At 37.4% G+C, this 72,089-nt stretch overlaps 1 protein-coding gene across 1 annotated transcript; it reads left to right on the forward strand.

The window, feature by feature from the left end:
• The first annotated feature begins 7,481 nt into the window (after positions 1–7,481).
• On the forward strand, positions 7,482–49,287 carry LOC149185721 (uncharacterized). Its single transcript, XM_089409120.1, has 8 exons — positions 7,482–7,549; positions 7,665–7,787; positions 41,264–41,378; positions 41,590–41,646; positions 41,734–42,345; positions 48,325–48,501; positions 48,682–49,116; positions 49,210–49,287. Exons 1-8 carry the CDS (start codon positions 7,482–7,484, stop codon positions 49,285–49,287), a joined length of 1,665 nt encoding a protein of 554 aa, XP_089265246.1.
• Positions 49,288–72,089: the final 22,802 nt, after the last annotated feature.

Genomic DNA, 72,089 nt, shown 5'->3' on the forward strand with positions numbered 1-72,089 from the left:
ACCAAGTGTATATATTAATTGTTTATTCATTGATTGCATGAGGGCACCCTTAATGGAGAAAGGGGGACCTAAGGAAACCATGGAGTGTCATGATCAAATGAAAGAATTAATTTCCTTATGTTAGTTGGGGTTATTATCAAACATACACAAGTCATCTTGGAGATATGGCATGACCCTTGAGGGCTAGTCATTTTTCTCATGAAGACTATAAGAAGGGAAGAGATGAGACCTCATTTGATTATCCACAAGCACATTTTATTCTCAAGAAAAGACAAAGCTAAAGGAAGCCACATACCTTAGGAGTTGAGTTGGATAAGGAGAAAAAATACATATATATTTTTTTGTCTTTTGTCCAATATACTGGTACAAGTTAAAGGAGGAAGGTTGGTTCTGATTTGGTGAAGGTTTTGTGGTAAATTTCTATAAATATGACCAGTGGAGTATCTTTGGAATATGGTCTGAATTTATCTGTGTTCAGATTTGTGCTAGTGTTGAGTTTCCCTACCTTTGTTCATGAAGGCTGAAACTCTATATGCATAAGGCCAAGAGGATATTCTGCTTGTTGAATAAAGGTTGAGTTGAATTAGATGAGAGTGAAGAAGATAAGGGTCATGTAAGTTGAATTTTAGACTTTGGTGGTGGAGGAATGGGTGTCGAGTTTCAAAATTAATGCAGAGAATAAGGGATAGTATGAACTATGTTAAGGACTTAAGTGTATCTCCATAGAACCGACTTATTAGGAGACTGAGTAGTAGTGTCTTCAAGGAGAAGAAGTGATAGAATGGAGTGTGTGGTGAAGTATGTCCTAAAGGGTTTAGGAAAACAGTTTTGTGATGCCCTAGTTTTGTCTTCCTTAAGTGGTGTTAAGGAGCTATGAGTGGGTTGTTTGGTAAGCCCTAAGAGGTGACAAAGTAGCACACTTGTCACTGCGTAAAGGAAGCTTAACAAATCCCTAAGTCTGGGCATATTTGGAGTAGCATAGAGACAAGAATTGGGCAGCGTTGAAGACCCTATGAGTTGACTATATTGGTGGAGTAGGAGAGAAACTAGAGGGAATTTTATGTGAGCCTATGATTAGTCACTCTTGGACTAGTAGGAGAGTTTAAAAAGGCAGTATTAGCAGTTGAATATGAAAGAATTCTGAAGTTTCAGAAGTCTTGTGAGCAACATAAGAGGAGGCAAAGGACCTACCAAATGTGTTCAAGCTATGTGGACTGAAAGGGACATGGAACCACTGCATCAACAAGTAAGTCAAGTGTACTTTCTTCAGGGACAGATTGATAGTCATAGGTATTTTACTCCAAGCCCTAGTTTTCCTTGTATCAGGGTTGTATTTAAGGGGCATGATCCCTCGTACAAGAGCCCTACGGTTTTTGTATTAAATATTGTAATATAACAAGTTTTGGGTTAAAATTGTCTTGTGCATTGAGTTGATTCACTACTACATGTTTTATGTTGTGCAAAGTGCTTGTGTTGTAGAATTTGACTATGTTTGTAATTTTAATCTTAGACATAAACTTGATTCATAAGTCTGATGGAAAAATCAACATGGAATCAGAGCTACATTGTGGGGACAGTGAATCAGAGTGTGCACAATGTACAACTTAAGATGGAATTGGTTCCATTATTATTGAAGCACTAATAAAAATGGTGAAGTTGTTGGTTGGTGTGTGATATGAGGATAGGTCTGATGGCTTGTCCAAGTATATTCCTTGGAATAAAAGGATCAAATTGGTCTTGATGGTGAACAAAAACTAGGAATTTTCTGACAAGGAGATCAGGAAACCAACTGACCCTAAGGAGTTGGAAGCGTATTACGAGTTCGATACAAAAGAAAAGTTGATAATCCTAGATGGTGTCAAAGATCACTTGATACCTCATTTTTCTTGTAGGAACACTTCCCATGAGATGTGGAAATATATTGAGGATCTATTCTAGAGTAAGAACAAGAACTGACTTTTTGTATTGAGAGATAAGTTGAAGAGCACCAAGATGTCATATGGTGAAGGTGTGGCCTTGTATCTAATGATACTTTCTCAGGTTCGAGATGATCTTGTTGCCATCAGTGGAACATTTTTTAGATTATGAGCTAGTGAGGACTACTTTAAAAGTGTTTACTGAGGAATGTAAGTTGTTCACCAAAGGGACCATCACTTGAGAGAAGCCTCCATATTGGAACAGGTTATGGGATGACTTCATTCGTGAAGAGCTACAGGATGAGGACCTTCATAAGAAGAAGAAGTCTTCTGATGATAATGTGGCTCTTGCATGGAGGATGAAGGGAAAGGAAAAATGGACTTGAGCAAGCTCAAGTTTTATGATTGTGGCGAATATGGTCATTATTCAAGCAAGTGTCCATGGAAGAAGAAGGGAGAAAATGAGAAGAAGAAGGGGAAGGATATAGCTGGTGTTGCTACATCCTTTAAGCTGGATGACCTCTCGAGAAGGTTTTAGGAAGAAATTTTTTCTCTAGTTTCTCATTTATCTGATAGTACCATTGACGATATTGCATGGTACATGGATAGTGGTCCATGGAAGCATATGACATGTTTGCATGATGTTTTTGAGACTCTAATTGAATGGGACTTGATGTTGCACATGGTGGTTGGAAACAAAAGTAAGAAAGTGATCATAGGTTCAGGTGTTGTGCCATTAAGGTTGGATTTAGGTTATTTGTTGAGACTTCAAGATGTACTGTGGGGTCTTATATACAACATGTTTTCAGTCTCAGCAATCAAGATTAAGGGGTTTGAGGTGATTTTCTAGAATGGGAAAGCAAGGCTCAAGCTCATAGGTACTAACTCGGCTAGAGTTGTCATTGGTGTTAGGGAGGATGGTCTATATCAGCTGATAGGAAAGCCTATAGATCATGAGAATAAGTAGGTTCTTGAGACTAAAAGGGAGTCCATTTTAGCAGGAGTATTGAGGTTCAAAGGGAGAATTCCCAACCCAAGAAGAATGCATGGTCAGTGGGAATTAAGGGCACTTCTGATGGCAAGAAGGAAATGTAGGATGCCATGAGACCTATCAGTAGAGGAAGAAACGGGAAGCTTCTGGTGGCAGAGACACTACCGATGAGAGTTTGTTTCATTCTACAAGGTATGATACAATGTTGAATGTCAAAGATTTGGCTAGACCGACAATGATGATGAGATAATTCCAAGTGTTGGAAGTACCTCCCTCACTAAGAGGGAGTGTTGATTTGTGTAGCATGAGAGGTACTCCCACAACCCTAAGGTGTTTGGTTTGGGAGAAGTTGAAACACAAAAGTGACTTGTGAGCAATGTACCCAAGCAATGGGTTTTCTACCCAAATTTGTGGGCATGAAACCAAGTGGAGAAATTAATTGTTTGTTCATTGATTGCATGAGGTCACCCTTAATGGAGCAAGGGAGGTCTAAGGCAACCATAGAGTGTCTTTATCAAAAGAAAGAAATCAATTTCATTATGTTAGTTGGTGTTATTGTCAAAGATACACAAGTCAACTTGGAGATATGGCATCACCCTTGAGGGCTAGCTATTACTCTCATGAAGACTATAAGAAGGGAAGAGATGAGACCTCATTTGATTATCCACAAGTGCATTTTATTCTCAATAAAAGACAAAGCTAAAGGAAGTCACATACCTCAAGATCCCACGTAGATAAGGAGCAGAAAGATATGTCTTATTTTGTTTTTTCTTTCATCTCATGTTTTGGTGCAACTCGAAGGAGGAAGGGTGGTTGTGATTTTGTGAAGGTTCTATGGTAAATTTTTGTTCATAATATTTGTGGAGTATCTCTGGAATAAGATCTGAATTTTTTTGTGTTCAAATATGTGTTAGGGCCGAGTATCCCTACCTATGTTCATGAAGGCCAATACTCTTTGTGCATGATGCCAAGAGGATATTCTTCTTGTTGAATAAGGGTTGAGTTGAAGTAGAGGAGAGTAAAGAAAATAAGGGTCCTATAAGTTAAATTATGGGTTGTGGTAATGGAGGAATGAGGGCCGAGTTTCAGAAGTAATGCATAGAATAAGGGATAGTTCAAACTGTGTTGAGGAATGAAGTGTTTATCCACAAAACTGAGTTGTTAGGAGCTCAAGTAGTAGTGTCTACAAGGAGAAGAAGTTTTGGGTTGGACTATGTGGAGAATTTAGTCCTAAATGGTTTAGGACCAAAATTCTTTGATTCCCTAGTTCAGTCTTCCTTAAGTGGTGTTAAGGAGTTGTGAGTGGGCTATTTGGTAAGCCCTAAGAGGTGACAAAGAAGCACACTTGTATCTATATGAGGGAAGCTTGATCAAGCCCTATGTCTGATAATATTTGGAGCATCAGAAAGACAAGAAGTGAGCAGAGTTGAAGACCATATGAGTTGACTATCTTGGTGGAGTAGGAGAGCAGCTAGAGTGCAACTTGTGTAATCCTATGATCAGTCACTCTTGAAGCAGGAGGAGGTTTGATAGAGGTAGTATTGATGGCTAAAGATGCAAGCATTTTGAAGTTGCAGAAGTCTTGTGAGAAACAAAAGAGGAGGCAAAGGACTTGCAAGATGTTTTCAAGGCATGTGGATTGAAATGGTTGTGGAAATGCTACATCAGCAAGTAAGTCAAGTGTACTTTATTTAGGGATAGATTAGTAGTCATAGGTTGTTGACTACAAGCCCTAGTTTTCCTTGTATCAGGGATGTATATAAGGGCCATGATCCCTGGTATGGGAGCCCTATGTTTTTTGTATTAAATATTGTAATATATCAAGTTTTGTGTTAAAATTGTATTGTGTGTTGAGTTGATTCACTACTATATGTTTTCCACTGTGTAAAGTGCTTGGGTTGTGGCATTTAAGTGTATTTTTGATCGTTATCTTAGACACAAACTTGATTCTTCAGTGTCGTGGAAAAATCAACATTTGTAGTAATAACATTGTACATGGGACTTGTCTATCCATCTTTTTCCTCTCCCCCTTTGATTCTAGGAGTGACTAGGCTAATTTGAATGTCTTAACTTTTTTGGTGTAGTTATTCATTTTGCTTGATTATTAGTAATTACCTCTACTTCTTTAACCTCTTCTTCTACTTCCTCTACCTTTGCCTCTACCAATGGATGCTTGAGTCTTGAAGGAATGTTCTAAGGGATTTTATTTCATGATCATTCTTGATTCATGGGAAAAAAGAGACCCTATAAGTTCTTCTATCGTGAGTTTGGATAAATATTTGGACTCCTTTGGAAATGACTACCACCTAAAAATTCTTAGGTAGGCTTTTGAGAACCTTTTCCACAACCTTTTGATCTTCAATCATCTCTCCATGAGTCCTAAGCTAATTCACAACTCTCATCACTCTGGTAATGAATTGGTTAATATTGTCTACCTTCTTTATCTTCAATGTTTCAAAATCTCTCTTGAAGATTTGAAGCTTCAATGTTTTCACTTTGTCATTACCCTGATCTGCTAAATTCAACATATTCTAGGCTTGATTTGCACTAGATGTTCCCATTATCTTGGGAAAAATTGAGTCATCTACTAAACTCTATATTCAAAACTTGGCCTTGTTTTCCATTTTCCTTATTTCTGCAAGTTGATTTTTTGGACATTAAACATGTCCTATAGAGTTACTTGATCTAGCTCTACAAATCCATTCTCCATTGGTTCACAACATTCTTGTACTTACAAGAGGTCTTCATTCTCACATATCATAACTCATATTTCTTGAAAACAAGAATTGATCTTTGGATTTTCCATATATTACTTGAAGAAGCCATTTAAGGCTTTTTACATAATGCCAAAATTTATTTTTAAAAATAAGGAAAATTCACACAAAATCCATATTTATGAAACTTGTGCAATGTTGCTACTTAAAACCAGAAACAAATAACCAATAATAACCTTCAATATGATGGGTTATCAAATTTAATACCTTAAATGATTTATAAAAACCCTTCAAACCTGGAACCTTTTAATACTTACCAATATTTATAGTGGTATCTGTGCAAGTCAAAGTTACATGGATGGACAAAGTGCGGATAAACTTGACCCTCTAATAGAGAAGAAATTCTATAATCGATTGATCTTGGATTACCATGCCCTCTACACCCCGTAACTTTGCAATTGATCACTTTTGTTGTCAACTTTGATTCTTTTACCCTTTTTGAAACCTTATATCTTAGTTTTTGGATTTCGACAAAGAGGGGTTGCCAAAGCAATCCACGCTATTAGATTACCATGCCCTATACACATCATAACTTTGCAATTGATCACTTTTGTTGTCAACTTTGATTTTTTTGACCCTTTTTGAAACCTTATATCTTAGTTTTTGGATTTTGACAAAGAGGGGTTGCCAAAGCAATCCACACTACTTTAGCTCATCGAGCAGCTCAACAATAACTGTATTTATCACTATCACACTTATTCGGGGAATTATTTCTCTTGATTCAATCTCTTTACTCTCCTTTTCGAACCCTACTCTACTTAGACAAAGGAAATCCTCAATAAGTGGTAGCAACTTCTCTTTAGCCATTCACAAATCTGTTACTCAGGGCCTTTTATCACACCCTCATATCTCCTTCTTTGTGACCTGCTCTCCATTTTGTAAAGAAACTTAAACTTGATTTGATAACATGTTAAACTTACCCATATAAATATGAATAAAAAATTAGAACCTTATAGAGCGTTGCTCTAATTTTCACTAACTTTCTAAAAATATTAGGACTAATAACTTGATATTTAAAAATATTAGACTAATAACTTCCACAGATATTTAAGACTAAGAAATATTAAAAAGTGTCTTTTTTAATTAACAACTAACTATCCAAACGAATTCAATTAACAAGATAAAATATAACAAAGTGAAAAATCAAATACATTGTTTCATTAAATTTATTTATTTATTAATTATAATTGTAAAATTTGAAATTGGAAAACTTTTAATTGCAGTGAACATAAAAACCACAAACGAGAAACAAGAAACCAGAGAGCATAATCAAATCAATCTCAACCATGGAAAGCGAACGAACATAAACATAGAGTCCTTATTTGAGATGCTTTTTAAAATTCTTTAAACATATAGATTTCAAGTTTTTAAATTAATTTCGTGAGTCCAATCCACGTTGTACCTATAAAGGCCTTTTGACCGGCGAATCAAGCTCGGTTTCCCGTGGCCGTTGTAATCAGGCGGCGGCTGATGCTGCTACCTTGAGAACTTCAATTGAATTCGAATTCAAAGGACCCACAACAACCCTGATTAACGGCACATTTCCCACGTTCTCACCAACAACCATGTTTGAAACTACTTTCTCCATGTTTGAAACTACTTGCCGGAGTATCAAACACTAAACCCATCTATTAAATCCCAAGTCGTCACCACCTTCCTACCCTTATCCATTCCAATTTTTCTTTTACCGATTTGAATTTCTACCACAACCAGATCTAGAAGCTTGCTTTCCTAGAGTTGTGAGTTATCGAGATGATGGACTTCATTTTCTACTTGGACAGTCAGTGCCTGCGAGAAATAATGAGAAGCATAGTTATAACTTTAGGCTGGACTTATATTGCGCTGTGGTCGTTGGCTCAGCACGCACCGTAAATTTCTTTCCCCCTATTCTCATGAGCTTTTTCTTTTTTGTCATGAATATCGTTTGAATTTAACCATTAAGGATATTACGTTTTATATATAATTTATGGTGTTCATTTTCAGAGATTTAGAATGCAAGGACGGATGGTTTAACCCAGAAGTGGAAACTGGATCCTCGAGGGCCGAAAGTGTAGGTCAAACCCTTTTCAATTTATACAAGCTTTGTCGATTTGCTGTGGATACTGGGTAAGTTTATCCCATACTCAGAATACCCATCTATAGTACAGATTTAAAAAGTTGCAATCTATTAGAATATATCAATGTTAAATTCGGATTTTTTAAAGAATATACAGGGATACAAAGCAGAGGCATCCTCTTATAGTATATATTACATGCTTGCTTATTTCTTCTATTGCGGACTGTGGACAACTTTGTCTCTGTCCGTGCAGTAACATTTCAAAATGTCTATTCGCTTGCCCATCATTAGCGGCGTTATGTGTCCAGAGATTTTGATTAACAAAACAAAATTGAGTTGTGGAATGGCAAAACCTGTACTTTGTGGACCTGTATCCATGGAGCACTATCCAGGTTTTCTTGAGTAACCCACAATTTGTAACACCAATCTTTACTGAAACAATTTATAATTGAATATTTTCTTTATTTTCATTTATTTTCATAGGGATGCCGTTAGTATTTTTTTCATTTCATTTATGATTAATCCATTTGATTTAGTAAATAACTTTATTTAGATGCTTTAAAGAAGTTATTTATGATAATTTTGATATATTAAATATACATATAATTTTTCATATAATATTTGAAAATTGGTTTTATAATCTATTCATGATGTTTTTAAAATTTATAATTGAATATTTTCATTTATTTTCATAGAGATGCCGTTAGTATTTTTTTCATTGTTTGCAGGCCATAATTTTCATTTATAATTAATTCATTTGATTTATTTTATAACTTTACTTATATGCTTTAAAGAAGTTATTTATGATAATTTTGATAAATTAAATATACATATAATTTTTCATATAATATTTGAAAAATGGTTTTATACTCTGTTCATGATGTTTTAAAGAGTTTGTTGCTTTTATAGATTAGATTAGATTAGATTAAAAGAAAGAAATGTTTAGATGTTTCATATTAGGTTGATGAAGTCTTCAAAAATTTTTTTTTTAATACTTGAGCTCATTCTTGAGATGTTATAATATATTTAATATTATAGTAACATTTTTCTTTGATGTCCAATGATTTAGCCAAAGCTTGAAATCTTTATGTCAAACTCACTTTAGATACATGTGGTTTTGTGTTATGACACAAATATCTAAATAGCTTGAAATAAAAGAAGTATCTCTACATTCTAAGAATTAAATAGAACTCTTTGAGTAGGAAGCCTTTTTTATAATAAAAAGAATTTACGAGATAAAATGATTCTAGAATTAGATCTTATTAGTACATATATTGTGGTTTTCTCTTCCTTATCAATATCTAGTAAAATAGTTTGAACTTGGATCTTGTCACACATTATCTTCTTTAAGCAAGAAACATGGAAGCGCGATGTACATGTAAAGATGAGTGCAACTCCAATTTGCGAGTAAGAATTTCACTCTTCTACGACACATTATTGGTACCATAATACTTGAATGCTAACTTAGTATTTTTTTTATTGATTAACATATATCTATTTATATGGTTGTCGTTTCAAAAATGTCCAATGCCCTACTTCATATTCTTTTTCACTTTGATATTGATATGCTTGTTGTTTCATCCTATTTTGTGTTGTAATCAAGTTTTCTTTTAATAGTTTGAGAACCTCATGTTGGTTCTCTAACTAGTAATACATTACTTGAGCATTCATTTCCCAATGGAAGATTCTATCCATAAAATGCCATAAATGTTGATATTTTTATGAAGTATGTAAGGATGTGTTGTAACACCATTTTTCCAAGGACAACAACTTGACTCATTATGTATGTTTATTATATGCAAAGTAATGAAGATAGCATTCTAGAAATTTCTTAACAAACTCAAATTCTCCATCAAATTGAGGATGGTAATAGGAGTTGCAAACCAATTGAGTACTAAAAAAAGAAAATAATTTGTCCAAAAAGTACCAATGAAAAATATATCTGTATTGCTTACAATACTCATGGGGAATAAATTTAGTTGTTGAACTATTTCCGTGAATGTTGTAGCTATCATACTTGCTTTAAAAGGAAGAGAAAGAGAGTAAAAATGTTTTTTTTTGTGAGTCAATCTAGTACTACCACTACCATCATGACATTCTTTCCTTTGAAATTCAGTAGATGTCTAATAAAATCCATTGAGACCTCTTCCCAATATTGAATTAGTATGGATAATGGTTGTAAGAGACTTGAGGTCTTGATTGTTTCTCCTTTACTCTATTAATAGACCTCACATTCAACCACAAATTTTTGAACATCAATTTTAAAAGCTTGCCATAAAAAAAATGTTCTTGCTCCCATATTAGGTTTTCAAGAACCCTAAAATGCTCTCTTATATGAGAACTGTGAAATTCCAAAAGGACATTCAATTTCAGTTGAACATGTGTGTGTGTGTGTGTGTGTGTGTGTGTGATTCTTATACCATAGTAAATCATTTCTTTGGACAAATTCATCTAATTCATTTGGTTTTTTTCTTGTTTGTTGAATGATGTTGCATACCTTATAATCTTACTTCCATTCTACTATCACTTTTTCCACCAAATTAGATTGTGGAATCAAAATAGCACATAGCAAGATCTTTGTGTATTCCTCCTCCTTGAAGGTGCACTAATCACCATATTTTGTTATCCTTTATTATAGATAATTTCAAAGTTATAAACTAACATTCTTCTAATCATTTTTTGTTGTTCTTATGAAGATAAACATTGTTCCAAGAAGCACTTCAAACTACATGATATAAATTTGAGTGTGATGGGAATACCATTTAACTATACATATAAGAATACAACTAACCTAATAATTATCATTTTGTAAAGGGACTAGAGCATGCTTTCATAGAACAAATTATCTTATTTTTTAGGAGATGTGTTTCATCTCTTTTCTCTTATGTATATCTCTCTCTTTCAAGTGGAGGGCTCATAAAAATATTTATGATACTTAACTTATAAAGATAAAACAATTTGACAGGAAAAAAATTGGATTAATCCAATTTTAATCTCTCTTGAAGGAACAAGTGATTCATGAGATATTCTTCGAAAAACATCACCACTTATATCTGATCAACTTGTATTCTAGGATGATTAAGTAAGGTACTCATTTTATGATAATTTCTAACATACTTATATTTTCATGCCTTTAGTTGGCACTTGGAATTCATTGGGGAGGATGAACTCAGTGGGAAACAATAATCCAAGTCTAGAAATACAAACTTTGGTGGGAAATATACATATGTTTTCTCATAAATCGTGTAGAATAATTAATCAAATTTGAAAGAAGGCACATTTTAAATCATTGGAAATTATCTATAGGGATCTCCATGGGATTTTGACTTAGTAGGACTACCTTTGTGTCACCCTAACATCTATTGATCATCCCATATTTTTTATAAGAATTTTTTCTTCTTAGAGGAGAGAAAAATATTTATTGTAGATTCAATATGAAGATCAGATTTTATCTATGAAAGAAGGGCATTCTTCCAGAATAAATTATTGATCTGGTCTAATTCATGTAATTTGACACCAATTTTTAGCCATCTATCACCAATTAGGTTGGGGGATTGGATCAAGTTTGATCCTAGTAGCTAGACATTTTCTATTCCTCATTCCCATAATCTAGAAAGGATATTTTATCATAGCCATTCTAACCATAAACTAGAAAATAATGGAAGAAATAGGTTGAAATATAGCTCTCAGATGTTTAAAGTTGGTTCTACACATATAACCAGTACTTGGAAAAACGAATGTAATACCTAAATCATGATGAGTGATGTCAATCATCCTATAAAATTTGAGTTTGTGGATGAAATCCTCCAGGAAGAGTTAGGATAACAATTGGAGTAAGTATATTTTTATGTATCTATCTCTTGAAATAATAAGACATGTCATTTTTTTATCATTTGGATCAATAATAACTTTTTTTTCTTTTATTGGGCTCAAATAGTGTCATGTATATATCAATTATTTTTCTTGTAATGGAAGATAGAGTGGAACAATAGGAACTAATAATGTCTATGATTACTTATCATTGGTCATTTAACTATTCTAGTAAAATGATCTATCTCCAAGAAATTTTTGGAAACAATTTGGATCAATTCTTTGTTGATAATTTGATCTAAATATGATGAATCACTTCATACTTATTTCAACAATCAAAGTTCTAAATGCCAACAATTAAAAAGTGTTACAAATTGGGTGTGATCCCAAACACAATAGTACTTTTAATTTTATAGTATTTTTAAAACCCATGACTATAGATTCTTTCCAAACCAAGGATTATCATTATGAGATAAATGTCACCTATGGTTGGTCATAATATATGCATGCAAAATTGTCAAAGGATGAAGATAAAATCTTAGTAATTCAGGAAAGGAACGGTGGAAACAATAGTTTCTTTGAAATAGCCAATCAAAACTAAGGAATTTGATTCCACAATAGATGAAAAAAAGATCCATTGCAGTGGGAAGACCTGGGCATTTAGATAGAATCTATGGAATAATGGAACTTATGACTACACAATATCATATAAGAATCTTAATCGTCCATTAAATAGGATGGCCTAAGCGAATATTGGTTGAAGTACCCTCTTATTACAATGAATAAAAATCCCTTCCCAACCTACACAAACCTAGTACCTCAAAGAAATAAACAATGAGCACAAGATATGCCTTTAGAAACCATTGCAGGAGAAAACCTAGATAAAAGGTGAGGCCAATCTATTCTCTTTTTCTTGGAATGGAAATAATGCAGGTAGAAAAGAGAAGGAACTCTATATGGAATTACTTGAGGCATGTAGGCTACGATAGACACCAAACCCAATTGTTTGGTTTCCTCTACTATGGAACAAGATACAATCAATATGAATGGAACATATTTTCGTCCTAGTGGTTCGGTTATAACACAACCCAATAACTAGTTAGGGTTCAATTTGAATCCTTCAAATCTTAACTAAAGTTACAAATTTGATCATTATAGAGTCTTGTTCACAGTATTCATGTGGCTAGACCCTTTTACATGAGTAACCAGGGCTGACATGGTCTCCTCTTGAACCATGGTGGTCAAATAAGAATTTCAATTTCTAGGCGGAATAACTTTTGCATGCAAATTATGTTTGATGTCTTTCTTGCACTGTAGGAAAAATATTTAAGTGTAAAGCAACACAAAAAGATCCCATGAGTGAGATGTTATGAATATAAATATATAAAATAATATAATTAAATAAGTGATAATTAAATAATAATTATACAAATAATAATTAGTATTATGAAATGACATGTCTAAAAAAGACATGATTATTCATAAATGGGAAACCCACTTAGGAATAGGGGCCTCATTGTATTACATCATATCATTGTTCCACACATTTATTCAATATAATACATTTTATAATAAATGGATTACTTTGTATTTAATTCTTTTGGTTATTCTATTCATGGTCTAGGGTTGGTTGTCACAATTGGTATTAGAGTCTCATTTTTGTCTGAATTTTGGCCACATTCTTATTAAAGCCATTATGTTCTCGCTATTGGTCATAAACTTATAAATTTCCCTAATTTAGGCCTTTTACCACAAATTAACCGCTAACATTTATTCAATATAATACATTTTATAATAAATGGATTACTTTATATTCAATTCTTTTGGTTATTTTGTTCATGGTCTAGCGTTGGTTATCAGAATTGGTATTAGAGTATCAGCCACATTCTTATTAAACTTATAGGTTTCCCTAATTTAGGCATTTGACCACAAATTGACGGCTAACGCTATATCTTATCCTTAAGATTAGAAAGGAAAGAGTAAGCTCTATTTTTTATTAAATGGTAGAAGACTAAGAAGAGTAACTGAAATTTAGAATCTAAAAAATACATTGGACCTTTTTCTTTGTAATATTTAACACTTTTAAGTGTATTTGGATTATATAAAAATGTTTCTCTTTTAAATTTTAACATTATAATTATGTGAATAGGTGTGTTTATTTTGGAATAGAAGTTTTAGAATTTTGATTCAATTATCTATAATTATTAGGTGAATGGTAGTGATTTAATCTTTACAAAATATTCTTAATAATAATTGTAAATTAAAATTTGGAATTTATCTTAAAAGTAGTTATGTCTTTTTTGTCATTTTAATAAAATTAATTTAAAAAAATGTCATATGAAATGAATCATGGGTTTTTGAAATTTGTGATATTGATAAATTCTTGAATTGGCTAATTGTATTGTAAGGAAACTTATTTACAAATTAAAAGTATGTATAATAAAGTAAGATAAATCTCTATAATCCAATAAAGTGAATCTCCATTATTAATTAATAATAATTTAAAATAAAATTATAATTTAATTAATTTTAAAATATAAAATATATTATAAATTAATTCATATACAGGTTTATTATTATGATGATGATGTAATTAAACAATGAAATTTCCATTTTTTTTTTTTAATTTAGGATAATGGATAACCGGTGAGAGTTATCGTGGACAGGCTCAGATCAAATCCAACTAGCTGCCACTATAAACCTAGGCTAGGTGCAACAGCCTGCAAGCCGCACACAATAGCAATTAACTTATACCTCAACAAGAGCCAAGACCTGTCACCTACTCTTCTAGCCAAGACACAACAGGCCATATACTCAATGAGATATGAACCTCCATCTCATGGGTTTCACCTAGCAAAACTTACTGTTAAACCCCATATTGTAGCGTGAAATTTCCAAAAATCTTTAAAAGGGCTATTCGAGAGTACAAAGGCAATTTCTTTAATCATCCTAAGGCTTGAGATGTTGCCAAGAGGGGATCATCACTTGATAAGATAAGATCACAGTGCGTAAGAAAGCATTACATCATTGGAGCATGTGCCTTCCCAAGTTGTTTCAGCTAATTATTAAAAGCCCTCAAGAGACCAGAATACCACGTAGCTAATTATTACAAGCCCTCAAAGAGACCAGAATACCAGGTAATTATGAACCTGCAACATAAAAAATCATGGCAGAACAGCGATCATACACAAGTGGATAGCAGAGCAACCAAAAACGATTTGAAAGGAATTTCATAAATTCTGTGGTGTTGATGACACTGGGATTTATCAAATGTACGTGAACGGATTTTACTTTTTAATGAGAGCAAAAGTGATCGCCGCTCAAACGATAATATACGTCTATAATTTTATTTCCTGAATTATCGAGAATGCTGGAAGAATTTTAACGCAGTGGAATGCTTGGTCCAATGCAGAGTCGCAGGTTTAACGTTGAATCAGTAGCCATATATCCGGTTAACGGCAAGGCTCCTCTGTTTCAGCTCGAAGTTCTGCAGGGTAACATGCGTAATTTTCTGTCAGCTAACGTTCAAATTGGTATTGCTGACCCAATAGTTAACGTATACAAACGCCTCTAATGTACACGAATTTATTGTTTCTGTTACTTTGATTGGTATCATGAATGTAGGTAGCTGGTATGGTATTTTCGTAGTTTAACCAGATTGTTTTTTTGCCTTGAAAGTTATGTAAATTTCGGTCATATTTTGAGAAGAAATTTTGTAAATCTAAGTTATAGTTGTTAAATGTTAAACAGAATGGAAGACAAACAAATTATTGAGAAACTGTGAGGAGCTCATAGGTGAGGGATTCACTTGGAGACAACCTTTGCAAAACCCTCTAACCAAGTTCACATTGATCTCAATAATAAATAGTTTACAAGTAATTAGGAACATGAAACTAATCATCCTGGAAAATAGGATCTAAATCTTAATGAAAGAAGCTCACGTAACTAAATAACAAAGGAACTTTCTCCATTAATCCTAACACTCCCCCTTAATGGAGAAAGGATTCTGCAACACACCTAGCATGTCCCTACATGACTCAAACTTCATTCTTTCTAGAGGCTTTGTAAATATATCAACTACATTATCACAAGTACTACAGTATTCAACACATATTTCTTTTGTCTGCACCTTTTCCCTAACAAATGGAATTGTGTGTCAATGTGCTTTGTGTTTTTGTGGAACACTGGATTGTAAGCAAGTTTGATGGAACTCTGATTATCACATCTGATAACCGTGGCCTTTCTTTGTTGTTCTCCTGCATCTTGGAGAAGTCTTCTTAACCAAACTCCTTCGCACGTTGTTGCACACATAGCTTGATATTCTACTTCTGCTGAGGATAAGGCTACAATATTCTGCTTCTTACCACACCATGAAATGACCCCGGATCCAATGTTGAAAGCATATTCTGTAATGGATCTCCGATCATCTAAATTTCCCGCCCGCCGAGACAATGTTTGTGAAACCTGCTAGTCTAACATCAAATGAATCATAATATTAAATGCCAAAATCTAAGGTTCCTTGCAGATACCTTTTATAATTAAGTAAATATTATTAAAACCCTAGTTAAATATAGTCGTTGAGTTAAATTAATAAGTTGATATATATATATATATATATATATATATATATATATATATATAAACAATCAATAAATTAATAAAATTTATTTAAATAATATTAATCATTTCCCTTTTCCTCCCCTAGTCAAATATAGTTGTTTTCTTCTAGCTGTTAGATTGACCTGTCTCTATATTTACCCTTCTTCCTAGATCTGTTTCTTCATTGTGTCCTAAAGATGAACCACACTTGTTGGTTCGAAACGTGTCAACCAAAATATTCAATGTGACTTCTTCCAAAAAATATTTTATATATTATGATATGGATCACAAAAGCTTGAATTCGAATATCACTACCTTATGACTCCTTTTGTTGCAACCCAGTGGTTCTCATGAGGCTTTGACATAAACTGGCTTAATACACTGAATGCATTGCCAGATTAGTCCTAGTTGTAGTCAAATAAATAAGACTACCAACCAGTTGTCCGTACAATGTTGCATCTGCCTCTTTGGAACCATCATCAACTTGTAAGTTGTTGTTCTATTGTAATGGTACTGATGCAGCCTTATATTCATCCATTCTAAACCTTTTCAACAAATTTTTGACATACTTGCCTTTGGATAGAAAAGTATGGCCAAAATCCCTCCAGAATTCTAGACCCAAACAGTGATGTAACTCTCCAAGGTCTTTCATTTCGAACACTTGTGACAATTTCTACTTGATTTCTTCAATGATTTTGTATGCATTTCCTGTCATAATGAGATCATCTATATACAAAGAAATTGACACAATCTGCTCCTTATCATCATACGCAGTGTACATATTAGGGTCATTTTTACTCGTGATATAACCGTGCTTATGAAAAAATGAATCAATTTTGTCATACCATGACCTGGGGGCCTGCTTTTGTTCGTACGGAGGTTTCTTTAATCTACAAACTAAATGTTCCTCCCCCTTTTTGACAAATCCTTTTAAATCTCCATTTAAGAATGTAGATTTGACATCTGGATGGTGTATTTTCCAATGATATTTAGTAACTAATGCAATTATCATTCTGATTTCGTTTAACTTAGCTACCGAGGTAAAGGTTTCTTCATAATCAATACCTTCTTTCTGAGAATACCCCTTTGCAACCAACCTAGATTTATGCTTATCTATAGTTCCACCTGCCTTAAACTTTAATTTATAGAACCATTTGCATCCTATGGGTTATTTTCCAACAGGAAGTTCACCTAAATTCAAGGTATTACTTTTAATGATTGAATCATATTCCTCCTCCATCGCTACCCTCCATTCACTACATTTACTTGCCTCATTATAATTAAAGGGTTCAACAATAGTTAACATACCAGTTATGAATGCATGATCCCTATATTTGGCTGGCAACTGAATTTTCCTGCTTGATCTTCTGAGTGGTGGTATGGCCTCAAATCTATTTTGATCTCCACTCTATGGACTGGTTTCAAACCTGATTTGATCAACCACTTCTTCTTTCTCATGTTCTTGTGGTTGTTGTTGATGATGTTGTTGTTGCTGTTGTTGTTGATGTTGCTCACCAACCCCTATTTCATCACCTTCTTCTAATAGTAAAGGCACAATCCATTCTTCATCACTCCGAACAGGGTTCCCATCATCTACCCGTTCATTGAATACCACGTCTCTACTTGCAAACACCTTGTGAGTAGAAGGATTAAACAACTTATAAGCCTTAAACTCACTGTAGTATCCAATAAAAATACACTTAATTGCTTTTGAATCTAACTTCTTCCTATCTTCTTTTGGGACATGAGCAAAAGCCTTACATCCAAAGACTTTAAGACGACTTACTACAGGATTGAAGCCAAACAATGCTTCGAAAGGAGTTTTATAATTCACACACTTAGTAGGACTCCTATTCTTAAGGTACATTGTAGTGTTTACAGCTTCTGCCCAAAAGCCATTGGTCAGATTCTTACCTTTCAACATACTGCGGGCACACTCCACCAGGGTTTTGCTTTTCCTTTCCACAACCCCATTCTATTGAGGAGTGTAAAGTGTTGTGAACTGCTACTGTATTTCGTGTTCTTTGTAGTATTTGATGAAGTCACCCTTCTTGAATTCTCCACCTTGGTCTGAGCGAAGAATTTTGATGAACTTTCCTGTTTGCTTCTCAATCATACTTCTGAATTGCTTGAAGTATTCAAAAGCATAAATTTTCTGCCTGAGGAAATACACCCAGGTGAACCTTGTACATTCATCAACAAAAATAAGAAAATAGTCGGCCACTCCTATCGACCTTGTCTGCATTGGCCCACATAGATTAGTGTGTACAAGTTCAAGTATATCCCTATGCTTCCTATCAACAATAGTAGGAAATTCATCTCTATGTAATTTACCAAGGGCACATGCTTCAAAGTCAACATGCATACTCTTTAAAATAGGAAGACCATTCACCATACCCTTTTTCTGAAGAAGCAGTAGGTCACTGAATTTATATGCTCAAATATGTGAAGCCATAGACATGGCTGATGATGCCAATGCTTGATGTGACACACTCCTGACATCTAGTTTATACAATCCTCATACATGTACACCTGTTGCAATGGAATTCATCCGATCTAGTAAGTCTTTAATTACACAATAAGATTTAAAGAACTCTACCTTAAGATCCTGATCTATTATTCTAGATACAGAAATAAGGTTTTTTTTTTTTTTTTTAATCCCGAGTACTGTTGAAGTCTCAGATTTTTGCTACTCTAACATGGGGGATAACCACTCGGTCCAAACCTTAAAGACAACTCCTTTTCCGTTTGAAGTGGTGGCTCCAACTGGGGATGATGGGACCAGTTTCCCAATATGGGTTTTAAAATGAGAGTGTGTGGTTTTCAAGCGACTGCAGTAAAGATAGTGATAACTAAATGGCTTATTTTATCATGCAAATCTCTAGCTAACTTAATCTAATATAAACCTGGGTATTCTGTGTGATATGCGATCTAAAAAGATATATGTTTGACATGTGATAATAAATATCAATCACACATTAAACAGAGGTGATAACATGTAAAGATAATTTCTTTGACTAAATAGTTAGTCAAAGAAATGTATAAAATTATATCGCATGTATCTGATGATTATATATGGAAATAAACAATTTCAACTAGGCATCATACAGTAGTGCAATTAACGCATAATAGAAAGAACATATCTCATATACAATTCATGAAAATGAAGTGTTATTAATAATTAAAAAGAAACAAAACTAATCATACAAGATAGAAGTACCATATGTGTGAAGTTCTGCTCATTTGACTAATGACATGGATTATCTCCTTTCTTCAGATCAAATTATCTTCCAAGTATACAATAGTGCATCAACAAAGGAAAATAGTCTGATATTTAAAAGAAATGACCATGTTCCATAATTTCATGAAAGCATTCACAAACTTACAGAAGTGCATTCTTTGTAAATGTTTTTGATAAAATTATGGACCCTTCTCTAAATGCATGAGAAGGGTATAAATATTATTCTAACTAATGTTCAAAAATAGATTATACAAAAATTTGAGGAGGTTTCAAACAACCTTCCTCCTAACTAGTCAACTAACTCTAAAAATAAAAGTGACTTGATGAGCAGAGGTTATAATGATGACTTTCTGTCTGTTAGCTTCTCTTTTAAATCGCATATATCGGCCATCGATCTGACTTGAGGAGGTGCCCCAAACTGTGTTTTGACCTGTCCTGCAAAAATAACATCTATGAGAGGTGGCATCATCCACTGAGTTGAGTGGAGTGAGCAGTTGAGGGTCATGATTTGGCTGTGTGGCTTAACAAAGTATTGCCAATATGCCTCCGAATCAATCTTTGCTAACTTTGTGATCACTTCCCTTTGGATTTCGACTCTTTCCTTCCAGCTTTTATGCAATTCATTTAAATCGGGTAGTATTTTCGGGTTACCTTATTTCACGAGGTTGGTGGCATGAAAAGTGTGGTTTACCACTTTTACTATGTTCTTTGACACCCTTGATGCTCTTGCCACTGCTAATTTAGCTTTCTTGGTCCACGCATCCCAATCTGTGAATAGAATGTCCTTATGTGTGTCCTCAATCTCGGGCATATTAGCCCTCCTTCCTTCTACTGTTTCTTTCCATTCAATGAATTCTGATATCCTTGTATTTAGATCATTAAATTCAGTTCTTTGGTCAATTGCCTTGTCCATTAACTAGTCACTTGTGATCAGATAAGGAGTGATATGCGACATTCTTTGGCAAAATTGTTCTTGCTGTTTTGATAGGAGGGAATTTAGCTCTAGTGCCTCTTTGATGAATTCATCGACAATATGGACATCTTCATATTTTTCCATGGTTTCTTGCTATTCTTGAAATTGCATGTTCTTCACAGAAATGTCTGCTTCATGGCTTATCTTTAACACTTCCATATTCTGTTGTAATTGAGCGATTTGTTCCACAGCTTGCTAGTTCACATTTGCTTTTTCAGTTTACAACTATTGCTTGAGCTACGCTCTCTTATCTTCCTTCTCCCTTCACAAAATAGATATCTTAGTAGCTTTATCGATGGTGTTAGTTGCATATGCCCCTGTAAACTGCGATAGTCTGGTCAATTTTTTAGTTGGATTGGAAGGAATATCTTCCAGACTATGTCCATCGGCTCATTCCCAAGTGGGATCTCAGGTGTCTCTACCCTCCTTCTTTTCCTTTGTCTCCTTACTACAGTCTTGTGAAGTGGGTTGTAGAACACATCTATAGGAGGAACTTCAGTCACCTTTAGGACGATTTCTGATGTGGACAAAGTAGGAATGATTTTTGTCTGTTGCGAAGTTATCCCTTGCTCATCTATTGGCTCAGACTCTATAATTTTCTAGGTATGTAGAGGAGTGTAATATTTTGTGGTTTCCAATGCATCTTTTGTCTTAGGAGTGTCTTGCAGTTTTTTATTGAATTGGTCCCATTCCTGTGGCAAACTACTGCTTTTGATCTCATAACTGGTATCTTTAGTCGGGTCACTTATAACCTAGTTGACCTCCTGCTGGATGCCACTGTATTCTCGGTGTGCTTTCCCTATATCCAGTGCTTTCCCTGTGTCCACTTGAGACTCTATGTGAGAATTTGGTCCCTCATTGTTGACAGTCACACTGGGTGTAGGTTTATCCTCGGTTTTTAACAAATGTAGCGAAATTATTTCAATCTTTTTGTTTCTGAATTCCTGAAAGTTTTCAAAATATTTAGGATTTAGATTTTTCCTTGCCCTCTCGAACGCTTCATCGAATGATTCAGTTGACTGTAAAAGGTCTTCGAAATTATTAACCTCATGATTAAAGGGCTTAATATTCACCACAGTAGTAATATTATGCGCTATTTTGTCTGAATCAAATTGCCTTTTCGGCAAAGTATGGAACCTGAGGCTCTCTATGCTTAGTGATTCCTTGGTTGCATGATTAAAATTTGCTAATGAAAAGGAACCACATCGAATGAGAAAAGATGGCCACAATTAATTTTTGTTATCTTTTAGGGTCTTGTTCAATCCTTTTCCCATAGTCTGTTGGCCTATTTCTCTTGCTAATAATTTATCAGAGACATACAAAGGGAGGACATGTGGGTCCGTTGTACTGCCAAAAACCTTGATGTATGTAAACCATTCTTCAACAAAATACTTGCCTACTACGAGAAGTTCTGTAGCGGCTTCTTTGGAAAACTTGGGGGCTTTGTTATTAAAAATCAATTGATGCAAAGGCAAAATAACAGCATGGCATATTTTATAAAAATGGGGTATATAATGGAATTCCCAAAGCTGTTTATGGCTTAAGTGGATAGGGGAAGGGTCCTGCAAGGTCCATTTCCAACCCATGATTGGAAATTTAGTGCAAAAACAGATGACATCCACGATGTATGCACGAGGAAGGTTCTCTGTGGAGGAGGATCTCTTCTGACGATACTCAGAGATGGCAGTGGCTAGGTTATCAGATAGGATAGTGGCCCAATTCATTATGTGGGAATTGACACAGGAATCAATTAAAGGAATCCATTCTATGGAAAACTTAGCATTATTAGGTAATCTGTATAGCCTACATAACATAGCAGCTACATATTTGTAGGGGTTTGCTAAGGAGGCTACAGGATACATACCCATTTTATCAAATTTGAACTTGTTCTCTAGTACCCTCCAGCCCTGGATCATCTTGAAAGGTTCTTCGTTTTTCTTTGCAAAGTTGGCCAGGTATGACTTGTCATATATGTCCTGAGGGTCAGGTATATGGTACATTTGCTTTAGGTCTTCAGCTTTGAATGACCCCATGAGCTCCATCCTCGAGTTCCTGAATTGCTTGTCTTCAATACTAAGATTTTCCACCACCCACCTAATCATATCAATATATGGGAGTATTTTCGCTCTTGCTCCTATTCTATGAAGGAAGGAACATGCAGCGTCTTTGAATTGGAGTCCCAAAGTTTTTATTGAGTCATCTGTTGCCTTTACGATGGTAATTCTGGGGCACTCATCCTCAAGCCTGTTGTATATGACTTCCCATGCTATCGCTCCCCCATCGGCGTTGCAAATTGTATAAGAGAATATAGGCGACATTTCTGATATCTTAGACTCTGTAATGCTCTGCTTTTTTTGCTTTTGCATCACCTTTCGCAATGACATGTCTTTTGAATCTTGCCTAGAACAGAAGAGATATATCAGCACGGACGATATAGGGAGGCCGAAAGCTCTCTGAAATGACTTTGAATCGTGGGAGGATTTCGAATGAGATATTCAGCATTAATTAGCCATAACTTGAAACATCATTACCTCTTCTCGGGCTACTAAACATTAATTACCCTGTTGAACCATCATTATTTTATTAAAACATAGTAACTTCCCCGCTTCATGCTTTATTCGAGTGTCACATCTTTTAAATGTTGTAATATAGCGTTGCTTGGAGATAATGCGAAATGCGATTGTGAAAATCGCAATATCGCATTTCGCAAATTGTTAAAGGATGACACAATTACTTGCATTATTTATTTGCGACTCTGCGAAGTGCTATCACATGTTCTCAAGGCATTCTAATCGAAATATCATAGCAGGGAGGTTTCATCACATATCGCAATTCAGGATTTACTTAAAGATGTTTATAATTATCACATGGAAAAAATGCAAAATGTGATTGGTGATAAAGATCCTAAGCTTGGGTTGTTTTCTAAAAGTTTTCAAGGCAATTTCTTAGAGTTAGGATTAATTTTTCAAAGACTAAAAAATTTAAAAAGGGTCCCCATTTATATGTCAAATATCAACCATTATTCGTATAAATAGGGGCAGCTGTTACATAGTACAATAGGTACATACACAAAATAATGAATATGCCTAATGTTTCCATTAAGTAGTATGACAAGGACATCACCATATCCCTTGATTTCATATCCTCTATCATCTCTAAGGTATACCTTCGTACCAGTGCTGGATTCTCTGAAATTTTTAAATCATTGCCTCTTACCTGTCATATGGGAGGAGGCTCCTGATTCCACGAACCAGATTTCTGCTTCATCCTCCTCAGTCGATAGCGCAAAATCAGATACAAATAATCTGATATTCGAATTCTAATTTGCATCATCCAAATGACCTGCATGTTTCTTGTGTCTCTCTTGACCTTCACCAAACTTCTTCTTCCAGCAATGTTTAGCTATCTGACCAACTCTACCACAATAAAAACATTTTGGTCCTAAATCACTTCTATTTAAAGACATACCTTGAGACAGAGGTGGCTTTCTTTGTGGGGTTCCTCCGCTTTTGTGTGTTGCATTTGTCTTTCCTCTGAAGGGCGTCTTCTTTGCCATTAGGGAAATAGCTGAGCTCTGGGGTTTCAAGGTCATATGCCTTTCCTCCTCGTGCATTAGGATCCCTGTATTTTCTTCAAACTTGGGGTATTTTTCTCTTTTGTTAAACCCATTGATGAACATCTCATAGTCGTTGGTCATACCATTCATGGTAATCATGACCAAATCAATATCTGACACTATTTCGCCAATGTCGCCTAGCTTATTCTTAAACTCCTTGACACGAGAGATGAACATTGCTACTGATTCATTCTCATCCATTTTAATGGAAAGAATATTTATCTTTAGAAACATTAGACGATTTGTGTTCTTTATCTCATACAAGTCTTTGAGAGTTGTCCAGATGTCTGTTGCAGATTTACATTCTCGAATATGCGGAATAATGCAATATTTCATAGACAATTTGAGCAGCACCTTTGTCTTATTCTCCCTCTTTTCCCAGTCCTAGATTGTTGTTGTTGTTCCACCTATAGCTAGGGTCGACTTCAACTCATCACCAGTTGCAATCACCCATGCGTTTTGCCCCTCCAACAAGGTCTGCAACTTAAATTTCCAATTGGAGTAATTGGAACCATCGAGCTTATTGCTCTCATTTAGATAAGCCTCTTCCATCTGGTTGTTCATCTTGACAGGTCTCCCTCAAGAAATAAAAAATTGACCTCCAGCAATTAAAAAATGGATCTCCAGATCCAAGGAGCAATCTAAACAAAAAATGTATGTGTGCCTCTAAACCAATTTCTTCTTCCAATAATTAAAACACAGGGATCTATCACCAGATCCAAAACGGTGATCACAAAAAACAAATGGTCATTTTGTTTTAACACAAATCCTTGAAATGAATGATTTAAAAAACAATTTTTTTAAAGCATATATAGATTTGTATTCAAAATCGGGTGAGCTTCCCCTGTGGTGGTAAGAGGGTGAAACATATATTAGAGATTGTGGATAGTGATGTGTTTGGGCCCTTGAAGGTTCCATCATTGGGTAAGTCTGTGTACTATGTATCATTTATAGATGACTTCTAAAGGAATACATGGAAATAGTTCCTTAAGAAGAAATCTGAAGTCTTTCACAGGTTTAAAGAATTTAAGGCTCTGCTGGAAAACCACATAGAGAAGAAGATAAAGGTGCTGAGGACAGATAACAGTGGAGAGTTTTGTAGTAAGGAATTTGAAGAATTATGTAAGAAGTGTGGTATAGCACGGCAGAAGACTACTCCATATGCACCTCAGCAAAATGGAGTTGCAGAAAGAATGAACAAGACATTGATGGAAAGGGCAAGAAGCATGCTCAGTGGTGTCGGGTTAGGACAGGAATTCTGGGTAGAGGTAGTGGAGACAACATGTTACTTGGTCAATAGATCACCTTCATCAGCGTTGGAGGATAAGCCTCCACAAGAGGTATGGACTGGTAAGGAACCCTCTCTTTCACATCTGAGGGTATTTGTATGTGATGCATATGTACATATTCCAAAGGAGAAACGAACCAAGATGGATAGTAAATCTGAAAAGTGCATCTTTATTGGGTATAAGGATGGTTTAAAGGGTTATAAGCTTTGGAACCGAGTAATAAAGAAGGTTGCATACAGTCGAGATGTGTTGTTCAGAGAGGTGAAAGATGTTATTAAACATGAATTACAACCAAAGGAACCTTAGAAGATAGGGTTTGAGCTAAAGAATGAAGAATCAGACTCTACAACGGAGGAGGAATTAGAAGATGAAGAACCACAAACTTCGTGTGTGAGAAGATCAGTTTGAGAAAGAAGGTAGCCAGAAAGGTATAGTCCATCTGCTTTCTGTTAAAATGTTGCTTTATCTATTACTGATGATGATCGCAGACCTGTGAAGGAAATAGTAGATTCAAAGGATGGAAAACTCTGGAAAGAGGCCATGGTTGATGAAATGGCATCTTTGCACAAAAATGAGGCTTGGGATCTGGTGGAGTTGTCGGCTAGAAGGAAACCCATTGGCAGCAAATGGGTGTTCAAGAAGAAGACAAATGCAGAAGGAAAGGTGGAGAAATACAAAGCTTGGTTGGTAGCAAAAGGTTATTCCCAGGTGTCGGGAATTGATTTTGGTGATATTTTTTCTCCTGTTGCCAAGGTAGCTTCTATTAGATTACTTTTATCTGTTGCTGCTACTTTTGATTTTGAGGTAGAACAGATGGATGTGAAGACAACATTTCTTCATGGGGATCTGGAAGAGGAGATCTACATGAAGCAACCTGAAGGCTTTGCGGTGGAGGGTAAGAAAGAACTGGTATGCAAGTTAAAGAAGACTATGTATGGGTTAAAACAGTCACCAAGGATGTGGTATCAGAAATTTGATACATTTATACGGGGACTTGACTTCACCAAAAGCAAAGAAGATCACTTTGTGTATTTTAAATTAATTGGTGACCATGTTATTTATCTGGTCTTGTATGTGGATGATATGTTGCTAGTTGGAAATGACAAAGAAACTATCTAGGATTTGAAGACCCAATTTTCCTCCAAATTCGACATGAAAGATCTTGGTGTTGTAAACTATATTTTGGGCATGGAAATTAAAAGAGATTAGGGAAAGAGGAAGCTCTGGTTAAACCAGAGGAAGTATGTCGTGATAATATTGTAGACGTTTAATATACATGATACTAAACCGGTGAAGGTTCCTACTCCTATAGGTGTAAAGTTATCTGCTGAATAGGGCCCCAAGACACAAGAAGAGGAAGAGGATATGTCCTGTGTTCCATATGCAAGTGTAGTCGGTAGCCTGATGTATGTGATGGTCTGTACTAGACCATACATTGCACATGCAGTGGCAGTATTGAGCAGGTTTATGTCAAAACCAGGGAAGGAGCATTGGACAACAATGAAGCAGGTTTTCAGGTATTTGTGTGGCACTAGTGATTATGGTTTGTGCTACCAAGGAAGACTAGGAGGACAGAGTTTTGGATATCCGTGGCTTTGTTGATGTGGACTGGGATGGAGATCTGGATCAAGGAAGATCTGCAAGTGGGTATGTGTTTAACCTATTTGGAGGAGTAGTCAATTGGATGAGTGAGAAACAATTTTTAGTGGCACTATCAACTACAGAGGCAGAATGCATGAAAGCCACTCATGCAAGCAACGAATCAGTTTGGTTGCAGAGATTGTGTTCAAGTATGGGGTTAGTACAAGGAGCTATAAGGATAGACTGTGATAGCCAAAGTGCAATTTTCTTGGCAAAGAACCCTGCTTACCATTCAAAGACAAAGCACATCGATGTTCAGTATCACTTTGTAAGGGATATGGTAGAAGACAAAAAGGTGTTGCTAGTAAAGGTGGACACTTTGAAGAATACTGCAGATGCATTAACAAAATCTGTGAGCTCTAAGAAGTTCTCTTGGTGTAGAGAAACAATGGGCATTGTAGGGCTAGATAAATGACTAAGCTCTCTTGTGGCCCCCTCTACAAAGAAAACAACAAGTGGGAGAATGTTGGGTTGTGTTATTCTTTCCACTACTAGCCCACATAGTGAACCAGGGGGTTGGGGGGGGCGGCTACCCCCTTCGTTGCGGTGGTTATGTAGTGGGTGGGGGGTCACAAGGGGTTTGAGGGGGGCGGGTAGCCTCCCTCTACGAGGTCTAGGAAAACGCCCTGGGAAAAAAAAATTGGACCCTATATTAGGTTGGGTGGACCTACCTATGGTTTTGTGCATGATTTTCGCACATGGTTTTGGATGCGATGGCTTTCGGTCCATGGTTTTGGACGTGATGGTTTTCGGTCCATGGTATTGGATGCTTCGGCATGTATAAATATGTATTGTAATATTAGAAGGAACATAATGAAAAATCAAGCTGGTAGTCCCAGTTTTGGGATCCAGGGGAAAATCTCTATGTATATGTGTTTTATGTGTTATGCACTCGCATTGTTTATTTTCTGTGTTTTAGAATTCGTATGCAGGTAATTTCTATATGGGGTTAAAATCTATAGGCTATTCCAAAATTGAAAGGCCACCAAAATCATTTCGGTGTGACTTTATCATTACCCAGTAAATCAATTATGGGTACCTGCAATCGAAGGTCAATGATGTTAATGTAATGGAGCTGTGTCTATTTCAACTTCATACTTGCAACGTAGCAACGTCTGTAAATTCCCACCCTTGACCTCCACTTGGAGCAACACGCAGAAACATGTATCCAACAACATGGATAACCAATCCCTTAACTACAAACACCCTCACCAACAATGCCCTTCGAGAAATCAACACGGTGACCTCAGGTATGGAGGCCACACTGTGCCACCGAGAGAGTTGCCGCCATGAGCCAAGCTCAGAGGTTCACCACCTAATTTGAGCTGCCACCAGGATCAACACTTCAGCTTTTAGTACTCCAGCTTTACGCTACACTTTAGCATAGTTTGGTTTTGAGAAGCACGCATCAATGCAATTTGGCCTCCACCAATGCACCACTGATAATGCTCCCAACGATTTCCACCACATGTAGTCAGACCGATCTCCTCCTACAATTGGATCTACTTGTCGGTTTCTCCAACCACGAAAAACTTCCATGTTTTAAAAAAACCACTCAAATCAAATCAGAGCTCCCACAGAGAACATGATTTCAAAAAATTCTCCCATGGAGAGCACGCAAGGCTTTGCAGCAATTTGGAAACCTCCATGCAACTCCTCCAATGACAACCTCCACGAAGCTCCTCCAGGTAGCGGTTGTTCCACCAATTGGACCTTTTCTTTTTCCTATCCCTCGCCTTTTGTTTCCACAAGTAGCCACAATGACCTCACTAGCACTAGCGTGTTTTTCCATCTTAGATCAACAATTTTTGGGCATGATGATCAAAATTGTTGTAAGGGAATGGCCAATCAGCGCGTCTTTCTCTCCTGATTGCGTGCTGATCATCGCCATTCTTCCTTCAGGAAAAGCGATGATGGATGTGAATAATCGTAAAAATAGGCGCTCAAACATGTGACCAGATCACTTGATCTCCATGCACCAACAACCAGATCACTCGATCTGTGGCCACCAACATTCAATCTACACTTGCTCACTCGCTTCGATCATCCACCAAGTGCGATCTTCCACCAAATCCCCACTCAGGGGTTCGCAGACCCTCTCAAACCTGCAGCTCTGATACCATGTTAAACAAAATGGAAGACAAACAAATTATTGAGAAACTGTGAGGAGCTCACAGGTGAGGGATTCACCTAGAGACAACCTCCCGTAGAACGCTCTACCCAAATTCACATTGATCTCAATAATAAATAGTTTACAAGTAATTAGGAACATGAAACTAGTCATCCTAGAAAACACGATCTAAATCCTAATGAAATAAACTCACGTAACTAAAATAAATAACAAAGGAACTTTCTCCATTAATCCCAACATTAAATTTCAAAATTTTAGGTGTCCCAGACATTTTTGATGGTTTTGAATCCATTTCCACCATCAAAAACATGATTCAAACACTGTTTTATACAAGACTTTTTTATTTTTTTTCCTGGATTCTAGCCACTTTTGGCCGTCAAGAAATTCCTCCATGTCCATAGACTCTGTTGTTATTCAATTAAGTTGTAACATAACTATTTTATGTTAAGCCTTAATCTAATTTTTTTAGGTTTTTGGCATATTTAATTTTATTTATCTATTTTTGTTAAATTCATAAAAATTTTGAGTTATAATCTTTGCATAATTCAAATGTTTCCTAGATTATTCAATAGCTAAATTCATTTATGCATTAAAACTGGATTTTAAATAAAAAATAAATAAAATTTGAAAAAGTTTTTTTATCACATTTTGACTAAAAAATCCAACACAGTGAAACAACACCAACTAATTGTTGATATTGTCACTCCATCATAGTGGAACAACACCAATAAGTTAATTGTTGATATTTCCATGGGTGTACGTTAAAGGGCCAACAATTTTCATCTTTGCATATAACATCCAAATATTTTTTCCAACCAACACTAATAACTTAGGTAGGCTCATACATACTTCGATTGATGGAGACTTTACCCACTTAAACAACGTTACTCCATTCCAACATCATCTTCATGACCTTTAAATTTTTTTAGCAAACTCTTTTGTTGGTGTACATGCACTTTAGTTAGATTTAATTAGCTTTAGTTAACTTCAATGCTTTCATGTGGTGTACATGCACATTAACATAACATAAAACATAGATAATTTTAGTTAGATTTATTTAGCCTTAGTGCTTGCATACAGTTAATTTTAACTTAGTTTCTTTATGTATTGATTTTCTCATTAATATTGAGATATTGAATTCATTCTCTTTTCCAAATATTCTTTTTAATTCTTGCAAGTTTATGAAATTATTCTTCAACTAGATCCTTATATGTGCTCTAATAATTTTACATGGTATCAAAGTTGTAGGCGATTGGAGAAAGTGCATGAAATATCTTTTGCAAGTTTGAAGATCAAAGAATTGGAAATCGTTGGGAGGTTTGATTTGCGGATCAGAATATTAGAGAATTCCCGCAATTGTTACTACAACCGCAAGATGAAAGAATGGAATTCCCATTTTCAGCTATTTTCACTCTATATAACTACTTCCAATTGACGCTAGAGATTTTGCTTCACCTCAGAAACAAAGGGTTGTATCAAATAGTTATGGATATGATAGTTGAACCCAATTCTGGCACTGAAAAAAACACAAATACTTCATCAGGATGGACGAGGCTTTTGGTCTTCTATTGTTCACCATATCTCTAACAATGTGTTTCCATGTGGGACACATGTAGCACTCTAAAGGAAGTTTGGACAACCTTGGAGAATAAGCGGGATGAGATGCAAGCTCATATTCTCATAAATGAGCTAAAGTCCTTAAATCCAAACAACTTTGAGAACATTAAGGATTTTTTTACGAAATTCAAATAATTTCTTCTTTAATTACAGGATCGTAGAATCGATAAATCCAAACAAGAAATTCAATTGATCCTTTCTATTTTGTCTAAATTACATTCTGAATATGTTTTTTTTTTTGTTTTTACATTTCATATAGTTAGACTTGTAATTGGAGATAAATGGAAAATGCCCAAACTTGATGCATTTGTTGAGTCTCTCATGCATGAGCAGGATAAGCTCATCAAGACGAGTTCATTCAAGTCTTTGAATGCACATGCTTTTGCAATGCATGAAAGAGGAAAGTTTGAATTGAAACCAAATCAGTAATCCAATGGCAAGATATCTAAATCCAAGAAAGGGGGGAAATTCAAAATCTCCATGTTATACGGGATTTACGATTGTGGAAAAAAGTATCTCCCCTAGGTCGGTGGCTAACCTAGAACAATTGAGAGACAAGGAACCTAATGCTTTTCCTTAAAGTAAATAGATGATGGAGTGAGGCCTACCTAGAATCCTTCACACACTTCACTCCTTTAGCTTGGAAGCTCCAATTCCAGCTCTGAATGTCAAAATTAGAACCTGCAGATTCAGGTAACACAAGCCAAGAAACTATGAGATCTACATAGTATCATCTAAATACTTCATTCAATAGATCAAGATGGTATTGAAATATATGAAATAACAACATCACATATAGGAAAACAATTAGTTCTTTGCATTAACCTAAATGGAAGGAGATTACAACCATAAGTAGCAATTGATCTTGTAGAGGAGCTCCTCCAAGTTATTGACTTGTCCTTTCCTTGTCACAATATGCACCTCCTATCACCTTGAATGCATGAGATAATAACCACTCACCACAACAGCATAAGGGCATAATCACTCTCCAAAATCCAACCCCCAACCACATAGAAGGTTTGGAATATATAGAGAAGTAGCATAAGTTGGGAGGTCTTATCCAATTACCAATCTAGGGTTTCAGATCCACCTCTGATTGAGGGATAGGATAAAAGGATAAGTGGTTAAAACTCCAAAGTAGGGTAGGATAGGATATGAATGTTTTATCAAAGGTAAGTAGTTAAAACAACTTATGGAAACTCCTAGAAGGGGAAGCTTCCAAAATCCCGATCATTCTCATGGATTTCTAGAACCAATGTAGGTGCAAAGGGGAGCAACCTGCTGGTGACCAATGCAAGCCATAGTGGAACAACCTATAGGTGATTGCACCCTAGTAGGCATACATGGAGCATTGGTCCTAAAAATGGCTCAGATGATGCAATTTAAGCTTGAAATTTTGGGGGATGAAGTGAACATGCTTAGGGGTTTATGAAAGAACCATGGCCAAACCAAGAAAACAAGTCCATATACCATTCTAGTTAACTAAGTACATTAACATATATTTTTGACTATGTAACATAGCTCTAAATTTAGTGAAATTACTGGCAACCCAGGGACCCACAAATACCTCCAATCATGGGAATAGTTACACAACCATCTCAAATGAAGTTAGCCATAAATAGCACATTCATTTTGCAACCATGTTGATACTTTCATAATCTTCATGAGAGACAATACTAGTTAATATAGATCCAAACATGAGCAAGTGAATATACTTATTTGAGTATGTTAAAGGTTGGAAATTGAGGGAGATACTTCAACTCTCCACCCATTCGTAAGCTAGTTGCATTGTAGTCTTTCTTGCATCCAACCACCTTCGAGCTAGATCCATGGTCTAAGGGAGTGATTTCTCATAGATTTCTGTTTAACTTCAGCTAGGGTATTGCTCAGTTCTCCAGGAGTGCATAATTTATTTATAAATTCTTTATCAGCTGCATTTTCAAGGAAAGCAATGCATGACCAATAACACACTTTCTGGGTGGTTTATCAACTTACTGGAAAGTATTGGGTGGTTTATCATCTTCCTCAATAAGCACCCAGTGGTTTATGAAATCCTTTCAACAAGCATCCCAATGATTTCCGCCCTTCTTAGTGGTTTATCAACCTTATAGCAAGAACCCAAGTGATTTATCATCCTCCTTAGAAATCACTTGGTTATTTATCAGCTTCCTTGATAAGTTCCCATTGATTTATCGTATTTTTCGGTAAACACTCTTCACCCAATCCCTCCTCTAAGCCTCCCACTAATATTTCCTACATTGATGCTACAATCCAATTGCTCTGATGTATTAATTCTAAGGACCCAACCCCAAACAACTATGAGCTAAAGTTCTTAGTCATAATTCACAAGTCCTTTCCTATGCTCCTTGCCTTTGTCCAATGTCCCCTTCCTCTTCTTCTCCAGGCTTCTTCTTCCTTCCTTTCATGTCGTGGAATGAACCAGAAGAATGGCGATGAACTATTTGCCCCATCATTTCATTTATAAATTCTTGGTGGCAGGGCATTCCATCATGCCAACCCACCCAGTTACAATTCTACCCAACACCATGGATCTACTAGTCCCACTCCTCAAGACATCCAATCAAAATTTATTATATTTTTCAATTACATAACTTTTCAACTTGTCATGATCCTCCATGCTAGCATTACATATTCATAATTTATATTTACAAAAATAGGGGTCAACATAAGGGGTGTTACAAACCCAAACCCATTAGAGGAACACCATCCTCGGTGTTCCTTGCATTAGAAGCAAAAGAAAAAAAGTTAGATTTATATTACAACTCTTACATCTGCTTACTCATCAAATAAAAATGTGTATAGCACCCTCATTTGCTCTACCATTTCGCAAATGGATTTGTATGGTCCAAAGTTCTTCCATTGCACCTTGACCTACTCTACTACTTGATTCTGAAGCACATTCTACCTCCAGTCTAAGATGCACACTGGTTCTAGTTAGAACTCTCCCTCGGGTTCCACTTGTATCACAGATTAGTCACAAATGTGATAAGAATCATGTATGTATTTCTTAAGAAAATAAACATGAAAAACATTATGTGCATTCATTGTGGGTGTTAAGTCCAATGTTTAGTCCATTGGCCCTACTCTTTCCAAGATCTAAAAGGGTCCACAAAATATGAGTGCCAACTTGTCAGAAAAACCCACTTTTAGTGAGCTCTTCCTCACTCTGATGTGGAGATACACATGCTCTCCCACTTGGAATTCCTTATGCATCCTTTGCTGGTTTACGTAACTATTTTTACTATCTTGGGATGCCTTTAATTTCTACTCGATCTTTACCACTTCCTTATTTCATTCATAATGTTAGGTGGAAGAACTATTATGTTCACTAGGTTGTGCCAACTAATCAGAGTGTTTCATTTTCGACCATACAATTCCGCAAAAGGACTCGTTCTAAGAAACTCTTGATATCCATTGTTGTAAGAAAACTCAACCAATGGAAAGAAATCTTCCCACTTATTTAGTTGATGCATGACATACATTCTCATCATGTCCTCCAAAACTTTGTTCACTATTTTTGTATAGCCATCCGTCTAAGGATGATAGGTAGTATGGAAAAGTCGTCAAGTTCCCAAAACCAACAAACTGACTTACAAACGTTTGAAGTGAAATTATCATCTCGATTAGATATAATCTTCTTAGGCACACCATGCATTATGAATATTTCCTTAATGAATATATGGGATATGTCAATGGCCTTGTGAATGGACTTGATAGAGATGAAGTGAGCTTCATTACTTAGATTTTACATCACCACCATGATGGCAACATTTTTTTTTGCTATATTTACCACTATTGTAATGAAGTCCATGGATATGACTTCCCACTTCCACTTAGAGATTGGGATTGGTTGCAACAATCTTGCTGGATTTTGACATTCCACCTTTACCTATTAGCTCTCTAGAAACTCAACAATATCTTCAACAACATCCTTCTTCAATCCTAGCCAATAATATGTTCTATTTATAGTTGTTATCATATTTTGATAACCGTGATAACATAAGTATGGTTGTTTGTGGAATTCATGCATGCTAAGCTTCCTTAAATTTGCTACATTAGGCACATATTTTCTAGTTTTGAACAGTAGCATGTTATCATCAGCAAGTTTGTAATTCTTTGTCATGAATCCCTCTAGCTCTTTTGCAAACATGTCTTTACATGCTAGTAGTGCTCATCATGAGGTAGCACCTCTTTAATACTTTCCTTGATTTGAACTGTGCAAGTACTAAAGGTTTCGAAGCTAACCTCTTGTAGACTCATACTAAGTGCATCTTCCACTTTATTTTCTTTCCCTTTGATGTGTTTTATCTCAAAATCAAACATGTTAATCGAGGCCAACCATCTTGGTTTTCTAGAATTTAGCTTACGTTGGTCAAATAGATACCTCAATCCCCCACAACCTACCATCAATACAAACCTTATACCCAATAGATAATGCCTTCACATCTCTACAAGTTCTAAATCATGGGTAACATAGTTCTTCTCGTGTTCATTTAATTTCCTTGAGTCATAGAAAACCACACATTCGTATTGCATTAGGACTCTGACAAGTCCTTCTTTGTAAGAATTTGTGCATACCACAAGATCTTTATCCAAGTATGTTATCCTTAAAATAGGTGCACATGTGAGAAATTTTTTTAATTTCTCAAAACTCATTGCACATTCAGGTTTCCACTAAAATTTTAACACTTTTCTCTACAAAGCAGTGATTTCATGTTCAATCTTTGAGAATTCATGAATGAAACTTTGGTAATATCTAACTAGCCCCATGAAATATTTGACCCTTTTTATATTTCAGGGAGTGGTACACTCCATTATAGCTTTGATATTTTCAAGGCTAGAGCCACTTGTTTTGATATAACATTCCCTGCATAATGAACTTAGGTTTGGAAAAATTCACACTTGATGAGTTTTGCATAAATCTTATCCTCCCTTAATAATTGTAATATTTCTCTAATATGGTCTTCATGCTCTTCTTTGTTTTTTGAATATATAAGGATACCATCTATAAAGACCCATACGATTTTTTCCAAATAAAGTTTGAGGACATTTTTCATCAAGCACATGAACGACCAGGGAATTTGTAAGCCCAAATGGAACCACTACAAACTCATAGTGGCCATATATAGTCCTGAAGGCAGTTTTGTGAATGTCATCATCTCTAATCCTAAGCACCAACATAACACTTGAGAAATCCTTAATATAGTTCTAGATCTTACTGGTATGCCTCATCTCCCTCAAACGATCTCTTACCACCCATCCATGATTCCCTGATCCAAATTGCACGTAAAAGGTCTCTTTTAGCTCTACCCAAGTCACAATAATTTTCGTGATGCAACTAACTACTAAGTCCTCAACTTGGGTTCTCCACAAAATTTTTACTTTTCCTATGAGATACATGGTCATTATTGACTTTTGTCTCTTCAGAACAACCCTTCATTTGTTCCAACATTTGTTCCATATCCCAGGAGAAGTTTCCAAGCACCTTAGCATCTGTAGTCCTGTCATACATAACCAATTCTTTCGACTTCACCTTCATCAATGAATTCCTTGAAATCTTCACTATGGTCTACTTCAATATTACTATGGTGTCAACTTGGTCCCTTGTGTCTGTCACGAATGACTTCACATGATCCTCCATGTCCTTCATCCAATCCTCTTGATCATAGGCTTATCTCACTACATAATCAATGGAATAGAAACCTGCTTCAAGGGCTCCCTTAATTTCTTGAATGTCTACTCCTATTTCTTCAAACTCCTTCCCATGGAATTCCATACCAACTAGCATTTTTTCCAAGGTTCTCTCAAGATCTTGGACTTTCTTAGATAGTGTCGCGTCTTCTTTGTCCGATGGGTTAAACCTAGTGTCCACCATCATGAACTATTTTTTTCAGATGTGACCATGTCAGGCTCACTTCAACTTCAACTAACTGGAACTTGTACCAAGAACCAATAGCTAAAACCCATTTCCCACCTAGAAATCAACTACAAAATCCCCTCACCCAATAACCTACAACAAAAATGCAACTGTCTCTGCAATATTCCTTAGGATCTTGCTTCTTCCAATACCATCTATACTTTCAGTTCCTTTACTTGTATGTAGAGTATTATCCACTAAAACTAGATCTGAATGCTTGAAGAGAAATGTTTCCAACTCTTCTACCTTCACTTGTATGTAGTGTGAATATTAGCTTTGATACTAGATCCATATGGTATAGAGAAACACTATATCTTCTTATGTGTGGTAGCTTTGATACCACTTGTCATGATCCTAGGGACTCCTACAGTTACGAGGTGCCTTTTGGGCACACCAAAATCCTTTGAGCATGCGATACTGACATGTTTCACCTCTGCCTCATGGAGAACAAAGTTAATCCACCCGGACTATGCCTCATAGTAAGTTCATTTATATAATTTATATACCATTAGTTACTTAGCAGAATATCATAAGTCTCTGATATAGTGGTAGTAATCTAACTTTCTTATCTACTTCAATTAATCTTTCATTCGTAACATAACATGATGCTCATCATATGCAAGACATGAATTCTCCATGAACGTCATCATACACATTCACAAATTCATAGAAACAACCCTTTGACCTTTTGCTTTATTAATAAGATACAAATTACAACAATCTACCAAGAAAAAGGCTGAAATTGCAAGAGTACATAGAAAATTTAACTAATACAGAGAAGTTTGAACCTTTTTCCTCCCTTTTGACCCCACCCAAAACTATTTAGCACCCTAATAGGTCATCTCAACACCCTACGGATCATCCAAGCACGCCACAGGGTGTCTCAACACCCCAGCAAGTCATTGTCACTCGTCTCATCCCATCCTCGACTAGTGGCAAGAGTTGGCTCAGGTCTACATGACCACAGACCCAAAGCCTTGCTCTTTTTGCTCCCTTATACCCTTCGTTCTTTCCTTGGACCTACCCTTTGCACTTACTACAATGTGACTTTGGCTTGACCTAGAAAGTTTTGTGTTCTGCCTTGTTTGACTTTATCCTCTCCTTTCTGCGGCTTTCATAACTACATGGGTCATCTCCTACCCATTTGGTTGCCATCCTTCCAATCTCAGGTCAACTCACCTTCGTAGGTTGGGTGCCTTGGATTGGGCTGACTCTATCGTCATACCCAAGTTCTCTTACATTTACCCACTCATTCCCTTCAGTTGTCTTGCCATGCTGCTCCACTTGTTCTAGCCAACCTTCTTCCATGTCTAGTTGACATTCCACTCACCCCATGTTTCCTTTCATTTTACCCAATGTGCCCTAGGCCAACCTATCCTCCACTTAGTTTCTCGTCTCAAGAGCACCTTGGCCTGTTTGTTGGAAACCTTTAAGCACTACCGGGGGCGGGGAATCAATATTGTGACTTATTATCAATTTTTTTCTTTTATTACTTCAGCGACTGAATCATGCATATAAGCAACAACATATTATATCATCACATGAATATAACAATGTAAGCAGCTAAATCAAACAACAATGAGAGCAACAAAACCATCAAACACAACCATATAACCCATCACACAAGAGACAAGAGATATCTGGTGGAAAAACCTTCACCGGGAAAAAAATCTCCCTTTTTGTTGTTGCGCTGCTATGAATCTTCTATTAAGCAAATATGGTCTTTTACATAGAGTTGCGAGTACATATATATTCGTATCATTGTTGACAAGAAAATATCATAATAGTTTACCACAGAATTTGTGTGTATACCTCTATTATGCTATAAGTTGTATATTCATGTGTCCATTAAAAGAAGCCTTACTTATAGCAATGGATTAATTATATGTCTAAGAAGGTGATGAATATGGTTAAAGTAAATAATTTTTTATTTTTTATTTTTCTATTATTGTGTGTTAATGGTTGTTACACAAAATATTTTAAGTTTTGTTATTTTTTATATTTTAGTTTTGTTAATTTTTTAACTTTTTATTATAATTTTAAAAATTTTATTTTATTATAATTTTATTAAAAATATGGATTTGGAGTATTTCTTAAAATTGTTTTGTTTAGAAGATTGACCCTATTTAGGAGATGGGAATGGACTGGAATGATGAACCCTAACCTTTTGGCTGCCGCCTCCCTTCCTTCGGTCGCGGCATGGCCACTGCTCGGCCCTGATGCTGACGGAGGAGCGCGTTTCAGCCACAGGGCGTTGGTTTTTCCCTTAAGCGGTGATCTGCAGGTATTTCATCATTTTCTGAGCGCTTCCCTCTCTTCTTTAGCTTCTGCTCGAGTTTCTGGGGTTGCCAGATTGCGGCCCTCTATGGCTTCTTTTGGCACCCATCGCCCCCGTCAGAATGCAAACATGATGGCTAAGGATGATCAGGCGGATCATTCTCACGCTTCTCCTCAGAAGGCGGCAAATGGGAAGACATTCTATGATCCGAAAGGTTGCTCAACCTTATTATTACCTTCTCTGCTCCCCAAGAATGGCCAATACTCTGGTTTTAATCTTCAGAATTCCCTCAGAACCCTGGATCTATCTTGATGGTCCATATGGAGGCTTGATAGAGCGGGATGCATCGATAGTCTCAATGATGATGGAATACCCCCATCATCTCCTCTCATGCCCCTGCGGCAAGTTCAGAAAAAGAATACCCAACAAAGCTCCTACCTCCTCTCGTCTCAGATCTGCAGAGGAAAGAGGAACTCTGATCTTTTTGTCTCGTTTCAGATCCAAATCAAGCTCATCTCTGGCAAAACTCTGCTACAATGGGTGAACTCTTCAGATCTAGTGCAGGACCTCAAGCATGCTCTGGATCTCAAGCTGGGGATCCCCTCGGCAGCTCAACGACTTCTCTACGAAGGTAAACAACTTGAGGATCTCTACTCTCTTTCTTTTTACAGCATTAAGAGAAATGCTTCCATTAGTATTGCCCTTCATTTGAGAGGGGAGCTGTAGGACAATCCTCCTAAGCCAAGGCATACTCATACAAAGAGGCTGTCCATGCACAGAAGCAGGAAAAAACAGTTCCACCAGTTCAGCCTCCCAAACCTTTTCTGGTGGACAAATTGGAGGAAACCCCCTCCATTGAAATCGGGCATCCAACGCTGGATGAGCAAACCCAAAAGTACACAGAGCATGGTATTATATGTAGGTTCAATGGGCTATGGCTGCGCACAGCAGACCTCTACCAGTGGATTCACTCTAACTGGACCAACAATTGTCAAGTTCTGTTATGCGCAAACGGCTTTTTCATTACAGTGTTTGCTTCTGATGAGGACTACCAAAGAGCTTTAAAAGCAGGGCCATGGTTTTGGGGCTCAGCAGGTCTATTCCTCACCCCCTGGTTCCCAGACTTCGATCCATCTACAGCAATCATCACCAAGCTCCCAATCTGGGTCAGACTTCCTAATCTCCCGACACATCTATGGCACTTTGCGGTGTTCCAAGGGATAGGTAATTCTCTAGGCCGCTTTCTAGACACAGACACGTCTAGAGGGGAAAAGGGCCTATACACTTTTGCGAGAATCTGTGCAGAAATAGACATGAGCAAAGGTCTCCCTGACAAGATCAATCTCAAGATTGGAGACTTCTACTGGACTCAGAACTTGGATTACGAGAACACAGCCTTCTGCTGCCGCAACTGACATCACACAAGGCACCCTCAGAGCTCTTGTCCCTCGATGCCTGGCCAAAAGAAGAAAGCCAATCCTAAGCAGAAATCCAAAAGCTGGAAGCCTCATGACCCTCCCCCCATGGACGATTTTGATTTCAGCTCGGATGAAGAGGAGGAGAATGAGGAGGGAGTGGCTGCAAAGATGGCACAGGATCCGCCCTCGGCTGAGCCCGATAATTTGTCCATCCAGCCATTCTCTCATAAAAGAATTCATGAATCTTCTACCTCGGATTCAGATAAGGATAACTCTCAGTCAGCCCAGCTCAGTTTGCAATCCATGCTAGCTCAGCAATGCCCTCCTGAATTGGTCAAAGTTGGTAAAAAGAAAGGGAAAAAGTGTCGAATAGTTGACTCTTCCCATGTTGGGTAGAATCCTATGCTTTGATTTTGCTCCCTAGTTCTTCTAGTTACTTCCTGCTCAGCTCTACTCTCTTCTCTCTTCTTCTAGGAGCCGAGGTGGATAGCCTATCCTTTCCGGCTGCCTGTGCTCTTGCTTCTCCTCGCTGTGATTTGCTGTTGTACAATACTTTCTATTAATAGATTTAATCCTTACCGAGAAGGAATAAAAAAAAAAATTTTGTTTTGTTTAGTAATTCCAAGTGGCATAATTTTCCTTGAATATTAATAGTGACGAGTCAACTTGCATTGGTGAATAGTAATCAAAAATAATTATACTCACTACTATTTTAACAACTAAATTATTAAAAAAAAAATTATCAAAAATTTATTAAAATTAAAATATTCAAAATATTTAAGTTCATTTAAAAATAATCAAAATTCAGCATCTGACCAACAATAAAAAAAAATAGTAAAAATCATTTTATTTTATTTTCAAGGAGAACCACAATTATCTCCACTCAACTAATTATACACGACTATAATTTTTTTCGCTGAATTATAGAGAATGGTGGAAGAATTTTAATGCAGTGGAATGCACTGTCTAATGCAGAGTTCCAGGTTTAGCGTTGAATCGGCCGCCATGTACCTGGTTAACAGCAAATGAGCTCCTCCGATTCAGCTCAGACGAAATCCAGGAAGAGTTCTACAGGGTAACACAATTAGTCGTCTGTTTCAGCTAAGGTTTAATTGTTATTGCTCGTAATATATAAACGCTTCTGATGTATACGAATTACAGTCTCTGTCACTCTAACTGGTATCTTGAATTCAGGTCGCTGGTATTTAGGTGAGTGTTTATATGCACGTGAATAGATGTACTTGATTGATTCTGGTTCATCCATCGGTACTCCATTTCCCTGACATTTGATTATTTCATAGAGTGCAGTCTTCATTCCCTGCGGGAACGGTGTAGTGGAGCTCGGAACAACAAATTTGGTGAGACATCATATTATACCTACCTAGCCATGGGATCAGTAAGCACCATTCGTCTACATTCTGTTAATTCCATGGTTTCACGTTCAGGTTGAAGCAGATGAGCAGAATAAATTGAGAATTAGAAGCCTTCTGGAGAGTATAACTGCGTCAAGTAATATTTCTGTCCCCATAACCGGGGCGAGTATATCAACTTCGTTTTGTTCCTCGTTGTTATCATGTTCCATTGACAGCCCTGGGATTTCATCCAGGGTTTCATATGTACAACATCCCATTCACAGCCCTGAGAGTTCATCCATGGTCTCATATCTACAATATCCCTACAAATCTCCATACGATCAAATCAATATACCGCAAGATATTCTCCAATATTCTACGCCATCAGTGGAATTGGCTAGTGGATTGTATCCATACCTGCAAACGTTGCAATTGCCTTCTTCTTCCGGCCTTTTGATCAGAGGCCATGATCATGAGACGACAATAGTTCACCCAGGTTCCTCGACTCAGCAAATTAGCGTCCCAGGTCTACTGCATTCCCCGCAAGCCAGTGGCTTCGATGTCGCTTCGTCCGCGAGGAGCATGATGCTCAGCGCATTTGACAGGCAGAGACCACCAAGTAAAGTGCTAAACCCCTCCATGGTTGAGGGTCAGTACATGTTGAAGAGAAGCCCAGCAATGTTGAGTAATATTCATGCAGAAAGAGCGGGATCATAAACCTCCATCTTGTTGGAATTTTCTGATAAATTCCATAATCGACACACAAAAATCGCACTCTGTTTTTACACAGAAAAATAGAAAAATCGCTTGCTGGAAACGGTGTTTCAGCAACACAGTTTTTTTTCAGTTGCTGAAACAGGTGTTTCAGCAACGCTGATCGTGGTGTTTCAGCAACGTAAATTTTTGACGTCAAGTATTTTTTAAGTTACGGTGTAACAGCAACAGGAAAATAACTTGCGTTTAATAAAAGTAAACTAACTGTTACAGGAATTTCATAAGAGATTGTGCTTGAAAAAAAAACGCTGCTGTTTTACACAAATAAGATCTGTGTTCTCTCTTAGTAAACAAACATAAAACAAATTACATACAAATCTGCACTGCTGTGCATTTTTGCCTTTCCGCTCTCTGCTACACTGTTGCGTTTACACTGCTGTGCACTGCCGTGCCTTTCTGGAAGAATTTATCTTCACGCTGCTGCGTGCTCTTCTCTGCTGTGTATCACTCTGCTGCTACAGCTGCTAACATTAAAACAGAACTGCTGTGCGGTATTTATATGCTGAAAGATATTTGATTAAAACAATAAAATATTACAAAATATCTTCTAATGTTTATCTCAGAATTTATTGCAGCAAGGCGGTGATGCCTTTATCAAAAAACAAGTCGGCTGTCTGCAGGGGAAATCAACTGAAACTTTAATGCATATTAATGTGCAGAAATATCAAAGGCGACTTGGCTGCACCGAACAGCCTGTAACATTTACTGCAAATCAGATTCCTGTGCAGCTGTTCATTGTTGCAGTTGGAATTAAATTCCAACACTCCCCCTTAATTTCAACTGCTGCATACCCAGACATTTTCTGAAATGATCAAAACCTTTCTTTGCTAATGGTTTTGTCAAGATGTCTGCAAGCTGATCCTCTGTTCTGCAGTGCTGCAAAACAATCTCACCATTGTTAACCAATTCACGTATGAAGTGATATTTGGTGTCTATGTGCTTTGTTCTTTTATGAAAAACAGAGTTTTTAGACAATGCTATTGCTGAGCTATTGTCACAGTAAATGGTTGTGCCATTTTCTTGTTCATGACACAAATCTTTGAGAACTCTTCTCAGCCATACTGCTTGGCATGCTGCTGCTGTTGCTGCCACATACTCTGCCTCTGCTGTTGACAAAGCCACAACTGGTTGCTTCTTGGAAGCCCATGAGATGGCTCCCGATCCCATATGAAACACATATCCCGATGTGCTTTTCCTATCATCAACACTTCCAGCCCAATCACTGTCAGTGTAACCTGTCAACATGAAACTTTCAGAAGAGGAGTATAAAATACCAAACCCCTTCGTTCCATTCACATACCTTAGAATTCTCTTGGCTGCCTGCCAATGAGTCTCTTTCGGTCTTTCCATAAATCTGGAGATTAAACTCACAGCGTGCATAATGTCCGGCCTAGTTGCAGTCAAGTACATAAGGCTGCCAACTATGCTCTTGTACAATTTTGGATCAAAATATTTGCTACTGTCTTCTTTGGTTAATTTCAGCCCCACTACTGTTGGAGTCACAGCAGCCTTGCTGTTCTGCATGTTAAATCTCTTCAAAACAGTTTCTACATATTTATCTTGAGAAATGAAAACACCATTTTCACTTTGGTCTACTTCAATTCCAAGAAAATATCTTATGAAGCCCAAGTCAGTCATTTCAAATTCACTCTTCATGACTGCTTTAAAATCAGCAATGAGAGAAGCATCATTGCTAGTAAAAATCAGATCATCTACATATAAAACAACAATAATAATCTTACCGTCATTCTGTTTTATGTAGAGCGTGGGTTCACCATCACACTTAGCAAACCCATTCTCAATCAGATAAGCATCAATTCTGCTGTACCATGGTCTTGGAGCTTGCTTCAGCCCATAAAGAGCCTTCTTCAGTTTACAAACTTTATGCTCTTGTCCTTCAACTTCATAGCCCGGAGGTTGATCAACATAAACCTCTTCTTTTAACACTCCATTCAGGAATGCAGATTTAACATCCATCTGATAAATCTTCCATTTGTGTTGTGCTGCAATAGACAACACTGTTCTGACTGTTTCCATCCTTGCTATTGGTGCAAAGTTTTCATCATAGTCTCTGCCTTGTTGCTGCTTGTAGCCTTTCACAACAAGCCTTGCTTTGTGCCTGTCAATCTTACCTTCAGCATTACTTTTGGTCTTATAAACCCACTTAACTCCAATGGCATCTTTGCCTTTAGGGAGATCCACTAACTCCCATGTTTTACTCTTCTCAATTGCACCAATTTCTTCATTCATTGCTTCAATCCATTTATCTTCATTTACAGCATCTTCAAAATGGATTGGGTCATCAATATGACAATACAAAGCAAATAATGAATTCAGACCGGTATTGTTACTTACCTCTCCTTGTTCATAAATTTCATTCAGATTTCTGAATCTTGGTCTTCTTGGTGTGCTTGGAGTTCCATCCGAACTTGAGGGTGTATTTGATCCCTGTGGTGTTTCAACAGTAGCTGTTTGTGGTGTAACAGCAACTGTTCTTCCTTGACTTCTCAAGGCTGTTCGGATTCCAGCTTGTGGTGTGGTTTGTTGTACTTGCTGTGGTGTAGGAGGAGCCACCAAGGAAGGATTATTTGCTGCTGTCCCTTCCTCTTATTCTTCATGAGACAGTATTGTCTTCACATTCACTGTTTTTTCCAAGCTTCCATCCCAAGCTTCATCTTCAATGAACTGCACATCTCTGCTTACTATTAACTTCTTGGTGGATGGATTATAGAGTTTGTATGCTTTTGACTCATCACAATAGCCAATAAAGACACACTTCTCCCCCTTACTATCAAGCTTTTTTCTTAGCTGATCTGGTACATGTGCATATGCCACACAACCGAATACTCTCATGTGAGTGACAATTTGCTTTTGACCACTCCATGCCTCTTCTGGTATTCTGTTCATGACAGCTTTAGTTGGGCATTTATTCAAGATGTAAACTGCGCAAGTAACAGCTTCTGCCCAATACTCATACGGCAAGTGTTTTGCCTTCAGCATACTTCTGACCATGTCAAGAATGGTCCTATTCTTTCTTTCAGCAACACCGTTTTGCTGAGGTGTATACCTTGCTGTGAACTGCTTTTGTATGCCATTCTCTCTGCAAAAACGCAGAAATTCTTGGGAGATGTACTCTCCTCCTCTATCTGTTCTGAGCACTTTGATATAATGCCCACTCTGCTTTTCAACAAGAGTTTTGAAGTGGCGGAATTTCTCAAACACTTCACTCTTCTGTTTCAGCATATACACCCATGTCTTTCTGGTGTAATCATCAATAAAAGTTAAAACATATCTATTTCCAGCAAATGATGGTATTTGCATCGGTCCACACACATCAGAGTGAACAATTTCCAAGGGTGCTTTTGCCCTTATACTCTTTCCTGCTGGAAAGCTTTCTTTATGTTGCTTGCCCAAGATGCAGCCTTCACAAAGGCTGTCCGGTTTCTCAATCAACGACAATCCCTTTACCATGCCCTTTCTGTGCAACAGATTCAGGCCTCCGAAATTGAGATGTCCAAATCTCAAATGCCACAACCAATTCACATCTTTCACCTGTTCTTGAAAGACTTCTTGTGTTACAGCCGCAATAGTTCTGCCTTCCTTCAAATCTACCCTGAGTTTGAGAGGAAACATTCTATTGCTGGTCATCTGCACCTGTGCAATGATCTTCTTACTTGGAGGTATGTCTCTGATAGTACACAAATCATCTTTGAAGAACACGTTGTAACCTTTGTTCATGAGCTGTCCAATGCTCAAAAGATTACATTTCAGACCAGGTACATAGTATACAGCTTGCACAGTCATCTGTTCTCCATTTTTTGCTCGGATATTGACACTGCCCTTACCCTTGACAGTTATATTATCATCAGTCCCTGTTGTTACCTCAGATTTCACATTTTCATCCAGATTGGCAAACATTGCAATATTTCCAGTCATGTGATTACTACAACCTGAGTCTAAGAACCAAAAATCATCTTGTTTGTCTTGTGCTATGTTACATGTTAACAGCACATTCTTTGGGTTCTTATCTTCTTCATTTGCAAAATTAACATTCTGCCTATTGTTCATGTCATTTTGTTTTTTCTTGCATTCATTGGCATAGTGCCCAAATTTTTTACAATAATGACATTGGACTTGGGATTTGTCATACCTTTGTCCATGAGCTTGCTGTTTGCTTGAACCTTCAGCTTGGTTCTGATTGCAGCTCCTTCCGCTTGTGCTAGCTGGATAATTTCTGCCTCTGTTTTGGTTTCTTCCACGACCTCTGTAATTTGCTCTGCTTCCACCTCTTCTTTGGCCAAAAGACATCTGAGTCTTGAATGCTTGCTCAAAAGAGGAATCTGTTCCTTTACTCAGTCTGTGTTCATGAGACAACAGAGAAGCACTCAGCTCATCTACCGTGAACTGTGAGAGATCTTTTGTTTCTTCTATTGCCACCACAATAGATTCAAACCTTGAGGGTAAACATCTCAAGATTTTCTCTACAACCCTTCTATCTTCAAGAATCTCACCATGAGATCTTATCTGGGTTATCAAGCCAATAACCTAGGTGAAGAATGAATCTATTGTATCAGATTCCTTCATGCTGAGATTTTCAAAGTCTCTCCTCAACATCTGCAACTTTGCAGTCTTCACCTTCTCCATGCCTTGGTAGGCATTTTGGAGAATATCCCATGCCTCCTTAGATTTTGTTGCTGCTGCAATCCGCGGAAAAACACTTTCATGTACTGATTGGAAGAGGAAAAAGAGGGCTTTGGCATCCTTCTTCTTGTCACTCTTCAACTGGTCTCTTTCTGCTGCTGTCAAAGCAGCCAGTGCTGTTGCATCTGCAGGTTCAGCATAACCTGTTTCAACCAGCTCCCATATTCCTTGAGAAGCAAACAATGCTTTCATTGTTATGGACCAATAACTGTAATTTTTCCCATTAAACTGAGGCAGTTGGGGATTTGTCAAACCTGTTCCAGCATCTGCCATCTTAACCTGTACTGGTAAAGAAAAGGTACTGACTGTATTTTGAAAAACAAGCAAAAACTTTCTCTGCTAGAAAAATCTGCTTAACAAACTTCTTACAGCTCCTACAGTGAAAAACAATCTCTGTTTTTGACTCACTGAGTGCCTAGACTAGCTCTGATACCATGTTGGAATTTTCTGATAAATTCCATAACAGACAGACAAAAATCGCACTCTGTTTTTACACAGAAAAACAGAAAAATCGCTTGCTGGAAACGGTGTTTCAGCAACACAGTTTTTTTCAGTTGCTGAAACAGGTGTTTCAGCAACGCTGATCGTGGTGTTTCAGCAACGTAAATTTTTTACGTCAAGTATTTTTTAAGTTACGGTGTAACAGCAACAGGAAAATAACTTGCGTTTAATAAAAGTAAACTAACTGTTACAGGAATTTCATAAGAGATTGTGCTTGAAAAAAAAAAACTGCTGTTTTACACAAATAAGATCTGTGTTCTTTCTTAGTAAACAAACATAAAACAAATTACATACAAATCTGCACTGCTGTGCATTTTTGTCTTTCCGCTCTCTGCTACACTGTAGCGTTTACACTGTTGTGCACTGCCGTGCCTTTCAGGAAGAATTTATCTTCACGCTGCTGCGTACTCTTCTGTGCTGTGTATCACTCTGCTGCTACAGCTGCTAACATTAAAACAGAACTGCTGTGCGGTATTTATATGCTGAAAGATATTTGATTAAAACAATAAAATATTACAAAATATCTTCTAATGTTTATCTCAGAATTTATTGCAGCAAGGCAGTGATGCCTTTATCAAAAAACAAGTCGGCTGTCTACAGGGGAAATCAACTGAAACTTTAATGCATATTAATATGCAGAAATATCAAAGGCGACTTGGCTGCACCGAACAGCCTGTAACATTTACTGCAAATCAGATTCCTGTGCAGCTGTTCATTGTTGCAGTTGGAATTAAATTCCAACACATCTGTGGGAGCTACAGGGCTCCAGCGGCAACGATTTCAAGTGCAGTACAGTTTCATAATATGATTGCTGAGCGTAGGAGGAGGGAGAAATTGAAGGAGAGCTTCGAGGCATTGCGTTCATTCATTCCTTCAGCCCCAAAGGTACGTTCCAAGAAAATACAGTTATTGTTGTAATGCAATGAAATTTTATGAACATCCATTGACTTGGGGATTTAATCTCTATAGCTGTAAATAAAAATATATACAATAGCCATCAGTTCTCTTAAATTTTAGTTAGACTTAGGTCCAAAAAATGAGTTGTTGTCGTTGATATATTTGCAGAAAGACAAGGCTTCCTTGTTGTTCTATGCGAGGGAGTATTTAACGAGTCTTAGGTCTCGTGCGGAAGAACTTGGAGAGAGGAACAAGCAGTTGGAATCAGAATTGAAGAAGCTCCTACCGCCTCAATCTCAAGAGGTTGCGGGCACCAGCGCAGTTACCATGCAACAGCAGGGCTCCACAAGTACTGAGGTCATCAGCGACAATGTGGTGAGAGTTGAAGTATCAAAGATAGGAGGCAGTGCTACTACTTGTGATGAAATGGAAATAGTAGTGTTGGTGGAGAGGCCTACAAATACCATTAATTTGACGATTGCGCTGCTGAAGCGTCTAAGAGAAATGGGAATCCCTCTTATTTCTACTGCCACCTCCACAGCAGTACATCATCCATCGCTCCCGCAATTTCGGATGAGTGGAACCATCATATTGCAAGATGAAGTAAGTAGAAGAGAAATACATTCTATTTCTGGACATTGCCATCGTCTTTCTATTTGTATGATCAATATTTGTGATTTGATTGGAAATTTGTAGGAGGTGGAGTGGCTCAAGGAAGGCTTGAGGCGCGCGGTGAATGAAGGTAGTGGGCTTCCGCCGACGTCGTTATCGTAAAATGGGTGCGGTCATGGTTGGAATTCCGAAGGTAGCGGGCTTCCGGCGCCGCCGTTATCGTAAGATGATGGGTGCGGTCATGGTTGGAATTCCGAAACCAAACAATTCATCCTCAAATTTGCTGGGGTTCGATCATTTTATTACTGGTTTTGGTAATATTTTTACTAATTTTAAAATACCTAAATTTTTCTGAATCCCTGCTAATAATTTATTTTCGCCAGGTTACAATTTTGTTCACAGAAATTTTTAGCCATAGTATAATAAGGTCACAATTTGGTTTAAAAAATAATAGAAATTTCAGTAAAATTTAAAAATTAGTTAATTAACTATCACAAAAAATTTGTAACCTGGATAGACAACGTCCCTTTTTTCCATCAAATTAGAACCGAACCCCTGTGTGCAGACAATGGTCTCCGCATACCGTTTGTGCTTTATTTCGTCTCATCTGTAATTTCATTCAATTCGTTGATTCAAAGTTCGCCTGAATGACTGGGCTGATTCAAAGAATCTGTTCAAGTGAAGTTAAAATCTTGACAGTGGTAACACAGATTTCTAAAATTTTATTTATATCAAATCATTCTTAAAATCTTCACAGTTGTCTAAAATTTTAATTATATCAAAATCAATCCTACATTATCTTTAATCAAAATTATATAATAGTTAAATTACTCTGTTTGAAAAATAGTCATACTAGTTACACTATTTTGTTTTGTTTGGACCCACAAATAGATGTCATGCCCTTCACCCAAACCCGAGCGCTAGGTTAAATATTCTTTCGTGGCTATCAATCATGTACACGAATTACAACTCTACTTATATTTAGTGTAAATGTTTTTTTCTTTAACCTGGACGAATTTTGTTTTCCCTGTACAAGGTCAAGTTTTGAAATTTTGTTGCTACGTGACGTTATGTTGTTTTATTATCTCAAAGATGAAGTTCACTTAGTTTTTGAGTTTTTTTTAGAATTTTTAAAAAATTTTAACAATTAATTAATTAAAATAAATTATTTTAGTAAATTTTAAAATTTATTATTTTAATAAAAATTTTTATCAAGTTTGATTAAAATTAACAAAAATTGAAAAATGTTATTTAATTTATAAAATGAACGGTCATTTTTAATTAATTATTAAAATGTGTAATTATTTTTAATTAAATTATAATTTATAAGAGTTTATATTTAATAAGTGTCACTCATGCATGTCTAACATTAATAAATTTTTTGTTAGCCATTTTAAGTTTATTTAATCATATAATTTTGAATAATTAAATTAATCAATTCAAATTATGTGTCCTATCAAAGTGATATGAGAGTTAAAGAACTAAGAGGCCAATGAAGCAAAACAAAACATATTAGAGGCTAGATCTTATAAAGTCACCGAGTCACTGGTAGTTAAGGATTTGAAAACTCGTCTGCCATCTCTAGAGGAGTTGTAGCTTGTTTGCAAACTCACCATCTCGAGAAACTAAGACCCGTGATAGCCCCAACGAGCCTAGTGTTTTAAAACTTGGAATAATGCTTACAATAGTATATATGTAGGATTGGTTTGTTATTTGTTGGAGTTTTGTTCAGAGATTTTCTCAACAATATTCTCCTTGTTTCGAATATGTTGGATCTCACGAGCACTATTTATGTCACTTGTAATTTGGCTTTGAATGTAATAATGAATAGTTTTGTGTGCACTGTGTTTTTTCCTCAAAATTCTTACTTGGTATCAAAGCCCATATGGACTTAACTCCCTCAAGGGAGGGCCTAGGGAGATATGAAAGCTATGATAGACAATTCCCTATAAATATGTAGGTGTGTGAGATCAACGTTATTTATTTATTTATTTATTTTTCCTGTGACTTTTATTTCCCTTTGGCTTTAGTTACAAAAATTTGTGAGTTGTGCGAACCTCTTCCGATGTTAAAGCAATAGCAGCATTGCACCCCAATGCGACATTGTTCTATCCATCTTCTATTTGGCTTGTGGCCGCGATAATGGACTTGTTGACTATTCAAAGTCTTCTCATTTGCATTCCCAACCGAGATCAATATGGTGAAATTGTTGATGTTTAGTGATTTTATACATGATGTTGATGGGCATTTATTCTTTCCATGGTTATTTTATATGTGATGTTGATCATATTTTTCTTTGAACATTGTTGAGTGTTATGTGTGGTCCAACCTGTCGAATAGCTGACATGTGGGCATTGTAGTGCATTGGCAAAAGGAGTAGATATATTTGTTGTTGTTGTGTTGGAGGGGAAATTGGCAATGTTGCTTCTTGTGGCGGTTTGCATGCAAACCATGGGCACTGGTGAGATGACATGCTAAGTGATACGGAACCAAGAGCAAGAGTGTGGATCTGCCAACAGCTGCAATTTTTTTTTGGAATAGTTGCCCACCTTGGACACATTAGCTCTTCGCATCAACATGTCTTGGGATCGAATCTTGGCCTCTCAACATAGAGGTTCATACTATGTTGTTGTGTGGGTCACGGGTGAAGGGAATTCCATGAAAATCCATGGCAAAGGCCCATTGTGGACTACTACGATTAGCATTGGAACTTGACATACTTTCCATGGCCAATGAAATAATGACATCACAGTACGCAAGGATTTGCTGGGGAAAAACTTTGTCCTAAGCAAGAAAAATATATTTGCATTCAAAGTTTGTTGCAGTAAATGCTTAAAAGGTTTAGACTACACATGGAGCGTAATAATTATTAGAATTGTTTCTCCTTTTGAGTTTCCCATAGGACAGGAGTATTAGTGTGAGGATAGGAGTGTTAGTGTGGTTATATTATTTTCATTATAAAATTTTGATTTTGCTAAGGGTGGTTGTGAAATTAAAATTATAGTTTTTGGTTTGTAAAAGGTGTAGAACCAATTATTGAACAATATTGCAAAATTCAAATTAGTGGTTCTTGGCGCTCAGAAACCCTTTAACACATAACTAATTTAATAGTTTTTATATAGTCATGATTTGTTGTTCTTGGCACTAAAAATCCCCTAAACAGCAACTACATTTTATGATATGAGATCCTTGTGTGATAGATAAGTCAAATTGTTAGATCAGTTTTTTAACACATTCTATATCCACACGTCCATCCTCACAACTCACAAATATTCAAAAGCAAAATGCCTAATAGATGGTGGAAGGTACATAGAGTTGTTCATTACTTGACAATTCTTATCATGAAAGCCCCGACGAGCTGAGATGTCAATATTGTTGATCTTGCAAAGTTCATCAACGATGGTTAGAGGTGGTTACATTTTAAATGGAGGTCAATTGGCAACTCAAAGATGGTGGTAAAGAAAGAGCAGCATTTGTGAGATTCCAAAATGGATGTGAGTGTTAGTGAAGACCAGCTAGAGAGATGTGACTATATGTAATTTTGATTCTTGTAATAATCTTTGTAATGATGTAATGCAAGCATTAAAAAGGGGACTTGGAATAATGCTTACAATAGTATATAGACAGGATTGGATTGTTAGTTGTTGGAGTTTTGTTGAGAAATTTTCTTAACAATTTTCTCCTTGTTTGGAATGTGATGAATCTCATGAGAACTATTTATTTGACTTGTAATTTGGTTTTGAATATAATATATAAATATTTTTGTGTGCACTGTGTTTTTTCCTCAAAATTCTTACTTTGAAAGGTTTCCTTAAGCGTTTGAAAGTGTTTTAAAACATAGTCGACATATTAAGTTTACCATGAGTTGTTTGTGTGTTTCCCATGACACATATAGGATTTTTTGTGTACATCCAAAGGGTATTTTCATTTTTACTTTTATAAGCAATCAGTTAAAAATTATATATTACTTGAAAGAAAATTTTTGTTTTAGAGATTTTTTTTTGAATTGGTTTTATTAATTATGTATTAAAAGATGAAAGAAGTAAAAGTATAAGAAATAGGGTTAATATATATAATGATATACAGGATAGAAGGGAAAATTGAAAAAAAAAAAAAAAAACATTTCATAGTTGATTTTAAGATGTGATTGGGGTTTTTAGATGGATTTCTTTAGTTGTTCTTCTACAACCTTCTATTTTCTAGTTAAAATTATGAGTTTCTGGCCATTAAAATGAGAATGAGATTACAAATAGATGAGTTATGGGATATTGTTTTGCATTGGTTGAGGCACGCTCAAGTCAAGTAGAATATGAGGCTATGATACAAAATGAAAAGAATCAACTCTTTTTGAACATGTAGGATGTATTATTTTTCATTCAACAAGGCTTGGATGAAAACATTATTACCAAGATTACGTAAACAAGCACTTCCAAAGAATTTTGGAATATTCTCGAAATGACATATAGTAAAAGGAGCAACAGGAATCACGAAAATGTGGTAGTTGATTAAGAGCCCATTGTAACACGAGAAGAAAAATATTTTGTACAAGTAACATGAGGCATTGTATAAAAAACCCGAGAATCATAAATAGATAAACAAGACATGAAAACTCCAATGGTCCTAAACATTGCAAAGTTGTCTTGTGAATAAATTGTAAAAGGAAAATGTGACTTTGTGGGAAGCATTATCATCATGATGCAAAAAGTAAAGTTCATTATGCAGATACATTGAAATTGAAGTTGAAGATGATAAAATTGAAACAACCTTCACAACAACAACAAAAGGTAAGAAGAACCTAGTAGAGAAAATTGAATTTAATTATGAGGCTAAATTAGTGTTTCTTGAAGAGTGGCTTGCAAAGCCCAAGTATGATAAAAATGAAAGAAAATATGGAAAAGTTACCATAAATATTACAGAGAAATGAATAGAAAATATAAACACAGTCATCAGAGTTATTGAAACTTTTGTGACAATAGAAGAGGAGATGAAAGAAAACAAAGATATTGTTTTTATCTTACAAAAGTTAATAGAAAATTTCAATGAATAGTACTTGAGGTACAAACAAATGCACAAAAGGAATCAAATAAATAAGAAAAAAACATATTGAAGAAGAAGTCTAGCATAAACATATTGAAGAAGTCGTCTAGAGTAAAGATGCAGAACAAGAAAAAGCATGTAGAATACAATTTTTTGAGCAAAAGGAAGAAAAAACTTATACAACATAGTATTGAGGACAACCTGCACTAGCATGCAAAAGTAAAACAAATTTGTGAAGTGTTGTAAGCTCATCTGAGAGTCTGACCAAGGAGTAGTGGTCATAATTAAGGGGGGGTGTTAAAAATTTTGGGAGTTTACTTTGAACCTAAATTTATGAAGTGTCAATCATGCATGTGTGAGCTAAGATTAGTATATCTATTGTTAGAAGTTTTGAGTCTATTTAATAATATAGCTTCAAACAATTAAATGAATCAATAAGAGTCACAAAGCAAGCCAATGCACCCTTTGTGTATATGGATACCCCTAGGAATAAGCCAAGGTACGCGTACGCACAGGTCAAGGCACCCCTGAGACAAGTGGTTGAGTGGAGGAGAGGTCGACCTAGGGTACATTGGGTCGAATGAAAGGTGAAATGGGTTGAGTGGAATGAAAACTGAGCATAGAAGCATGTTGGATAGAATGAGTGGAGAAACATAGCGAGGCAATCAGATGAAATGAGTGGGCAAACATGATAGTACTTGGGCAAGCCAATAGAGTCATATTTTCCCAAGACACCCAACGTACGAAGTTGAGCAAACCTAGGATTAGAAGGAGGCAACTGCATGGGTAAGAGACAACCCGTATAAGTATGGAAGTTGCATGATGGAGAGGAAAAAGTCGAAAAATGTGAAAAACAACCATTCTAGCTCAAGTCGAAGTCACATTATATTTAGTACGAAGGGGAGGTGTGAAGAATGAATGAAGAGTACGAGGGAGCCAAAGCAGTGAGGATCAATCCTTGCAATCATCCAAACCTAAGCTGAGTTTCGTAACTAGCCAAGGATGAGCCAAGATGAGTGACAATGACCTCCTAAGGTGTCGAGATGACCCGTGGGCTACTAGGATGACCTATAGGGCGTCAAGATGATCCGTTAGGGTGCCAAAGATACTCAAGTGGGGTCCAAAGGGTTGAACAAGGTTTGAACCTCTATGTATTGGTTATTTTGGCTATCTACTCTTACAACCCAAGCCTTTGTCTTAGTGAATTATTCTAAATTGTATATTATTAATAAAGTAGAAGGGTGAAGGGCCATTTCAATGAATCTGTGCATGTGTATGATGATGTTAGTGGAGAATTAATCTCTTACATATGATCCTAATATTTTTTTATGAATTGAAGATTAATTGAAGTAGATAAGACAATAAGATTATTTTCATTATATCAAAGATTTATGATATTTTTCTAAGTAACTAATGGTATAGGGATTATATAAGTGAGCTTATTGTGAGTTGTAGTCCAAGTTGAATGACTTTATGCTCCACTAGCCAGAGGTGAAACACATTGATGCTACATGCTCGAGGGATTGCGGTGCACCCTTAAAGCTCCTTGTAACCATAACATTCCTTGGGGTCCTGACAGATATCCTCTAGTGACTAAGTGGGAGGATTTAAAAACCCTCATAAGGTCACAATATTACCCTATCATGTATGTAGATGACTAGTTGAACCATAGGAATTAATTTAGGTAGAGTGTATAGGAGTACAACACAAATTTTAGAAAGATGGACATAATGTTTTGTGTATCCCCCAAAAGTCCAAATCTATTCCTCAAGTATCTAAGGGGTCTAGGCAACCATCTACAAATGCAACCTATGTTTCTCAAAACTAGATCAGTGGAGAAGGCTTGCGTATTGGAATAATACCTTGAGAAAATAGGCCAGACGAAAGGGAAATGCAATGGGTCGAAGTAGAAGGAGAACCAAGATGTTTGTAAGGAGGGGGAGAAGAAGTGGAAAGGGGGAAGATAAAATACAACAATCATTATAACATTGACCACCATACATAGGATAAGTGTTTCACGTTGCATCGAGAGCTTAACCCAAAGAACAAAAAATAAAGATACAAAGAAGAAGAACCTCATGGCCACTAATTCGAGAAAAAAAGCTGAAAGAAACTCGAATGTGGATGAGAAGGTCACCTATACATTAGCACACAATGAGGTGAATATGAGTATCCTTCAACAATAGGAAGAGAATGAAAAAAACAAACTCTTATGTATAATATACAGGTCAAGGACACCAATATTAATGTTATGTTCAACTCAGGATCACATGCAAATTTCATTACAATGGAGTTGGTCAACAAATTGAGATTGGGAGTTCATGATCATCCAATCCCATATCCATTGGGATGGTGTTGGGGTCCAGCTACGAACAATCTATTCACCCTTTTTCCTACATTAATTTATCAATCGGGTACGTATTGAGGACAACCTGCACTAGCTGCAAAAGTAAGACAAATTTGTGAAGTGTTGTAAGCCCATCTGAGACTCTGACCAAGGAGTAGTGGTCGTAATTAAGGTGGGGTGTTAAAAATTTTGGGATTTTACTTTGAACCTAAATTTATGAAGTGTCAATCATGCATGTTTGAGCTAATATTAGTATATCTATTGTTAGAAGTTTTGAGTCTATTTAATAATATAGCTTCAAACAATTAAATGAATCAATAAGAGTCACAAAGCAAGCCAACACACCCTTTGTGTATATGGATACCCCTAGGAATAAGCCAAGGTACGCGTACGCACAGGTCAGGGCACCCCTGAGACAAGTGGTTGAGTGGAGGAGAGGTCGACCTAAGGTACATTGGGTTGAATGAAAGGTGAAATGGGTTGAGTGGAATGAAAACTAAGCATAGAAGCATGTTGGATAGAATGAGTGGAGAAACATAGCGAGGCAATCAGATGAAATGAGTGGGCAAACATGATAGTGGTTGGGCAAGACAATAGAGTCATATTTTCCCAAGACACCCAACGTACGAAGTTCAGCAAACCTAGGATTGGAAGGGGGAAACTGCATGGGTAAGAGACACCCCGTATAAGTATGGAAGTTGCATGATGGAGAGGAAAAAGTCGAAAAATGTGAAAAACAACCATTCTAGCTCAAGTCGAAGTCACATTATATTTAGTACGAAGGGGAGGTGTGAAGAATGAATGAAGGGTACGGGGGAGCCAAAGCAGCGAGGATCAATCCTTGCAATCATCCAAACCTAAGCTGAGTTTCGTAACTAGCCAAGGATGAGCCAAGATGAGTGACAATGACCTTCTAAAGTGCCGAGATGACCCGTGGGCTACTAGGATGACCTGTAGGGTGTCGAGATGGTCCGTTAGGGTGCCAAAGATACTCAAGTAGGATCCAAAGGGTTGAAAAAGGTTTGAATCTCTATGTATTGGTTATTTTGGCTATCTACTCTTACAACCCAAGCCTTTGTCTTAGTGAGTTATTGTAACTTGTATATTATTAATAAAGTAGAAGGGTGAAGGGCCATTTCAATGAATCTATGCATGTGTATGATGATGTTAGTGGAGAATTAATGTCCTACATATGATCCTCATATTTTGTTATGACTTGAAGATTAATTGAAGTAGATAAGACAATAAGATTATTTTCATTATATCAAAGATTTATGATATTTTTCTAAGTAAATAATGATATAGGGATAATATAAGTGAGCTTATTGTGAGCTATAGTCCAAGTTAAATAACTTTATGCTCCACTAGCTAGAGGTGAAACACATTGATGCTGCATGCTCAAGGGATGGGGGTGCACCCTTAAAGCTCCTTGTAACCATAACATTCCTTGGGGTCCTGACAGATATCCTCTAGTGACTAAGTGGGAGGATTTAAAAACCCTCATAAGGTCACAATATTACCCTATCATGTATGTAGATGACTAGTTGAACCATAGGAATTAATTTAGGTAGAGTGTATAGGAGTACAACACAAATTTTAGAAAGATGGAAATAATTTTTTGTCTATCCCCCAAAAGTCCAAATCTATTCCTCAAGTATCTAAGGGGTCTAGGCAACCATCTACAAATGCAAGTTATGTTTCTCAAAACTAGATCAGTGGAGAAGGCTTGCATATTGGAATAACACCTTGAGAAAATAGGCCAGAAGAAAGGGAAATTCAATGGGTCGAAGTAGAAGGAGAACCAAGATGCTTGTAAGGATGGGGAGAAGAAGTGGAAAGGGGGAAAGATAAAAATACAACAATCATTATAACATTGACCACCTTACATAGGATAAGTGTTTCACGTTGCATTGAGAGCTTAACCCAAAGAACAAAAAATAAAGATACAAAGAAGAAGAACCTCATGGCCACTAATTTGAGAAAACAAGCTGAAAGAAACTCGAATGTGGATGAGAAGGTCACCTATACATTAGCACACAATGAGGTGAATATGAGTATCCTTCAACAATAGGAAGAGAATGAAAAAAATAAACTCTTATGTATAATATACAGGTCAAGAACACCAATATTAATGTTATGTTCAACTCAGGATCACATGCAAATTTCATTACAATGGAGTTGGTCAACAAATTGAGATTGGAAGTTCATGATCATCCAATCCCATATCCATTGCGATGGTGTTGTGGTCCAGCTATGAAAAATCTATTCACCCTTTTTCCTACATTAATTTATCAATCGGGAGTGTATCCTTTCAAGGCAATGCGCAAGGTATATGCAGGGGCAAGGTTAGCATCCCTTACTGACAAAGGGTTTGTGATTAATATTCAAAACATTGTTGTAAAATTGAACTAGCTACAGTACTCGGGAAAGGAAATTACAGGAATTAATAAGCTATAATAGCAACTATGAAATAATAAACGACACACACAGGAATACACAACACCTAATTAGAAGAGCGGGCCCAACTCTCTAATCAAGGCTACGTTATTCACAGCGAAGAATGGAGTAGTGAAAGAGATGATATTTTATTAATCTAGAAAGAGCTATTACAATCTCGATGGGGCATCCCCCAATTACAGGAATAACCTATCTTTTATACACAGCAAGGGAGAACAACATCTTTCCCCAAAACCTGGTAATCGTATACCCAGAAATATACATTAGTTCGGAAAGGAACCAAAATTAGATAAACAAGATTAGCGAATGGTCCAAGAATGGTTCAGGGATCTGCAACTCCAACTACACAACTTCCTCCTGGCTAGTCGTTGTTGTGAATTGCAGATCTGTTGCGGGAAGCTGCAAGATTGGTACCTATTCTCCTGAAGCTGCGGTCAAACATACGTTTTAGTGTTGTGAATAGGAAAAACCCCGATACTTTACTTCATTAATAAAATATTCCAATAGACAAGAAAGGGGTAATTACCTTGCAGATTTAGCATAGTAAACATAGGTGAATAAGTGCAGAAAGGACAAAGAGAGGGATGGAAATGCAATAGAAAGATAGCCCGATTTGGTGCCCAACATCTCCCCCCAACTAGCCTTTTGCATGTCCTCATGCAGTTTGCTGCCTCCGCAGGTCTGGGTTTTGTAGACCATTAGCTTCCTAGAGCTAAGTAAGATCATACTCTTCGGCCATCTCTGTCCCTGAAACTCTAAAAACATCTGAGAGGAGCACTTCCTTCCACCAATCACCCGGAACATTATATGCTGGGGTGTAATTTTCCACTGGCAACCAAATAGTGGGGAACTAGAACTGAATCCCCATCCACCGAACCCCGCATGTTTGGACACACGCCACATACCTGGGCACTCTGGTGAGTGCTCGTGCAAAATTCGGTGCTCCAAACGGTTTTGTGTTCCGGACAGCTGTAGGTGACATCATCCATCTTTTCTGATAGCAATCAAGGGCTTCATCTTGAAATGTGACTAATTGTCTGACATAAAGATCAAGGCACCATTTCTGTGTCCTTATCATCCTTTCCTTATTTCCCTCAATTCCCAAAAAGGTGTTGTATTTGGTGAGCATGGTCATTGAGCTTTCATGTTCTCCTCTTACTATAAATGGATTTGTAACCTGATTGGACTCAAATGTATTAAAAGCCTTCTGCCAGATGATCTTATTAAAAGTGTAAGAGGTGAGAGCCCTTAAATGAATGTCCCCCACATATGGGACTAGGTTAAATTCTCTGTCCATGTGTAGTAGATACCCATGCATGTAAAACTCACACATCAAATGCTGATTTGGCATGTCATGGTTCCTCATTATGCAGAGGAATTGTACACCATCCTCTATTTCATAACTAATCTTGTTCCTGATGCTCTCCATGCAGAATAAAAGAAACTGTTCATGCAAGAATAAAGAATAACAAGAAGCAGGGGGACGACATGCCATCCCCTATTGCGCCAAGTTAAACATCTGCTCCTTATTAGTTTTTATCTCTGCCATTTTCTTTTCCAGCTACTCCATCTTGAGTTGCTGCTTCACATGCCTCAATCTCATGACATCTATGTGCTCCACATATTAAAAAAGGGTTGTAGAGGCTCCTTCCTGAGTTCTTCTAACCTCGCTTTGATACCGAGCTGCAGTGGATTTCCAAGTCTGCACTTCGGCCATTAGGGCATATTCTTGGTCTTCAAATAGTCAATCGACTGGCTCTGTTTGAGTGGCAGCAGAAGTTGTGGCTATCTGGTCCACCTAAGTCTCTGCTTCTGCTACTGTCGCTTTGGACCTTTTGGCCTGCCGCTTGTATTTCTTCATCCACTTTCGCAATTTGTGTACCTATTTCCTTAGTTTCCTAACCTCCATATTAAGCCATATTGTTTCTTTAAATTGCAGCTGGTATTTTTGTTTGACAGGGAGTCTTTGTTGTTCACACAAATACACCTATTCTTGCTTAACCAAAACTTCCTTAGTCTCGAGAGCTAGAGATAAATCCCCCCGGACAGCTTCTGCTATGCCGACTGTCGGGTTTTCCTCCACTGCCCGTTCTTCCTTGATTATTTCTTGCTTCACAGTCTTCTCGCCTGGCCTTGCCACTAGCTCATTCATTGGGACCGCTTCACTTGGTCCCTCCTCTTCGCCAATAGTTGCTTCCCTTTGTTGTGTGCTCACCATGACTGGTGGTGCCCTTGTGAGATGCTCTCTTGTTAATGTGTCTACTGGAACCGCTCCCGATTCCCCTGCCTCAAGGACCTCTGCCTCTTCTCTCCTTTCAAGCTTCGAAGTGTTTGTTACCTGGGCAGCATCTGTCCCACCCAGTTACGGTCTTTGTGATAAATTCAAAGCAAGAGGAATAGCGAGATCTTCTTCTGTGCACCAAGGGGAATGAGATACCCTTGCTCCTCTTGTGATAGAAGAGAAAAAGAAGAACTGGTAGGGATCTTTAGTGTTCGGTCTCGAGGTTGATGCTGGTTCTTGTGGGGTAGCACCAACCTCATGCCCTAATTCCCCAGAGATTCCTCCACAGGTTCCATAGTTTTCTTAGCTCCGAGCTCTTCTTGCCCTAGTTCCTCCTCTTTCATGGGTCCTATGGTCGGGGTGGTCACGACCCCTTCTTCATTCGGGTTGTCCTCCTCCATTGGATCCACGGTGGCAGGAGGTCCTTGTGCAATGTCAACTCCTAAGTCTTCCATTGGTTCCGCAGTTACGGAATGATCTTGGGGAGCAACCTCTTCTTCAAGATCTTCAGCTTCCATCTCCATCTCCTTCGTCTCCTCTTGAGCGACATAGTCATCTCCTCTTGCATATTCTTCCTCCATTGCTTCTGGTTCATCTTCCCTGGAGGCCACAGCGGCTACTATCTCTTCCTCCGTGGAATCCTAAAATAGTTCCCACAGGATTGGGATTCGTCTAATTGCATTCATCACCAACAGCTAGGCCAACCCGTGGTGGGTAATGACCACCATCACCTCTCATGACATTTGAGCTGAATGTGCCATCAGCTGAAGACTTCTTAGTAAGAAATAAGGCACATTTAATGAAAATGCCTCTGCTTGGGGGAATCAGAGGTGAGATAGTATTCGGAGATGATATTTGAACATAGTGGAGTATCTCCCCTCACAAGTTATATATTTTATGACAAACTCTGCTACCCCTCCCCATGGATGCGGTAATGAGTTTCGATCATATCCTCGACCATTCTAGGCGATGCTTTCTCTTGCCTACAAAAAGGCTTCGGGAAACTCTAGGAGGGAAGTCCTCCTTCAAAACCATCGTTGTCCATTTTGAGGGAGCCCGCTAACTTCTGCAATGGGTTCCTCCATAATAGGGACTTCTATCTCGCGGACCCGAGAGATTTTTTCTCCTAGGTTGAGTGTGAATTCTGCTGCAATTTCCTCATTCAACCCCCTCAACCTATCAAAGTAGACATTCAAACCTACATTCTCAAAGACCTACCATACCTCCTAATTGTTTTGTACCCTTGTCTTATTTTCTGGTTCATGCTGCACAGACCATCCACCCATCACCTTAGAGGCGAGATCAGCACAACAAATACAGTTAGATGGTAGGGGAGAATGACAAGGACCCAAACCATTGGAAACAATACTAATGTCATGGTCGCCTCAGGGAAAAAGGATGGAAGAGTACTTGGTATGTTTGAGAAATCTCAGAGAATGATGGTGAGTTATGGCGATATGGTTGGATATTTTCAGTGGTTTAATGCAGCGTGTTGGGGAGGTGATTGGTTATGACTCTTTGCTTATGAATACGCATTCCAATTCGTCGAGGTCATGATTACGAAGTACCGTAATCATTATATTTAGTTTGGTGTGGATTTTGTGGCATGAATGCATTTTTGTGGTACGCCGTCATTTATTATGATGGTTCCCCCTCCAACTTAATTACGATCGTCCGCGACATGTATTGGTGTCTTTTTGGAATATTTTAATTAAATCCCTAAAATTCAGTAGAGACGTACCTGGGGACCTACCTTGCTGTGGAGTAATAGCAACACGAAGTAATAGTAGCAGGGAGTAACATCAACGGGGAGTAACAACAACGAAAAAGTAACAGCAGCGATGGAGTAACAGCACCGATGGGGTAATAGGAGTTATGGAGTAATAGCATTGACAGAGTAACGGTAATTATAGAGCAACAACACTAGTGACGTAACAACAGTTGTGAAGTAACAGCACAGGTGGAGTAACAGCCGCTGCGAAGTAATAGCACCAGTGAAGTAATGGCTGTTACGGAGTAACGACAGTTACAGAGTAACAGCACCGACGGAGTAACATTTCTCTTGGCCATATTCCTTTGTTATTCCTGTAAAATACAAACAAGTAAGTAATAACAATATATATCTCTCTCTCTCTCTCTCTCTCTATATATATATATATATATATATATATATAGAGAGAGAGAGAGAGAGAGAGAGAGAGAGAGAGAGAGAGAGTGTCCTTTATACCAACAATCATTAAACCAAATGAATCAGAAAGATGTTTGACAAAGGCATCTCTAGAGGCTGGATGGTGGTATAGCTTTAGATGGTGTCAATTTAATAAAAACGAAGTATGATTCCTGTCTATTGTAATTAGTTTAACTGTTCCATTATCGAACACTACGTCCACTTCATATGGTCCCATATAACGAGTGCGAAGCTTGCCCTTGAAATATTTAAATCGGGAGTCATAAAATAATGCCCAATCCTCCACATGAAACACCTTGCTCTTGATAAATTTATCATGCCATTTCATTCTTTGCTGTTGAACAACAATAGTTTTCCAGACAGCTATTGATCGAATCTTGTCCAACTCATTCAACTATTCCAGTCGGTCTTTCCATGCTTCTGATAGGTCTAGACCTACTTCTAAGGCTGTTATGAGTTTAATGATCTCAAATTCTACCGGAAACAAGTGGGATTTCCCATAAACTAACTCAAATGGAGAAAACCCAATTGGGTTCTGCCATGTTGTTCTATACTCCCATAAAGCTTCCAGAAGTTTTTGTGCCCAGTCCCGATGATGACTTGCTACTGTTTTTGTCCACATATTTTCCAATATCTTGTTTGTACTTTCTACTTGTCCATTCGCTTGGGGGTGATAAGGGGTTGTCACTCTATGTTTAACCCTATATTTCTGCATCAGCTTCCCTATCATATGAGATGTGAACTACGCTCCTCCATCTGACACAATGTTCCTTGGGGTACGATATCGAGCAAAGATTTATTCAAAAAGAAAGCCTGCCACTACTTTCTCTGTTGCTCTCGTGACCGCTCTGGCTTCCACCCATTTAGTCACATAATCAGTGCAAACCAATATGTAAGCTTTCTGATGAGAAGGTGGATTGAAAGGCCCAACAAAATTGATGGCCCATTTCTCGAAAGGTTCAAGGACTATTTGGGGCTGTCAAGGAATTTCATCTCCTTTTCCAGGTTGTCCCATCCGTTGGCAACTATCACATCTACAAACATAATCCCCAACATCATGTAAGATGGAAGGCTAGTAGTATCCCATTTGTAGCACTTTGTGGCCTGTTCTCTTATCTGCAAAATGTCCTCTGCAGGGTCCATCATGGGAAACCTTTAATATCTCATAGATGTCATCCTTTGCCACACAGTTCTGAATCTGTTGATGAACCCTTGTATGAAAGAGATACCCTGCCATCCATCAATATCAGGTACTATGATGAATAATCTTCCTTTGATCCTTATGTGACAAATGATGAGGCACCTTCCCTATAGCAAGATAATTAGCAATATCTGCATACCACGGAGTGTTAGCAGAAACTACAAAAAGATGTTCATCTGGAAAATTATCTTCAATTGGTGTATTCTAACCATCATTTTCTATCCTAGATAGGAAATCTGCAACCACATTGTCCTTCCTTGGTTTATCTACTATAGTAATGTCAAATTCTTGTAGTAGCAAAATCCATCTTGTAATGCGACCAAGGGTAACATGTTTATTCATTAAATACCTCATAACTGCATGATCAGTATGTACAAAGGTAGGATACCCAGTAATGTAATGTCAGAATTTGTTGATGGCATAGATGACAACAAGGAACTCCTTTTCAGTCACTGTGTAATTTAATTTAGTAGGAGCCAAATTCTTACTAACATAGTAAACTGCATATGGTACCCTGTCCTCTTACTATCCTAATACTTCACCAACCACTATCTGGGAAGAATCCGTGTGAATATGGAAAGGTAATGCCTAGTCTAGCCCTCTAAGGATCGGAGCACTACAGACCAATTCTTTAATTTTCATAAAGGCTGCACCACAGTCACCTGTCCACACGATATTTGAATCTTTTGTCAGCAATTGAAAAAGTGGATGAGCTACTTTAGAAAATTTTTCTATAAAGCGCCTGTAATAACCATCACAAGCAATAAATTTGCGTACCTGCGTGGGAGTTTTGGGTATCAAAAAGTGAAGAATTATCTTTATTTTAGTTGGCTCCATTTGGATTCCTTCAGCCGAGAGAAAATGTCCCAGAACAATTCCTTCCTCCATCATCATATGGAATTTTACCATACTTAAGGAGACACATGCTTGTATGCACCTTTAAAGAACTTTCTCTAAATTTTTCAACCCTTCTACAAATGAATCCCCATATGGAGTAAAGTCATCCATGTAAATTTCAACACTATCATCCACCAAATTAGAGAAGATCACCAAAATTGCCCTCTAGAACGTTGCAGGTGCGTTACACAGGCCGAAAGGAAGGACCCAATATGAAAATGTTACCCAGGGGCATGTGAAAGTGGTTTTGTCTTGATCCTCTGGAGCTATCTGGATCTGGTTATACCCACTAAATCCGTCTAAGAAGGAGAAGAACTTTTTTCCAGCAGTGTGTCCAAAACTTGGTTAATAAATGGTAAAGGAAAATGATCTTTCTGCATTGCCTTATTTGATTCTCTATAATCCACACATATCCGCCATTTACCTTTTTTCTTAGGGACCATTACTAATGGAGAAACCCATTGGCTATCTGAAATGGGGTAAATAAAACCTACGTCTAGTAATTTCTGAAGTTCTTCTTTCACAAAATTTCTCAATGCAGGGTTCATTCTTCTTCGAGGTTGTCTCAGAGGACGGAAATCTTCCTTAATATATATATGATGGGTACATAAATTAGCAAGAATCTCCTTCATGTCTGAGTAATCCCAGGTGAAGGCTTCTTTATGCTTTCGAGGACATCTACAAGTTTCTTATTTTGGGATTCTGACAGGTCAGGGTTAATGTTCAGGGTCTTTCCTGGTTCCAATTCCACAGGGATACTTCCATGGGGTGCATCTACGGGTAGCTCCTCTGATCCTTCTGTTGTTTCAATAATTTCATGTGTTTCAAAGCTTAGGATAGATTCTAGGATTTGTTGATTTGACTCTGAAATGGAGCAAGGATCATCCATAGAGGAGGTGATTACATCATACTCCAATTCCATTTTTAACTGGAGGGTCTACCCAATAGTCAGGACTGATCTTAATTCCTCATTTTCCATTTCAGGCTCCTTCTTGGATAAAATTTTCTTGCTACCTGATGGTTTTGTGGATGGGTTTGGTTTTGTAGGTGGGTATAACACTAAATTCTTAGTGTTGTGTCCATTTGAAATAACCATGTGCCCTGAATGAGACCCAATGTAAGCATCTGCAGTAGCCAGCCATGGCCTCCCTTAAATCAGGGGATGGTCGCCAACCGAAGATTCATATGTAATACAAGGAAATCTATGGGACAGTGCCATGAATCCACCAAAATTGTTACATCTTCTTGTTAGAAAATTATATATTACAGAGTAATGGAACACATAAAATATTGCAAATATAAACACAGAAACCGCATAAAACAAGAGAGACACAGATATATGTGGTTCACCCAGTTTGGGCTACGTCCACAGAGAAATAGACAGTCCTTCTTTGATTATATTATCCAGCAAACTAAAGAGATACAACCTACAGCAGATTTGCTATAACTCCCTCTTCACTATCAATCTCCTATCTCTTCCTCACTCAGAATACAAATATACATAGACACAATACAATTCTCTCATATTGAGTGAGGGGTTGCCTTCTAGGGAAAAAAACCCTAAATTAAACATAACTTCTACCGTCAGATCTCTGCCTAATGAATGGCCCAGATTGACTACGAAATTACAACATTTTACAAGGCAATTTTACATCTATTCTTAGCTTCGGGGGCGCTGCCCTCCATCTCCTTGCCAGGGGGGGGCTCCCAAAGGTCGCAGTCGACCCCCCCTGCAGCGAATATTTTACGAGCGGCATTGCTGCCCCATTACGAACTGGGGTCCAATGCGACGATTCCTTTGAATGCAAAAGATAATCAGGCTCCACACCCAACACTTCTAACTTCCCTACTAGTTTTATTGTAGATCGATCTGCCAATTCTAGCACTGTAGGTGTATGTTCAAATTATGAAGAACTAATGTATGCATAGTTTCAGTGGTGATAACGTTAATGGCAACACCCAGATCTACCACCACATTCAGAATTTCTACCCCATTAATTTGTATCGTCAGAATTGGGTTCCCTGGATCTCCATACTTTACAGGCATTGACTTTCCCATCATAAAATCTGATAATTTCCCCATGACATGAATAGTAAGGGGGTCTTTGAATTTATTTGTAGACTTCTTTGAAAAATATTCCCAAAGATTCTTTGCATATATCGGTACATCCTTCATAGCTTGTAACAGGGGAATTCTTACAAATAAGTTCTGTAATTCACCTAATATGTCGAATTCATCTTGAGGGCTTGATTTACTCAAAGTCAGTCTCTCTGGATAAGGTGGTTGAGATTGATGTTGTTTTGTAGGAGACACCTGGTTTCTACCAATTTGTTTTGGTTCTTTATTAATTAATTATGTTTCCTTACCTTCACTATCAAGTTGTTGAATGATAATTGGAGGAGGTTGAACATCAATTGTCTGCCCTGATCGAAAATTCATTTCATACAACTCTACAGTGGAAATGCTATACGAAGGTAGGTTAAGAGTGTCAGTTTGATGAACTCCCTTATTGTTAAGATTCGGGTTAGGTTGGATTGGAAGCTGCGGAGGCACATTAGAGGCTAGTTGGAGTTGCTGTTGTGGCATCGGCTGAGGAAACTACCTAGGAGAGGATCCTTGCCAAGTTGGAGCCCATGGGAAGCTTGAACCGGCTTGAGGGTTCCACTGCTGCCAAGGTGGAAACTAGTATTTTGGCCACATGGGAGGATAGGGCATGGACTAAGGATTCATATTGAAATTACTGAAATATTGAGATGGGTCTAAGTACATACCTTGATTTCCCATTGGTGGTCGAGGCTGCCATGGCTTTCTAGACCCCATGAGGTACAGTTGCTCCGTGTCTTCCCCTGTCCCTTGAAACACTGCCTTCAAGCCTGGCAAGGAGGGGCATGAGCTTGTTGCATGATTTAATTCACAGATTGCACATTCCTCTATGGAGTTCAATGGACATTCCCTCTCTGGGTGCTTCTTTCTACACTTCGGGCATAATATAGCCATGGTACTGTCTAATTCTAGCTGCTTTTGTTTTACTTGTAGCGTATCTATCAGTGCCGACAGAGTACTAAGGATATCCATTCTCAAGTTGTCTAGCATATTTTCGATTTCTGCCTTCATAACACCCCCACTAGACACCTTTGTTGAGTGAACCCTTATCTGTTTCTTGCAATCCCCCTCGATCACGGAATGTATAGTTCGCAGATAACCTTGAAGCTTTCCTTAGAGATGTCTCCCTTTCCTACGATGTTCAACAGTTCCAAAGAGTCCTCACGAAAAGCTTGAAGGAGGATAATTTTTAAAATCTCCTTATCCAGGTCGGAGTGACCTGACCTCTATAATGTGTACTTAAATCGTTCCACACAATCTTCCAAGCTGTCGTCTTCTTTTTGTGTGAACTTAAAAAGTTCCTCTTTGATGTTCCAGAATTCGCAGTAATCCTAATATTTTTCCAAAAAAGTTGTCAACATATCATCCCATGTGGAAATAGAGCTTCCTCCAAGGCCCATGAACCATCACAGGGCTATCCCTTTTAATGTAGTAGGGAAATTTTTTTAACTTCTGGGCATCTATCATGTAGTCATACCCTCGGCACACTATGTCAAATTCGAATAAAAATGTGTCGAGATCTTCTAAAACAAGCCCATGAAAGCTTGGTAAGGCTGCTAATGGGATAGGCTTTGTGGGTGCACCAGCTCCCAGATCCCCGATAGAAAACTCAATGGTGGACGTTTTAGGAGCCATAAATATCCTCCAATAACCGCTGGGTATTTCAATAGGCTCTGTGGAAGATGGTCGAGGGTTCCTCACCACTTGGTTTTGAGTTTCTTTAACAGCACTTCCCCGGTCCCTTGGTGATGCAAGTGCCCCTTCGTTTCCTTCTCTTGTGTCCCGATGACTTGATCCCTCGCATATGACCTCCTTTCCTTTGTTGGAGTGGCCTGACCCTATCGATGTTCTTCTTGCAACCTCTTCCCCTTCTATTACCATTGTAAGGTTCCCCTGGTCAGGCATACTAATATATTTCTCCTCAACTGTTGGAGGGGCCTGCTGTGTCGAATCGCCCAAGAATGTTGTAGACAACACTGGTTGATCTATTGATTGTCCCTCAGATTTTACTCTCCATGCACCTGGTCTCACGGTTGTGTGAGAGGATGCTTTTGATTCAACTTTTTCTATAATTTTTTAGATGTAAGTATTTCTTCCCAAGTCTGGTCCTCCCTTCTTTGGGGCTTTTCCTCTACCCCTCTTATTTGGTTTTGTGTTCATACAAATGTTGATATGATAGAAGGTCTTGGTATCAACCTACAATGCTCTAGTCTTGAAGTAAGGTGTCAAAGGACTATTCCTTCCCCAAGACAAAAGAGCTTACACAGAGAGAGACAACAACAAAAAAAAGAAGTAATCTAGGGTTCAAGGCTCGGAGTAGGGTGTCAGAGGACTCCTCCCTCCCTAGGACAAGAACCAAGAACAAACACACACCTCCGAGAAGACCTAATACCTCGAGATCTGAAGCATGGCATCAAAAGACTCCTCCCTCCCTAGGATAAAAGCTAGGGTTTCTCAAAATTAAAACACACAAGGTTTTGAAAGAAATAAATCTAACTCAAGGCCTGGAGCAGGGCATTAAAAGACTCCTCCCTCCCGAGGACAAGAGGTCGGCCCAATCAAAACAGGAAAGAAAATAAAACAAGCAAAAAGAACACCTATACTTAGGACCTGGAGTAGATTGAGAAAACTCGTTCTCTCCCCAGGATGAGAGATTGACCCTCTAGTTGGTCCAGATCATGTCTTCCAGCTTGTTAGCCTCCCCAACAATGGCGCCAAAATGTTGGGGTCCAGGTATGAACAATATATTCACCCTTTCTCCTACATTAATTTATCAATCTGTGTGCATATCTTTTCAAGGCAACGTATAAGGAATATGTAGGGGAAAGGTTACCATCCGTTACCGACCAAGGGTTCATGATTAATATTCAAAACATTGTTGTACAACTGAACTAGCTACAGTACTCAGGAAAGGAAATTACAGGACAAGTTGTAACAACAACTATGAAATAATAAACAACACACACAGGAATATGCAACACCTGATCAGAAGAGGGGGCCCAGCTCTCTGATCGGGGCTGCATTAATCACAACGAAGAATGGAGCAACAAAAGAGATGATATTTTATTAATCTGGAAAGAGCTATTACAATCTCAACGGGGCATCCCCCAATACAGGAATAGCATGTATTTTATACACAGCTAGGGAGAACAATAACTTTCCCCAAAACTTGGTAACCGTATACCCAGAAATATACATTAGTTTGGAATGGTACCAACATCAGATAAACAAGATCAATGAATGGTCCAAGAATGGTTCAGGGATCTGCAACTCCAGCTACACAGCTTCCTCCTAGCTGGTCGTTGTTGTGAATAGTGGATCTATTGCGGGAAGCTGCAAGATTGGTACCTATTCCCCTGAAATTGTGGTCAAACATACGTTTTAGTGTTGTGAATAGGCAAAACCCCGCAACTTTACTTCATTAATAAAATATTCCAATAGACGGGAAAGGGGTACTTACCTTGTGGATTTAGCATAGTAAACATAGGTGAATAAGTGCAAAAAGGACAAAGAGAGGGATGGAAATGCAACAGAAAGATAGCCCGATTTGGTGCCCAATAGATGGTTAAATAAGGATGTAGAATTAAAGGTAACTAAACAATGTAAAATCAAATTTGCTACCAATGTTAACTTTATTGATGAAATAGAACTATATGTAGTTCCTCTTAATGTACGTGAAGTGGTGTTTGGAAGTCTCTATATGTACATGCGGTATGAAATATTTATGCGAAGAGCCAACCAATACCGCCTCATCAAGGATGGAAAATATTTTACCATCAACGCACATAAGGGCAAGTCCAAAATTTCATTGGTAATAAGAAGCTAATTAGTTCTAACAAGAAGTATGTTCCCTAGAGGGAATGTACTAAGAGATAGAAATAGAAACTGGAAGAGTTGTAAAAAGAAACTAATTAGTTCTAACAAGAAGTATGTTCCCTAGAGGGAATGTACTAAGAGATAGAAATAGAAACTGGAAGAGTTTCTATAGGCATACAGGGGTGTGTTTTAGGAAACTTAAGGGCTACCAACCAAGAGGGAAGTGGAGCATGATATATATCTATTGCATGACTCTCCATTACCAAACATTGGGCTATACAGGCATTCCATTATAGAAGTAATTAAGGTGAAGAAATAGTTCCTAGAAGCTATCGAAGCATGGTGTCATTCGACCATATACCTTTCCATGTGGGTCACCCATCATCATTGTGCCAATGAAGGATGGGACTTGGAAAATGTATACCGACTACATGGTGTTAAACAAAATCATGCTCAAGAACACGTACCCCCTTCCCTAAATAGATGATCTTTTGGATCGGTTGCAACAAGAGAAACACTTCACCATGTTAGACTTAAAGTCTGGAGATCCCCAAGTTGGAATCAAAGAAGAACATACTTGGAAGACAATATTCAAAACTAGGAAAGGTTTTTATGTGTGGTTAATTATATCATTTG

Source organism: Pinus tabuliformis, chromosome 3_1, assembly GCF_031772625.1.
Source record: "Pinus tabuliformis cultivar Carrire ecotype Pingquan chromosome 3_1, CPIR1, whole genome shotgun sequence".
Lineage (NCBI taxonomy): Eukaryota > Viridiplantae > Streptophyta > Pinopsida > Pinales > Pinaceae > Pinus > Pinus tabuliformis.

Coding starts and splice junctions, on each gene's coding strand:
- LOC149185721 (XM_089409120.1), top strand. CDS start 7,482: ATGAGAAGCATAGTTATAACTTTAGGCTGGACTTATATTGCGCTGTGG. Junction 41,379..41,589: donor ACAGGGTAACACAATTAGTC/GTCTGTTTCAGC, acceptor ATTATTTCATAG/AGTGCAGTCTTCATTCCCTG. Junction 42,346..48,324: donor GTAATATTCATGCAGAAAGA/GCGGGATCATAA, acceptor ATTCCTGTGCAG/CTGTTCATTGTTGCAGTTGG.